Genomic DNA, 72089 nt, shown 5'->3' on the forward strand with positions numbered 1-72089 from the left:
GTTCGGAATGTTCCACCTTTGGGGTCGAAACGATATACATTGCCTCTTATTGCTTTCAATTATTTTTCTCATGTCAACATAGAACAAAAGGAGTGTTGAGTGAATTTTTGTGAGTTTTCCAGGTTCGTTTGGACATTTTTATGCATTAACTGAGTTTTCAATGCAGTTATGTGCATAATTCAAATTTGAACTACATGCACATGCTCCAGTGCATATAAATTGGTTGAAAGATCAAATCTCTGTCCTTGGGTGCATGCTTAGGTCCCATGCAAGAAATTGGAATGAATTTAAAACACTAGGGCACCGTTCATTGCCGGCAAAATATTGAGATGCCTAGTTTTTAAATTCTAGTAAATCCAAAAATCGTCTGAAATTCATGGAACTTGGCATGCTATTATGGAGCGGCATCAACATGCCGCGGTACAAATTTTGTCCCATTTGGGGCAGGTTTGGGTATATGCTTCTCACAAACCGGAGTTTCTCACAACAAGCATAATGGTTTTTGGTAGGGACCGTCCCACCTTTGGGGTCGAAACGATATCCATTGCCTGTTATTGCTTTCAATTTTTTTCTCGTGTCAACATAGAACAACAGGAGTGTTGTGTGAATTTTTGTGATATTTCGGGGTTCGTTTGGACATTTTATGCATTAACTGAGTTTTCAATGCATTTATGTGCATAATTCAAATTTGAACTACATCCACATGCTCAAGGCATATAAATTGGTTGAAAAATCAAATCTGTGTCCTTGGATGCATGCTTAGGTCCCATGCAAGAAATGGGAATGAATTTCAAACACCAGGGCAGTGTTGATTGCCGGCAAAACATTGAGATGCCTGGTTTTTAAATTCTCGTAAATCCAAAAATCGTCTGAAATTCATGAAACTTGGCATGCTATCATGGAGCGGCATCAACATGCCGTGGTACAAATTTTGTCCCATTTGGGGCAGGTTTGGGTGTATGCTTCTCACAAACCGGAGTTTCTCACAACAAGCATGATGGTTTTCGGTTTGGAACGTTCCACCTTTGGGGACGAAACGATATCCATTGCCTCTTATAGCTTTCAGTTTTTTTTCTCGTGTCAACATAGAACAACAGGAGTGTTGTGTGAATTTTGTGATTTTCGGGGTTCGTTTGGACATTTTTATGCATTAAGTGAGTTTTCAATGCATTTATGTGCATAATTCAAATTTGAACTACATGCACATGCTCAAGTGCATATAAATTGGTTGAAAAATCAAATCTTGGTCCTTGGGTGCATGCTTAGGTCCCATGTAAGAAATGGGAATGAATTTCAAACACCAGGGCACCGTTGATTGCTGGCAAAACATTGAGATGCCTGGTTTTTAAGTTCTAGTAAATCCAAAACTCATCTGAAATTCATGAAACTTGGCATGCTATTATGTAGCGGCCTCAACATGCCGTGGTACAAATTTTGTCCCATTTGGGGCAAGTTTGGGTATATGCTTCTCACAAACCGGAGCTTCTCACAACAAGCATGATGGTTTTCGGTTGGGAACGTTCCACCTTTGGGGACGAAACGATATCCATTGCCTCTTATTGCTTTCTATTTTTTTCTCATGTCAACATAGAACAAAAGGAGTGTTGTGTGCATTTTTGTGATTTTCGGGGTTCGTTTGGACATTTTTATGCATTAACTGAGTTTTCAATGCATTTATGTGCATAATTCAAATTTGAACTACATGTACATGCTCCAGTGCATATATATTAGTTTAAAAATCAAATCTGTGTTCTCGGCTGCATGCTTAGGTCCCATGCAATAAATGGGAATGAATTTCAAACACGAGGGCACCGTTGATTGCCGGCAAAACATTGAGATGCCTGGTTTTTAAATTCTCGTAAATCCAAAAATCGTCTGAAATTCATGGAACTTGGCATGCTATCATGGAGCAGCATCAACATGCCGTGGTACAAATTTATTCCCATTTGGGGCAGATTTTGGTATATGCTTGTCACAAACGGGAGCTTCTCACAACAAGCATGATGGTTTTCGGTTGGGAACATTCCACCTTTGGGGACGAAACGATATCCATTGCCTCTTATTGCTTTCAATTTTTTTCTCATGCCAACATAGAACAAAAGGAGTGTTGTGTGAATTTTTGTGATTTTTCGGGGTTCGTTTGGACATTTTTATGCATTAACTGAGATTTCAATGCATTTATGTGCATAATTCAAATTTGAACTACATCCACCTGATCAAGGCATATAAATTGGTTGAAAAATCAAATCTGTGTCCTTGGGTGCATGCTTAGGTCCCATGCAAGAAAAGGGAATGAATTTGAAACACCAGGGCACCATTGATTGCCGGCAAAACATTGACATTCTTGGTTTTTAAATTCTCGTAAATCCAAAAATCGTCTCAAATTCATGAAACTTGGCATGCTATCATGGAGCGGCATGAACCTGCTGTGGTACAAATTTTGTCACATTTGGGGTAGGTTTGGGTGTATGCTTCTCACAAACTGGAGTTTCTCACAACAAGCATGATGGTTTTTGGTAGGGAACGTTCCACCTTTGGCGACGAAACGATATCCATTGCCTCTTATTGCTTTCAATTTTTTTCTCATGTCAACATAGAACAAAAGGAGTGTTGTGTGAATTTTTGTGTTTTTTCCTAGTTCGTTTGGATATTTTTTTGCATTAACTGAGTTTTCAATGATTTTATGTGCATAATTCAAATTTGAACTACATGCACATGCTCCAGTCCATATAAATTGGTTGAAAAATCAAATATGTGTCCTTGGGTGCATGCTTAGGTCCCATGCAAGAAATGGGAATGAATTTCAAACACCAGGGCACCGTTGGTTGCCGGCAAAACACTGAGATGCCTGGTTTTAAATTTTAGTAAATCCAAAAATCGTCTGAAATTCATGGAACTTGGCATGCTATCATGGAGCGGCATCAACATGCCGTGGTACAAATTTTGTCCCATTTGGGGCATGTTTGGGTGTATGCTTCTCACAAACCGGAGTTTCTCACAACAAGCATGATGGTTTTCGTTTCGGAACGTTCCACCTTTTGGGACAAAACGATATCCATTTCCTCTTATTGCTTTCAATTTTTTTTCTCGTGTCAACATAGAACAACAGGAGTGTTGTGTGAATTTTTGTGATTTTTCGGGGTTCGTTTGGACATTTTTATGCATTAACTGAGTTTTCAATGCATTTATGTGCATAATTCAAATTTGAACTACATGCACATGCTCCAGTGCATATAAATTGGTTGAAAAATCAAATCCGTGTCCTTGGGTGCATGCTTAGGTCCCATGTAAGAAATGGGAATGAATTTCTAACACCAGGGCACCGTTGATTGCTGGGAAAACATTGAGATGCCTTGTTTTTAAGTTCTAGTAAATCCAAAACTCGTCTGAAATTCATGAAGCCTTGCATGCTATTATGGAGCGGCATCAACATGCCGTGGTACAAATTTTGTCCCATTTGGGGCAGGTTTGGGTATATGCTTCTCACAAACCGGAGCTTCTCACAACAAGCATGATGGTTTTCGGTTGGGAACGTTCCACCTTTGGGGACGAAACGATATCCATTGCCTCTTATTGCTTTCTATTTTTTTTTCTCATGTCAACATAGAACAACAGGAGTGTTGTGTGCATTTTTGTGATTTTCGGGGTTCGTTTGGACATTTTTATGCATTAACTGAATTTTCAATGCATTTATGTGCATAATACAAATCTGAACTACATGCACATGCTCCAGTGCATATATATTGGTTGAAAAATCAAATCTGTGTTCTCGGGTGCATGCTTAGGTCCCATGCAATAAATGGGAATGAATTTCAAACACGAGGGCACCGTTGATTGCCAGCAAAACATTGAGATGCCTGGTTTTTAAATTCTCGTAAATCCAAAAATCGTCTCAAATTCATGGAACTTGGCATGCTATCATGGAGCGGCATCAACATGCCGTGGTACAAATTTAGTCCCATTTGGGGCAGGTTTTGGTATATGCTTCTCACAAACGGGAGCTTCTCACAACAAGCATGATGGTTTTCAGTTGGGAACGTTCCACCTTTGGTGACGAAACGATATCCATTGCCTCTTATTGCTTTCAATTTTTTTCTCATGTCAACATAGAACAAAAGGAGTGTTCTGTGAATTTTTGTGATTTTTCGTCTGATTCGTTTGGACATTTTTATGCATTAACTGAGTTTCCAATGCATTTATGTGCATAATTCAAATTTGAACTACATGCACATGCTCAAGTGCATATAAATTGGTTGAAAAATCAAATCTGTGTCCTTGGGTGTATGCTTATGTCCCATGCAAGAAATGGGAATGAATTTAAAACACCAGGGCACCGTTGATTGCCGGCAAAACATTGAGATGTCTGGTTTTTAAATTCTAGTAAATCCAAAAATCATCTGAAATTCATGGAACTTGGCATCCTATTATGGAGCGGCATCAACATGCCGTGGTACAAATTTAGTCCCATTTGGGGCAGGTTTGGGTATATGCTTCTCACAAACCGGAGTTTCTCACAACAAGCATGATGGTTCTTGGTAGGGAACGTCCCACCTTTGGGGATGAAACTATATCCATTGCCTCTTATTGCTTTCAATTTTTTTTCTCGTGTCAACATAGAACAACAGGAGTGTTGTGTGAATTTTTGTGATTTTTTGGGGTTCGTTTGAACATTTTTATGCATTAACTGAGTTTTCAATGCATTTATGTGCCTAATTCAAATTTGAACTACATGCACATGCTCCAATGCACATAAATTGGTTGAAAAATCAAGTCTGTGTCCTTGGGTGCATGCTTAGGTCCCATGCAAGAAATGGGAATGAATTTCAAACACCAGGGCACCGTTGATTGCCGGCAAAATATTGAGATGCCTGGTTTTTAAATTCTAGTAAATCCAAAAATCATCTGAAATTCATGAAACTTGGCATGCTATCATTGAGCGGCATCAACATGTCGTGGTACAAATTTTGTCCCATTTGGGGCAGGTTTGTGTATATGCTTCTCACAAACCGGAGCCTCTCACAACAAGCATGATGGTTTTCGGTAGGGAACGTCCCACCTTTGGGGACGAAACGATATCCATTGCCTCTTGTTGCTTCCAATATTTTTTTCTCGTGTCAACAGAGAACAACATGAGTGTTGTGTGAATTTTTGTGATTTTTCGGGGTTCGTTTCGACTTTTTTATGCATTAACTGAGTTTTCAATGCATTTATGTGCATAATTCAAATTTGAACTACATGCACATGCTCCAGTGCATATAAATTGGTTGAAAAATCAAATCTGTGTCCTTGGGTGCATGCTTAGGTCCCATGCAAGAAATGGGAATGAATTTTAAAACACCAGGGCACCGTTGATTGCCGGCAAAACAATGAGATGCTTGGTTTTTAAATTCTAGTAAATCCAAAAATCATCTGAAATTCATGGAACTTGGCATCCTATTATGGAGCGGCATCAACATGCCGTGGTACAAATTTAGTCCCATTTGGGGCAGGTTTGGGTATATGCTTCTCACAAACCGGAGTTTCTCACAACAAGCATGATGGTTCTTGGTAGGGAATGTCCCACCTTTGGGGATGAAACTATATCCATTGCCTCTTATTGCTTTCAATTTTTTTTCTCGTGTCAACATAGAACAACAGGAGTGTTGTGTGAATTTTTGTGATTTTTTGTGGTTCGTTTGGACATTTTTATGCATTAACTGAGTTTTCAATGCATTTATGTGCCTAATTCAAATTTGAACTACATGCACATGCTCCAGTGCACATAAATTGGTTGAAAAATCAAGTCTGTGTCCTTGGGTGCATGCTTAGGTCCCATGCAAGAAATGGGAATGAATTTCAAACACCAGGGCACCGTTGATTGCCGGCAAAATATTGAGATGCCTGGTTTTCAAATTCTAGTAAATCCAAAAATCGTCTGAAATTCATGAAACTTGGCATGCTATCATTGAGCGGCATCAACATGTCGTGGTACAAATTTTGTCCCATTTGGGGCAGGTTTGTGTATATGCTTCTCACAAACCAGAGCCTCTCACAACAAGCATGATGGTTTTCGGTAGGGAACGTCCCACCTTTGGGGACGAAACGATATCGATTGCCTCTTGTTGCTTCCAATATTTTTTTCTCATGTCAACAGAGAACAACATGAGTGTTGTGTGAATTTTTGTGATTTTTCGGGGTTCGTTTCGACTTTTTTATGCATTAACTGAGTTTTCAATGCATTTATGTGCATAATTCAAATTTGAACTACATGCACATGCTCCAGTGCATATAAATTGGTTGAAAAATCAAATTTGTGTCCTTGGGTGCATGCTTAGGTCCCATGCAAGAAATGGGAATGAATTTTAAAACACCAGGGCACCGTTGCTTGCCGGCAAAACATTGAGATGCCTGGTTTTTAAATTCTAGTAAATCCAAAAATCATCTGAAATTCATGGAACTTGGCATCCTATTATGGAGCGGCATCAACATGCCGTGGTACAAATTTAGTCCCATTTGGGGCAGGTTTGGGTATATGCTTCTCACAAACCGGAGTTTCTCACAACAAGCATGATGGTTCTTGGTAGGGAACGTCCCACCTTTGGGGACGAAACGATATCCATTGCCTCTTGTTGCTTCCAATTTTTTTTCTAGTGTCAACAGAGAACAACAGGAGTGTTGTGTGAAGTTCTGTGATTATTCGGGGTTCGTTTGGACTTTTTTATGAATTAACTGAGTTTTCAATGCATTTATGTGCATAATTCTAATTTGAACTACATGCACATGCTCCAGTGCATATAAATTGGTTGAAAAATCAAATCTGTGTCCTTGGGTGCATGATTAGGTCCCATGCAAGAAATGGGAATGAATTTCAAACACCAGGGCACCGTTGATTGCCGGCAAAACATTCAGATGCCTGGTTTTTAAGTTCTAGTAAATCCAAAACTCGTCTAAAATTCATGAAACTTCGCATGCTATTATGGTGCGGCATCAACATACCGTGGTACAAATTTTGTTCCATTTGGGGCAAGTTTGGGAATATGCTTCTCACAAACCGGAGCTTCTCACAACAAGCATGATGGTTTTCGGTTGGGAACGTTCCACCTTTGGGGATGAAACGATATCCATTGCCTCTTATTGCTTTCAATTTTTTTCTCATGTCAACATAGAACAAAAGGAGTGTTGCGTGATTTTTTGTGATTTTTCGGGGTTCGTTTGGACATTTTTATGCATTAACTGAGTTTTCAATGCATTTATGTGCATAATTCAAATTTGAACTACATCCACCTGCTCAAGGCATATAAATTGGTTGAAAAATCAAATCTGTGTCCTTGGGTGCATGCTTAGGTCACATGCAAGAAAAGGGAATGAATTTCAAACACCAGGGCACCATTGATTGCCGCAAAACATTGAGATGCCTGGTTTTTAAATTCTCGTAAATCCAAAACTCGTCTGAAATTCATGAAACTTGGCATGCTATCATGGAGCGGCACGAACCTGCCGTGGTACAAATTTTGTCCCATTTGGGGCAGGTTTGGGTCTATGCTTCTCACAACCGGAGTTTCTCATAACAAGCATGATGGTTTTCGGTAGGGAACGTTCCACCTTTGGGGACGAAACGATATCCATTGCCTCTTATTGCTTTCAATTTTTTTCTCATGTCAACATAGAACAAAAGGAGTGTTGTGTGAATTTTTGTGTTTTTTCCTGGTTCGTTTGGACATTTTTTTGCATTAACTGAGTTTTCAATGATTTTATGTGCATAATTCAAATTTGAACTACAAGCACATGCTCTATTCCATATAAATTGGTTGAAAACTCAAATCTGTGTCCTTGGCTGCATGCTTAGGTCCCATGCAAGAAATGGGAATGAATTTCAAGCACCAGGGCACCGTTGATTGCCAGCAAAACATTGAGATGCCTGGTTTTAAATTTTAGTAAATCCAAAAATCGTCTGAAATTCATGGAACTTGGCATGCTATCATGGAGCGGCATCAACATGCCGTGGTACAAATTTTGTCCCATTTGGGGCATGTTTGGGTGTATGCTTCTCACAAACCGGAGTTTCTCACAACAAGCATGATGGTTTTCGGTTCGGAACGTTCCACCTTTTGGGATGAAACGATATCCATTGCCTCTTATTGCTTTCAATTTTTTTACTCGTATCAACATAGAACAACAGGAGTGTTGTGTGATGTTTTTTGATTTTTCGGGGTTCGTTTGGACATTTTTATGCATTAACTGAGTTTTCAATGCATTTATGTGCATAATTTGAATTTTTAACTACATGCACATGCTCAAGTGCATATAAATTGGTTGAAAAATCAAATCTGTGTCCTTGGGTGCATGCTTAGGTCCCATGTATGAAATGGGAGTGAATTTCTAACACCAGGGCACCGTTGATTGCTGGCAAAACAATGAGATGCCTGGTTTTTAAGTTCTAGTAAATCCAAAACTCGTCTGAAATTCATGAAGCCTTGCATGCTATTATGGAGCGGCATCAACAAGCCGTGGTACAAATTTTGTCCCATTTGGGGCAGGTTTGGGTATATGCTTCTCACAAACCGGAGCTTCTGACAACAAGCATGATGGTTTTCGATTGGGAACGTTCCACCTTTGGGGACGAAATGATATCCATTGCCTCTTATTGCTTTCAATTTTTTTCTCGTGTCAACATAGAACAACAGGAGTGTTGTGTGAATTTTTGTGATTTTTCGGGGTTTGTTTGGACAGTTTTATGCATTAACTGAATTTTCAATGCATTTATGTGCATAATTCAAATTTGAACTACATGCACATGCTCCAGTGCATATAAATTGGTTGAAAAATCAAATCTGTGTCCTTGGGTGCATCCTTAGGTCCCATGCAAGAAATGGGAATGAATTTAAAACACCAGGGCACCGTTGATTGCCGACAAAACATTGAGATGCCTGGTTTTTAAATTCTCGTAAATCCAAAAATCGTCTGAAATTCATGGAACTTGGCATGCTATCACGGAGCGGCATCAGCGTGCCGTGGTACAAATTTTGTCCCATTTGGGGCAGGTTTGGGTATATGCTTCTCACAAACCGGAGCTTCTCACAACAAGCATGATGGTTTTCGGTTGGGAACGTTCCACCTTTGGGGACTAAACGATATCCATTGCCTCTTATTGCTTTCAATTTTTTTTCTCATGTCAACATAGAACAAAAGGAGTGTTGTGTGAATTTTTGTGATTTTTCCTAGTTCGTTTGGACATTTTTATGCATTAACTGAGTTTTCAATGCATTTATGTCCATAATTCAAATTTGAACTACATGCACATGCTCAAGTGCATATAAATTGGTTGAAAAATCAAATCTGTGTCCTTGGGTGCATGCTTAGGTCCCATGCAAGAAATGGGAATGAATTTAAAACACCAGGGCACCGTTGATTGCCGGCAAAACATTGAGATGCCTGGTTTTTAAATTCTAGTAAATCCAAAAATCGTCTGAAATTCATGGAACTTGGCATCCTATTATGGAGCGGCATCAACATGCCGTGGTACAAATTTAGTCCCATTTGGGGCAGGTTTGTGTATATGCTTCTCACAAACCGGAGTTTCTCAGAACAAGCATGACGGTTCTTGGTAGGGAACGTCGCACCTTTGGGGACGAAACGATATCCATTGCCTCTTATTGCTTTCAATTTTTTTTTCTCGTGTCAACCTAGAACAACAGGAGTGTTGTGTGAATTTTTGTGATTTTTCGGGGTTCGTTTGGACTTTTTTGTGCATTAACTGAGTTTTCAATGCATTTATGTGCCTAATTCAAATTTGAACTACATGCACATGCTCCAGTGCACATAAATTGGTTGAAAAATCAAGTCTGTGTCCTTGGGTGCATGATTAGAACCCATGCAAGAAATGGGAATGAATTTCAAACACCAGGGCACCGTTGATTGCCGGCAAAACATTGAGATGCCTGGTTTTTAAGTTCTAGTAAATCCAAAACTCGTCTGAAGTTCATGAAACTTCGCATGCTATTATGGAGCAGCATCAACATGCCGTGGTACAAATTTTGTTCCATTTGGGGCAGGTTTGGGTATATGCTTCTCACAAACCGGAGCTTCTCACAACAAGCATGATGGTTTTCGGTTGGGAACGTTCCACCTTTGGGGACGAAACGATATCCATTGCCTCTTATTGCTTTCAATTTTTTTCTCATGTCAACATAGAACAAAAGGAGTGTTGTGTGAATTTTTGTGAATTTTTGGGGTTCGTTTGGACATTTTTATGCATTAACTGAGTTTTCAATGTATTTATGTGCATAATTCAAATTTGAACTACACGCACATGCTCCAGTGCATATAAATTTGTTGAAAAATCAAATCTGTGTCCTTGGGTGCATGCTTAGGTCCCATGCAAGAAATGGGAATGAATTTCAAACACCAGGGCTCCGTTGATTGCCGTCAAAACGTTGAGATGCCTGGGTTTTAAATTCTAGTAAATCCAAAATTATGTTAACCATTGACGTTGGCCGTTGTGGATAGCTTGTACTAGCTGTCCCCTTCAAATTGGCCGTTGTGGGATTCCTTCTCGCCTAGCACTTGGGGAGAGGACCGGGACCTCTATAAATAGCACTAGCCACCACCTTAGTAGGGACGGATCATTCAGATCATCCTCAACCACACAAGCTCACCGAGCTCAAGAACATCTCTCCTCAGGAGGCTGTTCGTCCTTTGTACTTGTTCATCCTCAGCCTACAAGGCAATCCACCACACCACACTAGAGTAGGGTATTACACCACATCTGTGGCCCGAACCAGTATAAACTCTTGTGTCCCCTGTTCTTCGAGTTCGACGTGCTGAGCTTTGAGATCATGGCGAGTGTGTGAGCTAGGGGAGGGAGAGATCTTCGTGCGCACCCCAGTGTTCGAACCTTGAGGGTTTTGCCGGAACCCAAAATCCAACATTTGGCGCGCCAGGTAGGGGTGCGCTGAAGATTTCCTTTCGTCGATCCACGATCCGCCTCCTCCACGCTTTGTCCCCATGGCCGGCTTTGCTCCTCCGACTGGTACGGCGGACGTCCGCAACGGCGCCAGGGGGTCAGAGCTTTTACCCCTGCCCTGCGGCGGGTACAGTGGCCGCCCAAGTTAAGGCTGGAGATGCCGCCGCATTACGACGGCGCGGCGGACTCGTCGGCCTTCCTTCTGGCGTACGAGGAGGCCGTCCTCGAGGCTGGGGGCGACGACAGGGTCATCGCCAGATGGTTTCCCATGGCCCTCGCTAGCGCGCTGCGCGCCTGGCTGTTCACCCTCTTGTGGTCCTGAGTGGCATCTTGGATGGAGCTGCGCGGCCTCTTCGTCGCGCGCTTCGCGGCACCGGCGCTCATTGCCGTCGCATCCACTACAAAAAAAGACACATCCGTGACATTTTGGGCCGAACGAATTTTTTTCTATCATACATATGAAACTTCTATGACGATAATTGTGACAAAACCCGGTAGCATCATAGATGTGGTGGGCTCCTACTTCTATGACAAAAAATCATGACAGAAAATGGGCTTTTCGTCCTGCGCGGGCTGGGGACGCAGCTGCATGACATTCCTTGGGCCGTCCATGACGGAAAAAAACTATGGTAGAAGCGAGGGGGAGGAAAATTTCGGGGAGTTCCCGGTTACGGTGGGAGGTCGAGGGCCGAGCGATGCGCGTTTCTCTCGTACACGTACACGCGTGTGTGCGAGGCGTTGGCTCTAACTGAACCTGAGCGAGGCGTTGGGCTCTACCCGAACCCGTGCGATTGCACTGCAGGCTATGCGTTACTGAACCCGATCGAGCGATTCCTTCGCTACTGCTGCTAACTGAAGCCGATCGATTGGATGAACAGTGAGCGTTGCGGGGGGGGGGGGGGGGTTGGATGAACAGTGAGCGGTGGCGTTGCCTCTGGATGAACAGGACCCCGTGGTGTGGAGGGCTGGATGAACAGTAGATGGTGGAGGGGTGCCCGTGGAGGGGTGGTCGAACAGGACCCCGTGGTGTGGAGGGCTGGATGAACAGTAGACGGTGGAGGGGTGCCCGTGGACGGGTGGTCGAATAGTAGCCGGTGGAGTAGCGCGCGGTGGAGGCTGGATGAACAGGTGCCTGTGGACGCTGGAGGAGGTCGACAGTAGCCCGTGGAGGCTGGAGGAGGTCGACGGTGGAGATGAACAGTACCCCGTGGAGTCCCGTTTTGCGGTACGCCACAACCCTCCCGATGAACAGGACCCCCGTTTCGACCGTAGGAGGTCCGTTTCGTCCGTTTTGCGGTACGCCACACCCCTCCCGATCAACAGGACCCTTGTTTCGACTGTAGGAGGTCCGTTTCGTTCGTTTTGCGGTACACCACACCCATCCCGATCAACAGGACCCCCATTTCGACTGTAGGAGGTCCGTTTCGTCCGTTTTGCGGTACGCCACACCCCTCCCGATCAACAGGACCCCCGTTTCGACCGTAGGAGGTCCGTTTCCTCCATTTTGTGGTACGCCACACCCCTCCCGATCAACAGGACCCCGTTCCGAACGTAGGAGGTCCGTTTCCTCCGTTTTGCCGTACGCCAGGCCTCGTTTCCATCGCCTATTCCGGCCGAGCCCTCCCGATGAACACGACCACGCATTCTGTTCTGACCCAGCCGGTTGGCTCCCACGCGTTCCGTTGCCTCCCGATGAACACGACGATTTCCGTTGCCTCCCCATGAACATGACGCATTCCGTTGCCTCCCCATGAACACGACGCATTCCGTTGCCTCCCCATGAACACGACGCATTCCGTTGCCTCCGCATGAACAAGACGATGACGCTGTTTCTCCGTTCCGACCAAGCCATGTACACGAGCCCTGGCCGTACGTATGCGCGAGTAGGCGTTAGAGACCCCGCCCGTATGTACACATACGTGGCCGTATTTTCTTTCTTGCACCCTGGCCACTGTACGTACGTGTACGTGCTACGTGCGCGCCTCTACTACGACACGTGCGTACCTCTACTACGACACGTGCGCGCCTCTACATCGACCAGTATGTGCGTACATGTTCGCGACCAGAATGAAAATGCTACGTATGCTTCTACCAGGTGGGTCCTGACTGTCAGGCACTTCCTTGCCTGCGAAGATGTAGCTGGTGGGTCCCAGCTTTGAGGGGGGCGAATCATTTTTTTTGCTCGGACACACTTCCTTGCGTGCGAAGATGTAGCCGGTGGGTCCCAGCAGTCAGGGGGCGAATCGTTTTTTTGCCCGGACACACTTCCTTGCGTGTGAAGGTGTAGCTGGTGGGTCCCAGCAGTCAGGGGGCGAATGGTTTTTTTTGCCCGGACGCACTTCCTTGCGTGCGAAGATGAAGCTGGTGGGTCCCAGCAGTCAAGGGGAAACGTTTTTTCCGCGAAATACAGTGGCCCGTCCGGTGGGTCCTAGCTGTCAGGTGGAGGAATCATTATTTTCCGCGTAATAAGGAGGCACTTCCTTGCTGCGGCCGTAGACCCAGCTATCAGCCTCTCCATGTACAGTCCACGTCCGATGGAAGTCGTTCCTTGACCACGTTGACCAGGCCGCGCCGAGAGCACCACGGCGGTGGACGACAGTGAGGCCTAGGAAGGGGACGGCGCGGAGCCGGGGAAGACGCAGCAGTGGAAGCCCGCGCGGAGAGGAGTACGAGGGTTCACTAGTTCGGCTGTGGTGTGAGGCTGCCGTCGCCGCAGGGCCTGGCCAGCGGTGGGAATAGTAGGGGGCGGTGAGGCCTCCGCGGCAGCACAGCCGGCCACGGGAGGCAGGAGCATGCGGCACGACCGGCGCTGCTTTTGGCGGCTGGAGCAAGAAGACTAGAGGTTGAAGAAGCACTACAGCCGTTGGATGGACATCGTACGGTCATTGGAGCTAGAATCGTTCATATGGACTAAGTTGACAAAGCCCTCCGTCCCCGTCACCTTAGTTGGCCCACAAGTCATCCTCCCACTATGGTGGGTTTACGTAATAAGGAGGCACTTCCTTGCATGTGAAGATATAGCTGGTGGGTCCGACATGTCAGCGGGGGGAACGTTTTTTTCGTGAAATACAGAGGCCCTTCCGGTGGGTCCCAGCTGTCAGGTGGAGGAATCATTATTTTGCGCGTACAGTCCACGGCCAATGGATGTCGTTCGTTGACCACGTTGACCAGGCCGCGCCGAGAGCACCATGGCGGTGGACGACGGCGAGGCCTAGGAAGGGAACGACATGGAGCCGAGGAAGACTCGGCAATGGTTGCCCACGCGGTGGGGAGTACGAGGGTTTACTAGTCTGGCTGCCGTCGCCGGAAAATAATAGGAGGTGTGGGTGAGTAGAGGAATGGCCTGGCCAGCAATGAAGTAGGGTGAGGCGGTGTCGCCTGTGCGGCAGCACAGCCGGCCACGGGAGGCGGGAGCAGGCAGTCCCACCGGAGCTGGTTTGGGTGGCTGGAGCAAGAAGATCAGATATTGAAGAAGCAGCACGACCGTTGGATTAACATCCAACGATCACTGCTGCTAGAATAATTTGTGGACTAAGTTGATAAAGCCAAAGTACACGTCAACCTAGTAGACCCACAAGTCAGCCTCCAAATCTGTCCCAAATAGCATACAGCCCGAAATTTCTAGCCAGATTCAAATTAATTTTAAATCTAAATATACCTTAATTTAAATTCAATGAAATTTTACCCGCACAAAAACAATGAAATTTAAATATCAAAATCCGTAAGAAAACAGTATTTTGGAACTAATTGCCTGTTTGCTGTATTTTTTCGCCGAGTATCATTCACATGTACCCACGCTAGTCCTCTTTCAATAGATCTCCGGACCCCGAGATGAAATCGAGAGGGAACGAGTGGGGCCACGTGATACCTAAGGCGGATTCAAAATTTTGAACCGGTGATCATAGCATCCGCAAATCATATATAAAGGGTATTCAATGTTCGTTTCGTTTTTGAACGTACAATATACTCCCCCTATCCTTTCTAGCTTACATATAAGTTTTATGTGTAGTCAAATTATCTCTACTTTGATCAAAAAGGTATCAACATTCAACAACGCCCAATAAATATTGTTAAATTCGTACGTACTCCTAGATTTGTACTCGAGATGGTTTCCAATTTGACTATTGACAAGATTAATAGTACATGAGATGTATAATGTGAAATTATATCATTGGAAACTCCTTTCACATACGAATTTGACCGTATGCTTTGTGTAAGTTGCATGTCATATATTATTACTCTAACATTTGGTCAAAGTTAGCCTCGAAAAACGCATTAGACCCTGTATGCTTTGTCTAAGTTGCATGTCATATATTATTACTCTAACATTTGTGTAAGTTGCATGTCATATATTATTACTCTAACATTTGGTCAAAGTAGTATAGTGGAAGTGGATCCTCTGACGTAGGTATCCCTGCCTTACCCTCCCTTTCGGTCACTTACTGGCGGACCCCATGCTTGCCAGGCCCCGCATGTCAGCTACTCAATGGGTTCGGCCACGTCAGGGGATCCTCATCTGTAGTGTACTCCCTTTGTTTTTATTTACTCCGCATAAAACGGAGGGAGTGGTGGTATAATAAATGACGCGGGCGGGCGAGGGGGAGGGACGTCGGTTTGCTCTCAACTGCGGTCCCACAAGCGAGCGATAACGCAAGACGAAGCGTGTTCCGTTCGGTGAGCGACGTGGAGGGTCCAGCATGCCGGGCTGCAATGCGAACGCGACAAGAGTGATGTACAGTCAGAACCGATTGACCGGTCGTCACCGGAACCACTATTCACACCAGAACCTTCGCTGCTCGGCCTACGCCAGCCACTGCCCTAAAACCACACCAAATCTCCAGCCCATTCCCCCACCTTTCGATCCCCTAGCCCGCATCAAGCGTCCCCTAGTTCGCCGGAAAGCCAAGGTGCACCGCAAGATCACTTACTACAAGGTGCTGACGCCGGAGCACCGCGCAGAAATCGCGGCGGCGGTCGGCGTCACAGACCTCCGTTCCCAAGCTCGCTTTGCGGCGGGCCAATCCCCGAGTTCTCTAGAGCCAAGCTACGAGGAGGAGGAAGCCGATCCAATGTTCATGGCGGAGGTCGCGGCGCAGAAGGGCCCCGACGGGGCAGGTTTTGGTATATGGTTCTCACAAACCGGAGCTTCTCACAACAAGCATGATGGTTTTCGGTTGGGAACGTTCCACCTTTGGGGACGAAACGATATCCATTCCCTCTTATTGCTTTCAAATTTTTTCTCATGTCAACATAGAACAAAAGGAGTGTTGTGGGAATTTTTGTGATTTTTTGGGGTTCGTTTGGACATTTTTATGAATTAACTGAGTTTTCAATGCATTTATCTGCATAATTCAAATTTGAACTACATCCACATGCTCAAGGCATAAAAATTGGTTGAAAAATCCAATCTGTGTCCTTGGGTGCATGCTTAGGTCCCATGCAAGAAAAGGGAATGAATTTCAAACACCAGGGCACCGTTGATTGCCGGCAAAACATTGAGATGCCTGGTTTTTAAATTCACGTAAATCCAAAAATCGTCTGAAATTCATGAAACATGGCATGCTATCATGGAGCGGCATGAACCTGCCGTGGTACAAATTTTGTCCCATTTGGGGCAGGTTTGGGTGTATGCTTGTCACAAACCGGAGTTTCTCACAACAAGCATGATGGTTTTCGGTAGGGAACGTTCCACCTTTGGGGACGAAACGATATCCATTGCCTCTTATTGCTTTCAATTTTTTTTCTCATGTCAACATAGAACAAAAGGAGTGTTGTGTGAATTTTTTTGTTTCTTCCTAGTTCGTTTGGATATTTTTTTGCATTAACTAAGTTTTCAATGATTTTATGTGCATAATTCAAATTTGAACTATATGCACATGCTCCAGTGCATATAAATTGGTTGAAAAATCGAATCTGTGTCCTTGGGTGCATGCTTAGGACCCATGCAAGAAATGGGAATGAATTTCAAACACCAGGGCACCGTAGATTGCCGACAAAACATTGAGATGCCTGGCTTTTAAATTCTCGTAAATCCAAAAATCGTCTGAAATTCATGGAACTTGGCATGCTATCACGGAGCGGCATCAACATGCCGTGGTACAAATTCTGTCCCATTTGGGGCAGGTTTGGGTATATGCTTCTCACAAACCGGAGCTTCTCACAACAAGCATGATGGTTTTCGGTTGGGAACGTTCCACCTTTGGGGACTAAACGATATCCATTGCCTCTTATTGCTTTCAATTTTTTCTCATGTCAACATAGAACAAAAGGAGTGTTGTGTGAATTTTTGTGATTTTTCGGGGTTCGTTTGGAAATTTTTATGCATTAACTGAGTTTTAATTGCATTTATGTGCATAATTCAAATTTGAACTACATCCACATGCTCAAGGCATATAAATTGGTTGAAAAATCAAATCTGTGTCCTTGGGTGCATGCTTAGGTCCCATGCAAGAAATGGGAATGAATTTCAAACACCAGGGCACCGTTGATTGCCGGCAAAACATTGAGCTGCCTGGATTTTAAATTCTCGTAATTCCAAAAATCGTCTGAAATTCATGAAACTTGGCGTGCTATCATGGAGCGGCATCAACATGCCGTGGTACAAATTTTGTCCCATTTGGGGCAGGTTTGGGTATATGCTTCTCACAAACCGGAGCTTCTCACAACAAGCATGATGGTTTTCGGTTGGGAACGTTCCACCTTTGGGGACGAAACGATATCCATTGCCTCTTAGTGCTTTCAACTTTTTTCTCATGTCAACATAGAACAAAAGGAGTGTTGTGTGAATTTTTGTGATTTTTCTTGGTTCGTTTGGACATTTTTAAGCATTAACTGCGTTTTCAATGCATTTATGTGCATAATTCAAATTTGAACTACATCCACATGCTCCAGTGCATATAAATTGGTTGAAAAATGAAATCTCTGTCCCTGGGTGCATGCTTAAGTCCCATGCAAGAAATGTGAATGAATTTAAAACACCAGGGCACCGTTGATTGCCGACAAAACATAGAGATGCCTGGTTTTTAAGTTCTAGTAAATCCAAAACTCGTCTGAAATTCATGAAGCCTTGCATGCTATTATGGAGCGGCATCAACAAGCCGTGGTACAAATTTTGTCCCATTTGGGGCAGGTTTGGGTATATGCTTCCCACAAACCGGAGCTTCTCACAACAAGCATGATGGTTTTCGATTGGGAACGTTCCACCTTTGGGGACGAAATGATATCCATTGCCTCTTATTGCTTTCAATTTTTTTCTCGTGTCAACATAGAACAACAAGAGTGTTGTGTGAATTTTTGTGATTTTTCGGGGTTCGTTTGGACATTTTTATGCATTAACTGAATTTTCAATGCATTTATGTGCATAATTCAAATTTGAACTACATGCACATGATCCAGTGCATATAAATTGGTTAAAAAATCAAATCTGTGTCCTTGGGTGCATGCTTAGGTCCCATGCAAGAAATGGGAATGAATTTCAAACACCAGGGCACCATTGATTGCCGACAAAACATTGAGATGCCTGGCTTTTAAATTCTCGTAAATCCAAAAATCGTCTGAAATTCATGGAACTTGGCATGCTATCACGGAGCGGCATCAACATGCCGTGGTACAAATTCTGTCCCATTTGGGGCAGGTTTGGGTATATGCTTCTCACAAACCGGAGCTTCTCACAACAAGCATGATGGTTTTCGGTTGGGAACGTTCCACCTTTGGGGACTAAACGATATCCATTGCCTCTTATTGCTTTCAATTTTTTCTCATGTCAACATAGAACAAAAGGAGTGTTGTGTGAATTTTTGTGATTTTTCGGGGTTCGTTTGGAAATTTTTATGCATTAACTGAGTTTTAATTGCATTTATGTGCATAATTCAAATTTGAACTACATCCACATGCTCAAGGCATATAAATTGGTTGAAAAATCAAATCTGTGTCCTTGGGTGCATGCTTAGGTCCCATGCAAGAAATGGGAATGAATTTCAAACACCAGGGCACCGTTGATTGCCGGCAAAACATTGAGCTGCCTGGTTTTTAAATTCTCGTAAATCCAAAAATCGTCTGAAATTCATGAAACTTGGCGTGCTATCATGGAGCGGCATCAACATGCCGTGGTACAAATTTTGTCCCATTTGGGGCAGGTTTGGGTATATGCTTCTCACAAACCGGAGCTTCTCACAACAAGCATGATGGTTTTCGGTTGGGAACGTTCCACCTTTGGGGACGAAACGATATCCATTGCCTCTTAGTGCTTTCAACTTTTTTCTCATGTCAACATAGAACAAAAGGAGTGTTGTGTGAATTTTTGTGATTTTTCTTTGTTCGTTTGGACATTTTTAAGCATTAACTGCGTTTTCAATGCATTTATGTGCATAATTCAAATTTGAACTACATCCACATGCTCCAGTGCATATAAATTGGTTGAAAAATGAAATCTCTGTCCCTGGGTGCATGCTTAAGTCCCATGCAAGAAATGTGAATGAATTTAAAACACCAGGGCACCGTTGATTGCCGACAAAACATAGAGATGCCTGGTTTTTAAGTTCTAGTAAATCCAAAACTCGTCTGAAATTCATGAAGCCTTGCATGCTATTATGGAGCGGCATCAACAAGCCGTGGTACAAATTTTGTCCCATTTGGGGCAGGTTTGGGTATATGCTTCCCACAAACCGGAGCTTCTCACAACAAGCATGATGGTTTTCGATTGCGAACGTTCCACCTTTGGGGACGAAATGATATCCATTGCCTCTTATTGCTTTCAATTTTTTTCTCGTGTCAACATAGAACAACAAGAGTGTTGTGTGAATTTTTGTGATTTTTCGGGGTTCGTTTGGACATTTTTATGCATTAACTGAATTTTCAATGCATTTATGTGCATAATTCAAATTTGAACTACATGCACATGCTCCAGTGCATATAAATTGGTTAAAAAATCAAATCTGTGTCCTTGGGTGCATGCTTAGGTCCCATGCAAGAAATGGGAATGAATTTCAAACACCAGGGCACCGTTGATTGCCGACAAAACATTGAGATGCCTGGCTTTTAAATTCTCGTAAATCCAAAAATCGTCTGAAATTCATGGAACTTGGCATGCTATCACGGAGCGGCATCAACATGCCGTGGTACAAATTCTGTCCCATTTGGGGCAGGTTTGGGTATATGCTTCTCACAAACCGGAGCTTCTCACAACAAGCATGATGGTTTTCGGTTGGGAAGGTTCCACCTTTGGGGACTAAACGATATCCATTGCCTCTTATTGCTTTCAATTTTTTTCTCATGTCAACATACAACAACAGGAGTGTTGTGTGAATTTCTGTGATATTTCGGGGTTCATTTGGACATTTTTATGCATTAACTGAGTTTTCAATGCATTTATGTGCATAATTCAAATTTGAACTACATCCACATGATCCAGTGCATATAAATTGGTTGAAAAATCAAATCTGTGAACTTGGGTGCATGCTTAGGTCCCATGCAAGAAATGGGAATGAATTTCAAACACATGGGTACCATTGATTGTCGGCAAAACATTGAGATGCCTGGTTTTATGTTCTAGTAAATCCAAAACTCGTCTGAAATTCATGAAACTTGGCATGCTATAATGGAGCGGCATCAACATGCCGTGGTACAAATTTTGTCCCATTTGGGGCAGGTTTGGGTATATGCTTCTCACAAACCGAAGCTTCTCACAAGAAGCATGATGGTTTTCGATTGGGAACGTTCCACCTTTGGGCACGAAACGATATCCATTGCCTCTTATTGCTTTCTATTTTTTTCACATGTCAACATAGAACAAAAGGAGTGTTGTGTGAATTGTTGTGATTTTTCGGGGTTCATTTGGAGATTTTTATGCATTAACCAAGTTTTCAATGCATTTATGTGCATAATTTAAATTTGAACTACATGCACATGCTCCAGTGCATATAAATTGGTTGAAAAATCAAATCTGTGTCCTTGGGTGCATGGTTAGGTCCCATGCAAGAAATGGGAATGAATTTCAAACACTAGGGCACCGTTGATTGCCGGCAAAACATTGAGATGCCTGGTTTTTAAATTCTTGTAAATCCAAAAATCGTCTAAAATTCATGAAACTTGGCATGCTATCATGGAGCGGCATCAACATGTCGTGGTAGAAATTTTGTCCCATTTGGGGCACGTTTGGTATATGCTTCTCAGAAACCGGAGCTTCTCACAACAAGCATGATGGTTTTTTGTAGGGAACTACCCACCTTTGGGGACGAAACGATATCGATTGCCTCTTATTGCTTCCAATTTTTTTTCTCGTGTCAACATAGAACAATAGGAGTGTTGTGTGAATTTTTGTGATTTTCCGGGGTTCGTTTGGACATTTTTATGCATTAACTAAGTTTTCAATGCATTTAGGTGCAGAATTCCAATTTGAACTGCATGCACATGCTCCAGTGCATATAAATTGGTTGAAAAATCAAATCTGCGTCCTTGGGGTGCATGCTTAGGTCCCATGCAAGAAATGGGAATGAAATTTCAAACACCAGGGCACCATTGATTGCCGGCAAAACATTGAGATGCCTGGTTTTTAAATTCTACTAAATCCAAAAATCGTTTGAAAGATGACGACTCCCACCTCTCCACCGCCACCCTAACCCTAGCCACCCCACATCGCCGGCGATCCCCACATCCCTCCGTGGGTTTTGCCATCTGATCGGCTCATCTTTCCCGGCGTCTCTTCCTCTTGCCTCTGGTTGTTCTCTTCCTCATGGCGGTTCACGCTGCGCTCTCCTTGGGATTGGATTTCTCCCCGGGGATGAAGTTGGCGTCTGAGATCCAACGCACCTTCAACAGATCGGTGCACCCAACAGAAGACACGGGCCATTTTATTATGGTCGTCTCTTTTGCACGACACACCTTCCGGCTTGATGAGGAAACTGTGGGGTTCGCTCTTGAGGCGGCCATCGGAGGTTATTGCTCCCACCTCAAGGTATCTTTTCTTCACCATGGCGTCTACTCTTTCAACGTTTCTTGCAAGGAGGTGGGGTTTTTCATTCTGCACCATCGGAGTTTTGTCTGCGATCAGTTCAAGTGTTTTTTCCACCTCCGGGGTCATGGTGGCCCTGATTGGCAGAAGGAATTTCGTCTTTGGCAATCTGAATGCCAAGAGGAATGGGTTTTAGTTAGCCCCTCTAAGAGGAGAGCTCGCCTTGGTTTAGAGGCCATGAAATTTCCTCCGGCCAAATCTTCTCTCCGTGCTCGCATGGCCAAATCTCTTCCTAAGAAACATGCTACGTTTGCAACGTTCATGCAATACCCAGCACGTAAGGGCTATAGCTATGGCCCATCCGCCGATGAGGTGGCCACGGTCCGAGCAGCGGGCTACCGTGTCTCGTCTAATGAGGATGCGGATGATCTTTCTCCGGTGACCACCCCACCGCCGGCAAGGCTAGCAATTCAGTTTGGAACAATCCCGCCTTCCCCGAAGTGTTTATCTCCTGCCCGTTTAAACCCTGGAACCTCGGGTGGCCGATTAGTTTTCACATTGGAAGGTTTGGATTCCCCTGTACCCGCTCAACCGCCTCTTCCAGGCCATGTTCCTCAGTTGGGCTCCAGGGTAAAGCCCATATGTCTGTCTGATGACGAGAGTGGCAGCCCATCACCTATGGCCTCTAGGGCTTCGTCCCCTGAGGATATTATCCGAGACCTGCAAAGTTTTGATGTTATGATTGAAGATATGGGTGCGAGCTATTGGGACTGTCAGCATTGCTTGGCTATGCGCCACACATCAGAGACATGCACGAATCCGGTCCGGTGCCGTAATTGTTTTCGTTCGGGACACGTTAAAAAAAATTAAACCGGCAAGCCGCCTGACTTATCCGTCTGGGTGCCTAAAGTCCCATCGCTGGGTTTTGGGAAGCGGGACCGAACAGAGGATTCTCCCCCTGCCTCTCAAGTTTCCCGAGACCAAACGCCACCGGAGAAAACCCCATCTGCTTCTCCGCCGCCACCATCGCCGCCTGACCGCCCTGACGAGCACATCCACGCTTCCCCCAGCTTTGGTCCGGCTCCTGCTCTGCAGCTTTCAATGGCGATGTTTGAGATTGGCCCGCACCGCTTTATCCCTGCGGGCTTCGACATTGAAGATGGCGGAGCAGATCGTCTACCTCGCACCTTCTACACGCCGGCCGACCTGCCGCCCCGAGCGCATGAGCAGTACATGGTGGCCATTGTGGAGCCGATCCCGCCTCCAGAGCTAGTTGGGGTCCGTCGTCAGCAGGTTCTTGATTTTCTAGTTCAAGTGATGCATGTTCCAGTTCTTTCTGCTCAGACTTGGTATGAAGGAGTTGGTCTGTTCGAGATGGAGGATCCAGTTGTCCGGGGCTCTTTTACTCTGCATCCACCGTTTCCATTAGGGATTGATGATGATGGCAACAAGTTTTTTGTCCGTTTTATTCCGCATAATCAGGGTGAAGGTTTTCGTGCTATTCATGGCCAGCGGATGGGGTGGTTGATGTTCATCGGCATCCCTTTAGACTACAGGAATACGCAGTGCATTGCTGATATGGTTGGCTCTTTTGGGCAGTTCCACTACTGGAATAGCACTGACAGGCGCAAGGTTCGAGCTTTGGTCCGTGCCTCGTTCCCTGACAATGCGCTCGTTCCTCGTTCGGTCACCTTTCGGGAATTTGCCAATTGGGGTGACGTCATGGTATCTTGGTCTGCTGGTTGTTATATCCTGTCAGGGGAATTCGCTGGTGCCATGATCCCAGCGGATGAGGATCCAATGCCTCTAAATGGGAACCCCCACCCGATGCCTCGAGTTCAAGTGCCGGAGCCATTTTGGGCAATGCCTCCATACCCTGCTCTGGGATGGAACGCCGTTCCTCCGGGCCATCCTCAAGGGCAGAATGAGGGGGCGGGCTGGGCTGACAATGTGCCGCAGGCAGCAGGATGGGGCCCATGGGAGGAGCAGATTCAACCTGACCATCAGCAGCAGCCTCAAGAGGTCCAACCTGTCCAAGACCAGAATTCTATGATCCTGAACCCATCTGCGGATTCTTCTGACGATGAAGATATGGCTGAGGTCCAGCAGCCTCTACAAGCCCCACCAATTGTGTAGCTTGAGCCGATTCATCTTGGCCTGGTCCGGGTTTTTTATGGGCCAGTTCTGCCGCCGGCCATGATCTGGGAGAGATCTTTCAAGACTTTGTTACCTGAATTCTTCATCAAGGATATACCAGCTTGCCTCCCGAGTTCTTTTGCGATGTTGCTACAAATCAATTTTGGGTCTGCCGATCTGCAAGCGAAGTATCAGCTTTTTTCTGCTCGCATGATGTCCCCGTTCCTAGACCCAGCTCTTCGGTGGTTATTGAGGAGTTGGCACCTGAAGATCACTCGTGCACTACTAACCAGGTTACACCTTCTCCCTCTCCGGTCTCTCAAGAAGACTTTCAGTTTTCTTCGGTTACACCTTCTCCGCTGGGCAAGCGGCCACGTCAGTCTGCACGATCAAGGCGCTCTATCACGCTTGTGGAGCCAGTTCCCGACTTCTCTACTAGACGGATGACGCGCAGTGCTGCCAAGAGGACAGGCATGAAGCCCGCTTCTGCAATTCCTCCAAGGTCTGCCCCCAGCGTCGCCCGAAGGCCAAGAAGCTTCGACTTGAGGATGAGCCCAGCATGCTCCGTCTCCCACCTCCGACGCCTATTCCGATGCTGCAGGCCATTGGAGTGGCTTTGGGCATCGATCCAGCTGAGTTATCAGTGGAGAAGCTTATGGCTTCTCCCAATCCTGCTAAAGAAGGTGATGGTCCACATGATGCTTGACGGCCCACAAAAATTCCTGGCGAGTTGGGCGCTTTTGCTTTTGTGCCCATTTTTTGTTTTCAGTGCCTGTCTGCAACACTTGGTTACTGTTATTGCCACTTATGTTCCGTTTATGTCCATGCTGTTAAGCAGCTGGATCTGCAACTATACCCCTGCGTTGTTTTTTTTATGGATAATTGCTATTTTCGCAACTGGAATGTGCTCTGTTGGAATGTGTGCGGGCTCAATTCTGAGGCTCGACAGCGTGATCTATGTGCCAAGATTGAGGAGAGCAGATGTTCTGTTATTTGTCTGCAAGAAACTAAATGTGAGAGCTTTGATATCCGTACGATTAGATCCTTCTGCCCTAGGCGGTTTGATCAATTCGCGTTCTCCCCTTCTGTTGGAGCCTCTGGCGGGATCCTCGTGGTTTGGAACTCCTCTATCTTTCATGGTCAGCTTGTGGATATTCAGAGGTTTGGTGTTGTGGTCTCTTTCCAGTCATTGCAGAATTCTGAAAAATGGACCCTAACCTCTGTCTATGGGCCATGTGAGGGCCAGCCTAGGGATGATTTTGTTAGTTGGCTTTATCACTTACAAATCCCCCCTGATGAAAATTGGCTCTTGTTGGGGGACTTTAATTTCATCAGATCTTTGGAGAACCGAAACCTTCCGGGTGGTGATACCAATGATATCTTCATATTCAACGAAATAATTGGTCACCTGGGTCTTTTGGAGCTGCCCTTGAAGGGTCGGAGCTTTACCTGGTCTAATATGCAGCAAAACCCCCTGCTTGAGCAACTCGATTGGTTCTTCACTACTGCTGATTGGATTTCACACTACCCAAACACTGTGGTTAAACCACTCGCCAGAACCTCCTCCGATCACGTGCCTTGTGTGGTGTCCATTGACACTACCATTCCTATGGCCAAGATTTTTCGGTTTGAAAATTTCTGGTTGGATATGCCGGGGTTCATGGATTGCGTCTAGTCCTGGAATGCACCTGTTTTTGCTGATCTTTCTGCTTCCGCGGTTATCACAAGGAAATTTAAGCGACTGCGGTACGATTTGATAATTTGGAGCAAAAAATTATCGTACGTCAAAAAGCTTACTGTTGATTGCTCAAAGGTGATTCTGCACTTTGATCAGCTGGAGGAAGTACGACCTTTAACACGGCCAGAATTCAACTTCCGGAAACTTGTGAAGTTTCACTATGAACATCTGTTAAAACTTCACTATATATATTGGAAACAGCTGTGCACTATTAGGTACATCAAGGTTGGTGAGGAGAATTCAAAATTTTTTCATGCCATGGCCTCCGAGCGTATGAGGAGAAACTCCATCTCCAGTCTGAAAACCAGCTCCATGCTTGAACCAGTGACTGATCATGCTCAGATAGCGGGAATCCTTTGGGCCTCTTTCAAATCTAGGATGGGCCAGGCCCAAGGGATCTCTATGGGCTTTGATTTGAATCATTTAATCCAACCCATCCCGGGGCTGGAGGAGCTATCCTTGCCTTTTTCTGATGATGAAATTCACAAAGTTTTGAAGGATTTGCCGGCGGATCGGGCACCTGGCCCAGATGGCTTTAATGGGATGTTCGTCAAGCGCTGTTGGCCTATAATTGAGGGGATTTCATGAGGATGATTCGGGCTTTTTATGAGGGGAAGCTTTCGTTGGAAAATATCAACTCCTCCCTCATTACGCTCATACCCAAAATCATGTCACTAGAAGGGCCGGATGATTTCCGGCCAATTTCCCTCACCAACAATTGTCTTAAATTCCTAACCAAATTACTGGCCAACAGATTGCAGCGGGTCATCCTTAAGTGCATCCACAAAAATCAGTATGGGTTCCTCAAGGGTCGGTCGATTCAGGATTGTCTGGCCTGGAGTTTTGAGTATATTCAGCAATGTAAGCAATCCAAGCGTCCAATTGTAATCCTTAAGTTGGACTTTGCTAAGGCCTTTGACATAGTTGAGCATGAGGTTATTCTTCAGATGTTACAGCATAAAGGATTTGATGCCAAATGGATTCTTTGGGTTAAACAGCTGTTGTCTACAGGTTCTTCGTCTGTGCTGTTAAATGGCATTCCTGGAAAGCAATTTTTGTGTAAGTGTGGTGTCAGGCAGGGTGATCCGCTCTCTCCTCTGTTGTTTGTCATCGCAGCCGATCTGTTGCAATCTGTGGTCAATCAAATGCTGGAGTCTGGCACAATCTCTTTGCCTCCTCAGACACATGATAGGGATTTTCCCATCATCCAATATGCAGATGACACGATCCTGTTTCTTACCGCTAAGGATGAGGAGCTTGTTGCCCTCAAGAATATGCTGCTTACATTTCAACAATCCACTGTTTTAAAGGTTAACTTTGCTAAGTCCTCAATGATCCCACTCAATATGGCTACCGAGGAGGCTGACAGACTTGCTGCTATTCTCGGTTGTAAAATTGGCCAGCTTCCATTTACCTATCTTGGATTGCCTTTGGGAACTACGAGGCCAAGGATCATTGATCTCATGCCCTTAGTTGACAGTCTGGAACGGAGATTAACTGCAAGCTCTTCTATGCTAAATCAAGGTTCTCATTTATAGCTTCTCACCTCTGTCCTGACCTCTCTGCCAATATACTTTCTGTGTAGCCACAATATCCCAGCCGGGATCATTAAGCAACTGGACAGGATCTTCAGGCAATGCCTTTGGAGGGGTAATAGTGATGTTCCAAAACAGTCTCTGGCTGCTTGGGAGCTCGTTTGCAGGCCAAGAGATAAGGGTGGTTTGGGCATTATTAATCTGAACATCCAGAACAAAGGACTGCTTCTCAAGCATCTCCACAAATTCTATAACAAGGTTGATGTTCCTTGGGTGACCCTGATATGGAATAGTTACTATGATCATGGGGTCCCACAGGCAACAACTACTACTGGATCTTTCTGGTGGAGAGATATTCTGAAGCTGCATGAGGCTTACACTGTTGTTGCATCAGTTCACATCAACATGGGTGATTCTGCTCTTTTGTGGACTAATTCCTGGCACATTGGGGGCTCTGCTAGACCCCTCTATTGGAGATTACCAAGGTTGTTTTCTTTTGTCAATAATGACAGGATCTCTGTGAGGGAATTTCTCCAATCCCAGGATCTCTTTTCCATTTTTTATCTGCCTCTTTCTCGGGAAGCTGCTGCTGAGTTGCACATATTGGAAAATTGGATCATGCCGTTACATAGAGACCCCACCGTTCCTGATGTTTGGATATGGCCTGGTCAATCTGGAGGGTATACTGTGAAAAGGTTTTACAGGATCATGCACTCCCACTTGCCTACAATACAACCCTGTAAATGGCTTTGGCAGAGTAAGTGCACCATGAAGATCAAGGTGTTTGGCTGGCTTTTGTTCTTTGACAGACTTAACACCAAGGATATGCTGGTTAGGAGACACTGGCGCTCAATTCAAGATGACAATCTTTGCCTCACTTGCAGTGAGTTGGCGTATGAGAATAGGATACATCTATTTTTTAACTACACCTTCAGCTTTAGAATCTGGAACTATTTGGGTATTGATTGGTCTGGAGGTTCAGATATCCTGCAATGTCTCCAGCACGCCAAGTCCAATTTCACACACCCTTTCTTCGTTGAAGTCATACTAACTGCAGCATGGAATATTTGGACTATGCGAAATGGCAGAATTTTCAGAGCTAAGAGACCTACTTTCAGTGCTTGGAAGTGTAATTTCATCCATGATATTTCTTTGCTTGCTCACAGGGTGAAGGACTGTAACAAACCGAAGCTTTTGGCTTGGATTGCTTCTTTGTTGTAAAGCTAGTACAGTTAGTTAGCAAATAGGTAGACTCTTTCCCCTTTTGTTTTTCTTCTTTGTATAGTCTGTTTTACTTGTACATTGGTTCTTTATTTAATAAAGGGCTGTGGGGCTTTGCCTCACAGTAAATATTCAAAAACAAATCGTCTGAAATTCATGAAACTTGGCATGCTATCATGGAGCAGCATCAACATGCCATGGTACAAATTTTGTCCCATTTGGGGCAGGTTTGGGTATATGCTTCTCACAAATCGGACCTTCTCAAGAAGCATGATGGTTTTTGGTAGGGAATGTCCCACCTTTGGGGACAAAACGATATCCATTCCCTCTTATTGCTTTCAATTTTTTTTCTCGTGTCAACATACAACAACAGGAGTGTTTTGTGAATTTTTGTGATTTTTTGGGGTTCGTTTGGACATTTTTATGCATTAACTGAGTTTTCAAAGCATTTATGTGCCTAATTCAAATTTGAACTACATGCACATGCTCAAGTGCACATAAATTGGTTGAAAAATCACGTCTGTGTCCTTGGGTGCATGCTTAGGTCCCATGCAAGAAATGGGGATGAATTTCAAACACCAGGGAACCGTTGATTGCCGGCAAAATATTGAGATGCCTGGTTTTTAAATTCTAGTAAATCCAAAAATCGTCTGAAATTCCTGAAACTTGGCATGCTATCATGGAGCGGCATCAACATGTCGTGGTACAAATTATGTCCCATTTGGGGCAGGTTTTTGTATATGCTTCTCACAAACCGGAGCCTCTCACAACAAGCATGATGGTTTTCGGTAGGGAACGTCCCACCTTTGGGGACGAAACGACATCCATTGCCTCTTGTTGCTTCCAATTTTTTTTCTAGTGTCAACAAAGAACAACAGGAGTGCTGTGTGAATTTTTGTGATTTTTCGTGGTTCGTTTGGACTTTTTTATGCATTAACTGAGTTTTCAATGCATTTATGTGCATAATTCAAAATTGAACTACATGCACATGCTCCAGTGCATATAAATTGGTTGAAAAATCAAATCTCTGTCCTTGGGTGCATGCTTAGGTCCCACGCAAGAAATGGGAATGAATTTAAAACACGAGGGCACCGTTGATTGCCAGCAAAACATTGAGATGCCTGGTTTTTAAATTCTAGTAAATCGAAAAATCGTCTGAAATTCGTGGAACTTGGCATCCTATTATGGAGCGGCATCAACATGCCGTGGTACAAATTTAGTCCAATTTGGGGCAGGTTTGGGTATATGCTTCTCACAAACCGGAGTTTCTCACAACAAGCATGATGGTTCTTGGTAGGGAAAGTCCCACCTTTGGGGTTGGAACGATATCCATTGCCTCTTATTGCTTTCAATTTTTTTCTCGTGTCAACATACAACAACAGGAGTGTTGTGTGAATTTTTGTGATATTTCGGGGTTCGTTTGGACATTTTTCTGCATTAACTGAGTTTTCAATGCATTTATGTGCATAATTCAAATTTTAACTACATCCACATGATCCAGTGCATATAAATTGGTTGAAAAATCAAATCTGTGAACTTGGGTGCATGCTTAGGTCCCATGCAAGAAATGTGAATGAATTTCAAACAGATGGGCACCATTGATTGTCGGCAAAACATTGAGATGCCTGGTTTTAAGTTCTAGTAAATCCAAAACTCGTCTGAAATTCATGAAACTTCGCATGCTATCATGGAGCGGCACCAACATGCCGTGGTACAAATTTTGTCCCATTTGGGGCAGGTTTGGGTATATGCTTCTCACAAACCGAAGCTTCTCACAACAAGCATGATGGTTTTCGGTTGGGAACGTTCCACCTTTGGGGACGAAACGATATCCATTGCCTCTTATTGCTTTCTATTTTTTTCACATGTCAACATAGAACAAAAGGAGTGTTGTGTGAATTGTTGTGATTTTTTGGGGTTTGTTTGGAGATTATTATGCATTAACCGAGTTTTCAATGGATTTATGTGCATAATTTAAATTTGAACTACATGCACATGCTCCAGTGCATATAAATTGGTTGAAAAATCAAATCTGTGTCCTTGGCTGCATAGTTAGGTCCCATGCAAGAAATGGAAATGAATTTCAAACACTAGGGTAACGTTGATTGCCGGCAAAACATTGAGATGCCTGGTTTTTAAATTCTTGTAAATCCAAAAATCGTCTGAAATTCATGAAACTTGGCATGCTATCATGGATCGGCATCAACATGGCGTGGTACAAATTTTGTCCCATTTGGGGCAGGTTTGGTATATGCTTGTCAGAGACCGGAGCTTCTCACAACAAGCATGATGGTTTTTGGTAGGGAACTACCCACCTTTGGGGACGAAACGATATCGATTGCCTCTTATTGCTTTGAATTTTTTTTCTCGTGTGAACATAGAACAATAGGAGTGTTGTGTGAATTTTTATGATTTTCCGGGGTTCGTTTGGACATTTTTATGCATTAACTAAGTTTTCAATGCATTTAGGTGCAGAATTCAAATTTGAACTGCATGCACATGCTCCAGTGCATATAAATTGGTTGAAAAATCAAATCTGTGTCCTTGGGGTGCATGCTTAGGTCCCATGCAAGAAATGGGAATGAAATTTCAAACACCAGGGCACCGTTGATTGCCGGCAAAACATTGAGATGCCTGGTTTTTAAATTCTAGTAAATCCAAAAATCGTCTGAAATTAATGAAACTTGACATGCTATCATGGAGCAGCATCAACATGCCATGGTACAAATTTTGTCCCATTTGGTCCTGGTTTGGGTATATGCTTCTCACAAACCGGAGCTTCTCACAAGAAGCATGATGGTTTTTGGTAGGGAACGTCCCACCTTTGGGGACGAAATGATATCCATTCCCTCTTATTGCTTTCAACGTAGAACATGATGGTTTTTTCTCGTGTCAACGTAGAACAATAGGAGTGTTGTGTGAATTTTTGTGATTTTTTGGGGTTCGTTTGGACATTTTTATGCATTAACTGAGTTTTCAATGCATTTATGTGCCTAATTCAAATTTGAACTACATGCACATGCTCCAGTGCACATAAATTGGTTGAAAAATCAAGTCTGTGTCCTTGGGTGCATGCTTAGGTCCCATGCAAGAAATGGGAATGAATTTCAAACACCAGGGCACCGTTGATTGCCGACAAAATATTGAGATGCCTGGTTTTTAAATTCTAGTAAATCCAAAAATCGTCTGAAATTCATGAAACTTGGCATGCTATCATGGAGCGGCATCAACATGTCGTGGTACAAATTTTGTCCCATTTGGGGCAGGTTTTTGTATATGCTTCTCACAAACCGGAGCCTCTCACAACAAGCATGATGGTTTCGGTAGGGAACGTCCCACCTTTGGGGACGAAACGATATCCATTGCCTCTTGTTGCTTGCAATTTTTTGTCTAGTGTCAACAGAGAACAACAGGAGTGTTGTGTGAATTTTTGTGATTTTTCGGGGTTCGTTTGGACTTTTTTATGCATTAACTGAGTTTTCAATGCATTTATGTGCATAATTCAAATTTGAACTACATGCACATGCTCCAGTGCATATAAATTGGTTGAAAAATCAAATCTGCGTCCTTGGGTGCATGATTAGGTCCCATGCAAGAAATGTGAATGAATTTCAAACACCAGGGCACCGTTGATTGCCGGCAAAACATTGAGATGCCTGGTTTTTATGTTCTAGTAAATACAAAACTCGTCTGAAATTCATGAAACTTCGCATGCTATTATGGAGCGGCATCAACATGCCGTGGTACAAGTTTTTTTCCATTTGCGGCAGGTTTGGGTATATGCTTCTCACAAACCGGAGCTTCTCACAACAAGCATGATGGTTTTCGGTTGGGAACGTTCCACCTTTGGGGACGAAACGATATCCATTGCCTCTTATTGCTTTCAATTTTTTTCTCATGTCAACATAGAACAAAAGGAGTGTTGTGTGAATTTTTGTGATTTTTGGGGTTCGTTTGGACATTTTTACGCATTAACTGAGTTTTCAATGCATTTATGTGCATAATTCAAATTTGAACTACATGCACATGCTCCAGTGCATATAAATTGGTTGAAAAATCAAATCTGTGTCCTTGGGTGCATGCTTAGGTCCCATGCAAGAAATGGGAATGAATTTCAAACACCAGGGCGCAGTTGATTGCCGTTAAAACATTGAGATGCCTGGGTTTTAAATTCTAGTAAATCCAAAATTATGTTAACCATTGACGTTGGCAGTTGTGGATAGCTTGTACTAGCTGTCCCCTTCAAATTGGCCGTTGTGGGATTCCTTCCCGCCTAGCACTTGGGGAGAGGACCCGGGCCTCTATAAATAGGACTAGCCACCACCTTAGTAGGGACGGATCATTCAGATCATCCTCAACCACACAAGCTCACCGAGCTCAGGAACATCTCTCCTCAGGAGGCTGTTCTTCCCTTGTACTTGTTCATCCTCAGCCTACAAGGCAATCCACCACACCACACTAGACTAGGGTATTACACCACATCGGTGGCCCGAACCAGTATAAACTCTTGTGTCCCCTGTTCTTCGAGTTCGACGTGCTGAGCTTTGAGATCATGGCGCGTGTGTGAGCTAGGGGAGGGAGAGATCTTCGCGCGCACCCCAGTGTTCGAACCATGAGGGTTTTGCCGGAACCCAAAATCTGACATTTGGCGCGCCAGGTAGGGGTGCGCTGAAGATTTCCTTTCGTCGATCCACGCTCCGCCTCCTCCACGCTTTGTCCCCATGGCTGGCTTTGCTCCTCCGACTGGTACGGCGGATGTCCGCAACGACGCCAGGGGGTCAGAGCTTTTAGCCCCGCCCTGCGGCGGGTACAGTGGCCGCCCAAGTTAAGGCTGGACATGCCGCCGCGTTACGACGGCGCGGCGGACTCGTCGGCCTTCCTGCTGGCGTACGAGGAGGCCGTTCTGGAGGCTGGGGCGATGATAGGGTCATCGCCAGATGGATTCCTATGGCCCTCGCTAGCGCGCCGCGCGCCTGGCTGTTCACTCTGTTGTGGTCCTAAGTGGCATCTTGGGAGGAGCTGCGCGGCCTCTTCGTCGCGCGCTTCACGGCACCGGCGCTCATCGCCGTCGCATCCAGTACAAAAAAAAGACACATCCGTGACATTTTGGGCCGAACGATTTTTTTTTGTCATACATATGACACTTCTATGACGATAATTGTGACAAAACCCGGTATCATCATAGATGTGGTGGGCTCCTACTTCTATGACAAAAAATCATGACAGAAAATGGACTTTTCATCCTGCGCGGGCCGGAGATGCAGCTGCATGACATTCTTTGGGCCGTCCATGACGGAAAAAACTATGGTAGAAGCGAGGGGGAGGAAAATTTTGGGGAGTTCCCGGTTACAGTGGGAGGTCGAGGGCCGAGCGATGCGCGTTTCTCTCGTACACGTACGCGCGTGTGTGCGAGGCGTTGGCTCTAACTGAACCCGAGCGAGGCGTTGGGCTCTAACTGAACCCGAGCGATTGCACTGCAGGCTAAGCGTTACTGAACCCGATCAAGCGATTCCTTCGCTACTGCTGCTAACTGAAGCCGGTCGATGGATGAACAGTGAGCGTTGCGGGGGGGGGGGGTTGGATGAACAGTGAGCGGTGGCGTTGCCTCTGGATGAACAGGACCCCGTGGTGTGGAGGGCTGGATGAACAGTAGACGGTGGAGGGGCGCCCGTGGAGGGGTGGTTGAACAGGACCCCGTGGTGTGGAGGGCTGGATGAACAGTAGACGGTGGAGGGGTGCCCGTGGACGGGTGGTTGAATAGTAGCGGGTGGAGTAGCGCGCGGTGGAGGCTGGATGAACAGGTGCCTGTGGAGGCTGGAGGAGGTCGACAGTAGCCCGTGGAGGCTGCAGGAGGTCGACGGTGGAGATGAATAGTATCCCGTGGAGTCCCGTTTTGCGGTACGCCACAGCCCTCCCGATGAACAGGACCCCCGTTTCGACCGTAGGAGGTCCGTTTCGTCCGTTTTGCGGTACGCCACACCCCTCCCGAGGTCCATTTCGTCCGTTTTGCGGTACGCCACACCCCTCCCGATCAACAGGACCCCCATTTCGACTGTAGGAGGTCCGTTTCGTCCGTTTTGCGGTACGCCACACCCCTCCCGATCAACAGGACCCACGTTTCGACCGTAGGAGGTCCGTTTCCTCCATTTTGCGGTACGCCACACCCCTCCCGATCAACAGGACCCCGTTCCGAACGTAGGAGGTCCGTTTCCTCCGTTTTGCGGTACGCCAGGCCTCGTTTCCATCGCCTATTCCGTCCAAGCCCTCCCGATGAACACGACCACGCATTCTGTTCTGACCCAGCCGGTTGGCTCCCACGCGTTCCGTTGCCTCCCGATGAACACGACGATTTCCGTTGCCTCCCCATGAACACGACGCATTCCGTTGCGTCCCCGTGAACACGACGCATTCCGTTGCCTCCCCATGAACACGACGCATTCCGTTGCCTCCCCATGAACAAGATGACGACGCTGTTTCTCCATTCCGACCCAGCCATGTACACGAGCCCTGGCCGTACGTATGCGCGAGTAGGCGTTCGAGACCCCACCCGTATGTACACATACGTGGCCGTATTTTCTTTCTTGCACCCTGGCCACTGTACGTACGTGTACATGCTACGTGCGCGCCTCTACTACGACACGTGCGTGCCTCTACTACGGCACGTGCGCGCCTCTACATAGACAAGTATGTGCGTACACGTTCGCGACCAGAATGACAACGCTACATACGCTTCGACCAGGTGGGTCCTGACTGCCAGGCACTTCCTTGCCTGCGAAGATGTAGCTGGTGGGTCCCAGCAGTGAGGGGGGCGAATCGTTTTTTTGCCCGGACGCACTTCCTTGCGTGCGAAGATGTAGCCGGTGGGTCCCAGTAGTAAGGGGGCGATTCGTTTTTTTGCCTGGACACACTTCCTTGCGTGTGAAGGTGTAGCTGGTGGGTCCCACCAGTCAGGGGAGCGAATGGTTTTTTTTGCCCGGATGCACTTCCTTGCGTGTGAAGATGAAGCTGGTGGGTCCCAGCAGTCAGGGGGAAACGTTTTTTTCGCAAAATACAGTGGCCCGTCCGGTGGGTCCTAGCTGTCAGGTGGAGGAATCATTATTTTCCGCGTAATAAGGAGGCACTTCCTTGATGCGGCCGTGGACCCAGCTGTCAGCCTATCCACGTACAGTCCACGTCCGATGGAAGTCGTTCCTTGACCACGTTGACCAAGCCGCGCCGAGAGCACCACGGCGGTGGACGACGGTGAGGCCTAGGAAGGGGACGACGCAGAGCCGGGGAAGATGCGGCAGTGAAAGCCCGCGCGGAGAGGAGTACGAGGGTTCACTGGTTCGGCTGCGGTGTGAGGCTGCCGTCGCCGCAGGGCCTGGCCGGCGGTGGGAATAGTAGGGGGCGGTGAGGCCTCCGCGGCAGCATAGCCGGCCACGGGAGGCAGGAGCATGCGGCACGATCGGCGCTGCTTTGGCGGCTGGAGCAAGAAGACCAGAGGTTGAAGAAGCACTACAGCCGTTGGATGGACATCGTACGGTCACTGGAGCTAGAATCGTTCATATTGACTAAGTTGACAAAGCCCTCCATCCCCGTCACCTTAGTTGTCCCACAAGTCATCCTCCCACTATGGTGGGTGTGCGTAATAAGGAGGCACTTCCTTGCGTGCGAAGATATAGCTGGTGGGTCCGACATGTCAGCGGGGGGAACGTTTTTTCGTGAAATAAAGAGGCCCTTCCGGTGGGTCCCAGCTGTCAGGTGGAGGAATCATTATTTTGCCCGTACAGTCCACGGCCGATGGATGTCGTTCGTTGACCACGTTGACCAGGCAGCGCCGAGAGCACCATGGCGGTGGACGACGGCGAGGCCTAGGAAGGGAATGACACGGAGCCGAGGAAGACACGGCAATGGTTGCCCACGTGGTGGGGAGTACGAGGGTTTACTAGTCCGGCTGCCGTCGCCGGAAAATAACAGGAGGTGTGGGTGAGTAGAGGAATGGCCTGGCCAACAATGAAGTAGGGTGAGGCGGTGCCGCCTGTGCGGCAGCACAGCCGGCCACGGGAGACGGGAGCAGGCAGTCCCACCGGAGCTGGTTTGGGCGGCTGGAGCAAGAAGGTCAGATATTGAAGAAGCAGCACGGCCGTTGGATTAACATCCAACGGTCACTGCTGCTAGAATCATTTGTGGACTAAGTTGATAAAGCCAAAGTACACGTCAACCTAGTAGACCCACAAGTCAGACTCCAAATCTGTCCCAAACAGCATACAACCCGAAATTTCTAGCTAGATTCAAAATAATTTTAAATCTAAATATACCTTAATTTAAATTCAATGAAATTTTACCCGCACAAAAACAATGAAATTTAAAATATCAAAATCCGTAAGAAAACAGTATTTTGGAACCAATTGCCCGTTTGCTGTATTTTTTCATTTTACAGCCAATTTATTATTACTTATAGCCCATTTCTTATTACTTATAGCCCATTTTGTGGGCAAAATGCATCCCTCCTCGTCTTGAAAGATTTCCGGCCCAGCAGGGCGTAGAAAAGCAAGTAGGCCTACGTTGGTTATTCTGCAAAAAACAAAATAGCTGGCTAGCCATTTTCAGAAAGGAAAAAAACAAACTGGGCTGGTCATGTGCTAAACATATGAAATAAAAGCCTGGGCTAGACGGGCCACGGGTCCCGCAAAACCCAGTTGATACCCTTCTCCGTCCCGAAAAAACAAAATTACTGTGCGCGCTGCTGGGTCCCTACTGTCATCCTCACCATGTACAGTCATCTCCTTATTCCTCTCGGTTGTTTCCCATGTTGACAACACCGGAGGGCGGTGTAACACCCCGCATGTAACTTGCCATATTTGTAACTCCGACTCTTGCCATTTCCGGCTATGTGATATGTTTTTCCCTCCGTTGTCGGGTTTTGTCTTTCGTTTTGTATTTTTTCATGTCTTGCATTTTCATATCATGTGCATTGCATTCGCATACGTGTTCGTCTCATGCATCCGAGCATTTTCCCCGTTGTCCGTTTTCCAATCCGGCGCTCCTATCTCCTCCGGTGCACCCCTCTAGTTTTCTTTCGTGTGCGTGTGTCCAACTTCCTCGGAATGGACCGAGGCTTGTCAAGTGGTCTTAATATACCACCCGGAGACTACCGGTCAAGTTTCGTTCCATTCGGAGGTCGTTCGGTACTCCAACGGTTAACCGGGCCTCCGCAATGTCCATTTGAGTATCCAGCAAAAACCCCCTCCAAAACCAGCCCAAAGCCCACCAAACTCTCTTCCATGCTCTAGGTCGTTCGATCACGATCGTGTGGGCGAAAACCGCACCTCATTTGGAGTCTCCTAGCTCCCTCTACCTATTTATAAGTGGGCATCCCGAAAACGGAATCGCAGTCTAACCGTAGCAAAAATCCCTCGCGCCGCCGGACAACGTCCGCCCGCGCCGGCGGACGAATCACGCGCCGCCACGTTAGCCCGCTCGCCGCCGCCACCGCCGAGGCCCGCGAGCCCGACCCCGGCCCCCGCGGCCCGCGCCTGCCCCGCCTCCTCCGGCCTCCTTCTCCTCGTCCGGCATCCCTCGCCGCCGCCCTTCTTCCTCCCACCGGCGACTGCCATCGGCCGGAGCCTCGAGCTCGAGGATCGCTCGATCCAGATCCAGTACGTACGGTAGCCCGTTGACTTCCCTCGCTCCGATTTTTTTTCCAAGTCTGAGAATTATATCCGCAAGTACTCCTGTTCCCGATGCGATAACTTTGTGCATGTAGCTCCGATTCGCGCGTATAATATGTCAAATTGTTCGTCTCGTGATGCCCTTCATTTTGTTCAATTGCACTCTTTTCATTACAGGTCATCTTGATGCCCAAATATTCGTTCGAAGAGGGCTAGTTGCTGTTAATCTCTGGTTCTTATCAGAACTTGGAGATTTGTCATTTTTGTATCATTTATTCTGTGCATCTTTTGAGCATGAACTCTACATGTGTTTTGAAGTATGCCATGCCATATTTCCAGTGGTATAGTCCATGTATTTTTTTGATCTTTGTGGTGACTAGCACAAGCATGCAAAGTAGGCCCCGTAATATTTCTGATTCCGGGGACTTAGTGATTTCTCGAAGTCCTTGTCTGCTGTAATTTTGTTGCCATGTAAACTTGTGCTACAGAGAGATCCATGCATATTTTTGAGATGTTCAGTAGGGGTGTTTTGGAGCTATAGTTGTAATTGATCCATTCCTGCAATTGTTTTCAAGTTTAGAGTATCATAGCATGACTCAATCTTGCTCTACTTATGCTATAAAATATTTCTGGCAGATTCTTAACATGACATGCATTTTTGCCAAGCTTATTGTAGTTGATCCATACATGCTATGCAATTTCTCTTTCCATGGATAGCTTCATAAACATGCCATCTTTATGTAGGTATGCTTGGTTTGTCATGCGTTGCTCTGTAGTGAGTGCGTCAAGCTCACAAAGAGGCCTATATATTAATATTTCTGCCATGCTCTGTTTTCTGCGAAGTCTGAAACCTGATAACGAAACTTGCTATGTTTACATGCCTGCCATCATATTTTCTGGTCCTTTTTGGCTTATGGTCAGTAAGGGACTTTTGTCATGTGCTTTTAGTAGAACACTACCATGCCTTGTTTTGCTATTTTATGTATGTTTTGCTATATATTAATCCAAGTCTGTGAACCTGTAATCTTTTGCACTTTTGCCATGTTTGTTTGAGCTTGATATGTTGTGATCTAGCCGTAGCTCAGTGTTCATCTTTTGTCAAGTATCTCCTGTAGATTATTGCCATGTGCTTTGTTGCTATGTTGGCGTGATTTAGCATTGTTACTTGTTGCATTTTAAGTGCTATCTTGCTGTTTATCGCAGATTAGTGTCATTCTTGTTTTGCTTGCCATTTGCAAACCGTGCATCCGATTCCGGTGATCTTTATATCGATTTCGACCAAAATCATCTCATCTTTCCAGTGGCATGCTTGGTTTGCCAAGTTGCTGCCTTGTTCATCATTTTCCTTCCGGAGCACGCATTCGCATCGCATATCATATCTTGCATATCATACATGTTTTGCATCATATTGCTTGCGCATTTCTCGTTATTGATTGTGGTTCCGTTTGTTTGTGTTCTTGTCTTGGATAGAGCCGGGAGACGAGTTCGTGAACGAGGAACCTGTCGAGTACGCTTACGAGGATCAAGCTTTCGACAACTCTGAGAACCTTGCAGGCAAGATGACCACCCCTCGAAATCACTTCTATCTTCGCTATGCTAGTTGTTCGCTCTATTGCCATGCTCGCTACCTATCACTTGCTATATCATGTCTCCTATTTTCAGCCATGTCAGCCCTAACCATTCTTTCCTAGCAAACCGTTGTTTGGCCCTGAGAACGAGATATGTGCAGCTCCTATCGGGATTTGTCGGCACACTCGGGTGGCTTTGCTGGTCTTGTTTTACCATTGTCGAGATGTCTTGTAAACCGGGATTCCGAGACTGATCAGGTCTTCCAGGAGAAGGTTTATCCTTCGTTGACCGTGAGAGCTTATGATGGGCTAAGTTGGGACACCCCTGCAGGGTATTATCTTTCGAAAGCCGTGCCCGCGGTTATGAGGCAGATGGGAATTTGTTAATGTCCGGTTGTAGATAACTTGTCACTTGACCCAATTAAAATACACCAAGTGCGTGTGTAACCGTGATGGTCTCTTCTCGACGGAGTTCGGGAAGTGAACACGGTCTGTGTTATGTTTGACGTAAGTAGGTGTTCAGGACCTCTTCTTGGTCATTGCTAGATGACATCCGTTCCATTGCTTCTCTTCTCGCTCTCATTTGCGGAATGTAGCCACCATATATGCTTTGCCACTGCAGCTCCACCTCGTTGCACCTCTTGTCCTATAAGCTTAAATAGTCTTGATCTCGCGGGTGTGAGATTGCTGAGTCCCCGTGACTCGCAGATACTTCCAAAACCAGTTGCAGGTGCCGACGATGCCAGTGCAGATGATGGCGTCGATCTCAAGTGGGAGTTCGACGAGGAACGTGGTCGTTACTATGTGTCTTTTCCTGATGATCAGTAGTGGAGCCCAGTTGGGACGATCGGGGATCTAGCATTTGGGGTTGTCTTATTTTCATCTGGATTTTGACCGTAGTCGGTCTATATGATTGTATTTCGGATGATGGATGATTTTTATTTATGTATTGTGTGAAGTGGCGATTGTAAGCCAACTCTTTATCCCATTCTTGTTCATTACATGGGATTGTGTGAAGATGACCCTTCTTGCGACAAAACCACTATGCGGTTATGCCTCTGAGTCGTGCCTCGACACGTGGGAGATATAGCCGCATCGTGGGCGTTACAAGTTGGTAATCAGAGCCATCCCCGACTTAGGAGCCCCCTGCTTGATCGAATCGCTGACGTTGTTGAGTCTAGATCAAAATGTTTTGAGTCTTAGGATTATATATATCGGAGAGTAGGATTCTTTTTACTCCTCAGTCCCTTCGTCGCTCTGGTGAGGTCTCCTGACGTAGAAGTTTTGACTACTCTCTCCTCAAATTTCACAAAAAAAAAAAATTTAGGATCACGCGGGTATCTTGGAATCGTTCCGATCGATTTGTGACGAGAACTTTGTTCTTGGTGCCTCCTGTCATTTAGGGGTTGTGGCAGTGTCCCGGGGAGTTGAGCTCCGAGGTGTTGTCGTCACAATTTTATCGTTGCAGTTCTGGAATACCTGAGTTTCGCCGACATCGAAATCTCTTTTATGCAGTTGTTGGTGAGATCACCTCGACGCCACCCAGTACTGGGGCGGGAGTTCGGGAGTATTGCCATAACTTGTATAACGGATGTTTTTCGAAGGTTGAGGTAAACGATTTCCGAAGGTTTCTTGGTTATGTGTTGACGGATGGATACAGCTGGATCTAGGGATTGCTAGTTTGGGTGATATATATTTGTGTCCCCTGTATCCCCTACACCAGATTGCATAACCAGAAAGTTTCGGGAGTTTATAAGTGGGAATTCAAGTAGCCTTAGGATATCTTTCCGATAGACGCATGATATGAGATTGGGGTTCGACGTCTAGTGGTCCGCCTGTATACGGTTGATTTTAAAGTGGTCTCGTTGTGTCTTAAAGTGTCCATGGCTTTGCCGACTCGGGGACGCTTCGTATGTCATGTGCACAGCCTTGTACATGATGGTGTTGTACGATTGAGCCCGTGTGGGCCCCACCACGAAAACTTCGGACGAAACCTCTATCATATGTTTGTTCCGGCTTATTTTGCAAGCCAATACTTTGTTTTATTCTGTATTGCGGCATTCGAGTTTCTTCCAATTCATATGTTCATTCCATATCTTTTTCAAGTGGCTTCTCAACTTATGGAAGTGTGATGATTTACTACGGAATTCATTCGTTCATCTTCGTTCGAATGGTTATTGTGAAGACTATATGTTGCAATTTCTGTCCGTTGATTCTCTTATCTTTTGTCTATCGAGATGGTAATGGATGCCACCCTCTTCAGGATGGCTCCGCCAACGCGTCAGAATCCGGATCGCAATGAAGGGAGTCAAGCGAACCCTCTGCCACCACCTCCACCTCCGGAGGCATGGCAAGCAATCATGGCAGACACCAACGCCAATGCTCAAATGATTCTGCAACTCTTGCAAGAACGTACTCAAGGGCAAGGCAATCAAGGCAATCAAGGTCAAGGCAACAATCAGTTTCATTTTGCCACTCTCAACCAGTTTCTCGCAAATCAGCCCAAGTCTTTCAGCTACTGTGCCGAGGCCACGGATGCCGATGATTGGCTCGTGGACATCAACAAGCATTTTGAATGTAGCAATGTCAGGCCTGAGGACTTTGTCAAGTTCGCTTCTTTCCAGCTCAAGGACCAAGCTGCTGATTGGTTTCAGCAATACAAAGATTCCAGAGGAGGTCGTGTGATCACTTGGACTGACTTCTGTCAGGACTTCAAAGCGCACCACATTCCACAAAGTGTTGTTGAGAGCAAGCGTGAGGAGTTCCGCAATCTCAAGCAAGGAAACATGTCTGTGTATCAATACAACATTCAGTTTCAGAAACTTGCTCGCTTCGCTAAACAAGACGTTCCTGATGAGAAGAGCATGATCTATCACTTCAGAGGTGGCCTTAAAGAGGATCTGCAGTTAGCTCTCGTTCTTGTTGAGCCTACTCAGTTTGATCAATTCTACAATATGGCACTGAAGCAAGAGGCTGCTCAGCTCAAGTGTGAGGCTTCTAAGAAGAGAGTCAGAGACGCAGTTCAGTCTTCTTCTTCCTCTCTTGTGACAGCTAAGCAACAGAAGTTCTGGTTGCCTCCTCCTCCTCCTCCGTTTCGTCAGCCTTACCAGCAGAAGAACAAAGGTGGCCATGGTTCTTCAAACTCTTCCAACTCTGGTTATCAGAACAAGTCTCAGAATCAAGCTCCGAAGTCCAATGCTCCTTATCACCGTCCACTCTCAGAGGTGACTTGGAACAAATGTCAGCAGAAAGGTCACTATGCTAACAAGTGCTTCAACCAGAGGCGTCTTCCTCCTCCTCCTCCTGTCAGATCTTCCAGCAATGCAGTGGTCAAGCATAATCCAAAGTTTGCAAAGGTGAACATGATGAATGCAGCTCAAGCGGAGGAATCTACTGATGTGATAATGGGTAATCTCTCAGTTAATGATATTCCTTCAAAAGTTCTTTTTGATACTGGTGCATCGCATTCTTTCTTGTCATACCCATTTGCATCGAAGCACAATGTTGACACAGAGATTTTATCCAAAGTTATGCAAGTTGTTTCTCCGGGTAAGCTTTTGTCGTCTAGTTTGGTTGCTCCCGATGTATCCATCAAGATGGGCGACTATAGATTCCAGTCTTCTCCAATTGTTCTTGGTGACTCGGATATTGATCTTATTCTCGGGATGGACTGGCTTTCTAAGCACAAGGCTCAACTTGATTGTGCTGCCAGAGAAATTCAATTGACACACTCGTCTGAGGATGTGATTATTTTTGCCGCTCGTGATGAAACCATTCGGTTTTCTCTCTCAATGAGAAGGGCGAATTGGATGCCATCTCTCAAATTCCAGTCGTTTGCGAGTATCAAGATGTTTTTCCAGAAGAGCTTCCGGGTATGCCTCCGCACCGGCCAGTTGAGTTCGTTATCGAACTAGAGCCTGGTACTGTACCCGTTTGCAAGCGTCCATATAAGCTTGGACCTAATGAGCTGAAGGAATTGAAGAAGCAGCTCGATGAACAAGAACGTCTGGGTTTGATCAAACCGAGTTCTTCTCCATGGGGTTGTGGTGTTCTTTTTGTCAAGAAGAAGGATGGCACGGACCGACTTTGTGTCGACTACCGTCCATTGAACAAGAAGACAATCAAGAACAAGTATCCACTTCCCAACATCAATGAGCTATTTGAGCAACTCAAAGGGGCTAAAGTATTCTCGAAGCTTGACCTTCGTATGGGTTATCATCAGATTCGCATTCGTGAAGAAGATATTCCCAAGACAGCATTCAGAACAAGCTTTGGTTCTTATGAATATACTGTCGTGTCTTTCGGCCTTGTCAATGCTCCTCCGGTGTTCTCTCGGATGATGAATTTCATCTTCAACCCCTATACAATTGAATTCGTTCTGGTGTATCTCGATGATATCTTGGTCTTCTCCAAGAATAAGCAGGATCATGCCAAACATTTGCGATTGGTGCTCGACAAGCTCAGAGAGTATCAATTCTATGCAAAGTTCTCCAAATGTGAGTTTTGGCTCGATGAAGTTCTTTTCCTTGGTCACATCATCTCCGCCAAAGGCATCGCTGTTAACCCCGAGAAGGTGTCCGCAGTTCTGGATTGGGAACCTCCTCAAAATGTCAAGCAGCTCCGCAGTTTTCTGGGTCTTGCAAGCTATTGCCGAAGATTCGTTGAGAATTTCTCCAAAATTGCAAAGCCTCTTTCCAACCTCCTACAGAAGCATGTGAAGTATGTCTGGTCTCCTGAGTGTGACATTGCTTTCAACACTCTCAAACAGAAACTAGTCACAGCTCCTGTCTTGACTCCTCCTGATGAATCCAAGCCGTATGAAGTTTTCTGTGATGCTTCTCTCCAAGGTCTCGGTGCTGTGTTAATGCAAGAGAAGAAAGTTGTGGCTTATACCTCTCGGCAGTTGAAGCCCAACGAGAAGTACTACCCCACTCACGATCTTGAGTTGGTGGCAGTTGTCCATGCATTGATTACGTGGAGACATCTCTTGTTGGGAAGACAAGTGGACATTTTCACTGATCACAAGAGTCTCAAGTATATCTTCACTCAGCCCAACCTCAACCTCAGGCAGACTCGATGGGTCGAAATGATTCAAGAGTACAATCCGAGTATTGAATATACTCCAGGCAAGGCTAATGTCATTGCAGATGCTTTAAGCAGGAAAGCTTATTGCAACAGCTTAATTCTCAAGCCTTTCCAACCGGATCTTTGTGAAGCTTTCCGCAAGCTGAATCTCCAAGTTGTTCCTCAACGCGTTCTTGCCAACCTCATAGTATCTCCCACTTTGGAGGATCAAATTCGTGAGGCACAACTCCTTGATGCCATGGTGAAGAAGGTGAAACGTGGTATCGACAAGGGTCTTTCCAAATACAAGTGCTATCGCATTGATGACAGAGACACTTTGTTCTTCGAGGACCGAATTGTGGTAATGAAAGGTGATCTAAGGAAAGTCATAATGAACGAGGCGCACAATTCTCTCCTTTCCATTCATCCTGGAAGTACGAAGATGTATCATGACCTCAAGCAGTCGTATTGGTGGACTCGAATGAAGCGAGAAATTGCTCAATTCGTGAATGAATGTGATGTCTGCCGAAGAGTGAAAGCAGAACACCAACGACCAGCTGGTCTCCTTCAACCTCTTGCTATTCCGGAGTGGAAGTTTGATCATATCGAAATGGACTTCGTGACTGGATTTCCCAAGTCCAAGCGCGGAAATGATGCTATATTCGTTGTCATTGACAAGCTCTCTAAAGTGGCTCATTTCCTTCCTATCAAAGAATCCATAACACAGCTCAGCTGGCAGAGCTCTACACCTCCAGAATTGTCTCTTTGCACGGCATTCCACAATTGATTTCTTCTGATCTCTTCTGATCGTGGAAGCATCTTCACCTCTAAGTTCTGGGACTCCTTCCAGAAGGCCATGGGCATAAACATTCGCTTCAGCACAGCTTTCCACCCTCAAACGAGTGGCCAAGTCGAGCGAGTCAATCAAATTCTTGAAGATATGCTCAGGGCTTGTGTCATTTCCTTTGGCATGAAATGGGAAGATTGTCTTCCTTATGCTGAATTCTCCTACAACAACAGCTTCCAAGCGAGTTCGGGCAAGGCCCCATTCGAGATTCTCTATGGCAGAAAGTGCCGTACTCCTCTCAATTGGTCAGAGACTGGTGAACGCCAACTTCTTGGCTATGACTTAATCACTGAAGCTGAAGAAATGTGTAAAGTCATCCGTGACAATCTCAAAGCCGCGCAATCGCGCCAGAAGAGTTACTATGATAGTAAGCATCGTGATTTGGCTTTCGAGATCGGAGACCATGTCTATCTCCGCGTCTCTCCAATGAAAGGCACTCGTCGCTTCGGTATCAAAGGGAAGCTTGCCCCTAGATACGTGGGTCCTTTCAAGATCATTGGCAAAAGAGGCGACCTCGCCTATCAACTTGAGCTTCCTTCCAACTTCGCGAACGTGCACGATGTGTTCCACGTGTCACAGCTCCACAAGTGCTTCAAGACGCCTGAGCGCACTATCGACTTCGAAGAGATTGACCTCCAAGAAGATTTGTCTTATCATGAGCACCCAGTCGCTATTCTTGAAGAAACTGAGCGCAAGACTCGCAACAAGTCTATCAAATTTCTGAAAGTGAAGTGGTCGCACCATTCCGACCGGGAAGCCACCTGGGAACGCGAGGACCATCTCCGTTCCGAATATCCGGAGTTATTTCAGTCCTAGATCTCGGGACGAGATCCTCTCGTAGTGGTGGAGTGTTGTAACACCCCGCATGTAACTTGCCATATTTGTAACTCCGACTCTTGCCATTTCCGGCTATGTGATATGTTTTTCCCTCCGTTGTCGGGTTTTTTCTTTCGTTTTGTATTTTTTCATGTCTTGCATTTTCATATCATGTCATCATGTGCATTGCATTCGCATACGTGTTCGTCTCATGCATCCGAGCATTTTCCCCGTTGTCCGTTTTCCAATCCGGCGCTCCTATCTCCTCCGGTGCACCCCTCTAGTTTTCTTTTGTGTGCGTGTGTCCAACTTTCTCGGAATGGACCGAGGCTTGTCAACTGGTCTTAATATACCACCCGGAGACTACCGGTCATGTTTCGTTCCATTCGGAGGTCGTTTGGTACTCCAACGGTTAACCGGGCCTCCGCAATGTCCATTTGAGTATCCAGCAAAAACCCCCTCCAAAACCAGCCCAAAGCCCACCAACCTCTCTTCCATGCTCTAGGTCGTTCGATCACGATCGTGTGGGCGAAAACCGCACCTCATTTGGAGTCTCCTAGCTCCCTCTACCTATTTATAAGTGGGCATCCCGAAAACGGAATCGCAGTCTAACCCTAGCAAAAATCCCTCGCGCCGCCGGACAACGTCCGCCCGCGCCGGACACGTCCGCCCGCGCCGGCGGACGAATCACGCGCCGCCATGTCAGCCCGCTCGCCGCCGCCACCGCCGAGGCCCGCGAGCCCGACCCCGCCCCCCGCGGCCCGCGCCTGCCCCCGCCGCTGCGCCGCCCGCCCGCGGCACCGCCGGCCGGCCCCACCGCCGCCGCCATCGCCGCCGGCTGGTCCCGCCATCGCCGGCGCCCTCGCCTACGGCCGCCGCCGGCGCCGTGCCCCGCCGCCCGAGGCCCGCCGCCTCCGGCCTCCTTCTCCTCCTTCGGCATCCCTCGCCGCCACCCTTCTTCCTCCCGCCGGCGACTGCCATCGGCCGGAGCCTCGAGCTCGAGGATCGCTCGATCCAGATCCAGTACATACGGTAGCCCGTTGACTTCCCTCGCTCCGATTTTTTTTCCAAGTCTGAGAATTATATCCGCAAGTACTCCTGTTCCCGATGCGATAACTTTGTGCATGTAGCTCTGATTCGCGCGTATAATATGTAAAATTGTTCGTCTCGTGATGCTCTTCATTTTGTTCAATTGCACCATTTTCATTAGAGGTCATCTTGATGCCCAAATCTTCGTTGGAAGAGGGCTAGTTGCTGTTAATCTCTGGTTCTTATCAGAACTTGGAGATATGTCATTTTTGTATCATTTATTCTGTGCATCTTTTGAGCATGAGCTCTACATGTGTTTTGAATTATGCCATGCCATATTTCCAGTGGTATAGTCCATGTATTTTTGTGATCTTTGTGGTGACTAGCACAAGCATGCAAAGTCCTTGTCTGCTGTAATTTTGTTGCCATGTAAACTTGATGCTACAGAGAGATCCATGCTTATTTTGGAGATGTTCAGTAAGGGTGTTTTGGAGCTATAGTTGTAATTGATCCATTCCTGGAATTGTTTGCAATTTTAGAGTACCATAGCATGACTCAATCTTGCTCTACTTTTGCTATAAAATATTTCTGGCAGATTCTTAACATGACATGCATTTTTGCCAAGCTTATTGTAGTTGATCCATACATGCTATGCAATTGCTCTTGCCATGGATAGCTTCATAAACATGCCATTTTGCTGTAGGTATGCTTGGTTTGTCATGCATTTCTCTGTAGTGAGTGCATCAAGCTCACAAAGAGGCCTACATATTAATATTTCTGCCATGCTCTGTTTTCTGCCAAGTCTGAAACCTGATAACGAAACTTGCTATGTTTACATGCTTGCCATCATATCGTCTGGTAATTTTTGGCTTATGGTCAGTAAGGGACTTTTATCATGTGCTTTTAGTAGAACACTACCATGCCTTGTTTTGCTATGTTAAGTTTCAGTAGAATGTTGGTTTCATGCTCTGAACATTGCTACCTGATGCTAATTTCTGCCATGTCCAGTTTTTCACCAAGTCTGTGAACCTGTAATCTTTTGCACTTTTGCCATGCTTGTTTGAGCTTGATATGTTGTGATCTAGCCGTAGCTCAGTGTTCATCTTTTGTCAAGCATCTCCTGTAGATTATTTCCATGTGCATTGTTGCTATGTTGGGGTGCTGTAGCATTGTTACTTGTTGCATTTTAAGTGCTATCTTGCTGTTTATCGCAGATTAGTGTGATTCTTGTTTTGCTTGCCATTTGCAAACCGTGCATCCGATTCCGGTGATCTTTATATCGATTTCGACCGAAATCATCTCATATTTCCAGTGGCATGCTTGTTTTGCCAAGTTAATGCCTTGTTCATCATTTTCCTTCCGGAGCACGCATTCGCATCGCATATCATATCTTGCATATCATACATGTTTTGCATCATGTTGCTTGCGCATTTCTCGTTGTTGATTGTGGTTCTGTTTGTTTGTGTTCTTGTCTTGGGTAGAGCCGGGAGACGAGTTCGTGAACGAGGAACCTGTCGAGTACGCTTACGAGGATCAAGCTTTCGACAACTCTGAGAACCTTGCAGGCAAGATGACCACCCCTCGAAATCACTTCTATCTTCGCTATGCTAGTTGTTCGCTCTATTGCCATGCTCGCTACCTATCAGTTGCTATATCATGTCTCCTATTTTCAGCCATGTCATCCCTAACCATCCTTTCCTAGCAAACCGTTGTTTGGCTATGTTACCGCTTTTGCTCAGCCCCTCTTATAGCGTTGCTAGTTGCAGGTGAAGTTGAAGCTTGTTCCATGTCGGAACATGGACATGTTGGGATAGCACAATATCTCTTATTTAATTAATGCATCTATATTTTTGGTAAAGGGTGGAAGGCTCGGCCTTATGCCTGGTGTTTTGTTCCACTCTTGCCGCCCTAGTTACTGTTATACCGGGATTATGTTCCTTGAGTTTGCGTTCCTTACACGGTCGGGTGATTTATGGGACCCCCTTGACAGTTCGCCTTGAATAAAACTCCTCGAGCAAGGCCCAACCTTGGTTTTACCATTTGCGACCTATACCTTTTTCCCCCGGGTTTTCGCGAGCCCGAGCCAGTGCTCCTTCGAGTGTTGGTCCGAACTGAGCAGACTGCGGGGCCCCCACCTGGAAACTCGAGGTCTGGTTTTACTCGGAGGATGTCTCATCCGGTGTGCCCTGAGAACGAGATATGTGCAGCTCCTATCGGGATTTGTCGGCACACTCGGGTGGCTTTGCTGGTCTTGTTTTACCATTGTCGAGATGTCTTGTAAACCGGGATTCCGAGACTGATCGGGTCTTTCCGGGAGAAGGTTAATCCTTCGTTGACCGTGAGAGCTTATGATGGGCTAAGTTGGGACACCCCTGCAGGGTATTATCTTTCGAAAGTCGTGCCCGCGGTTATGAGGCAGATGGGAATTTGTTAATGTCCGGTTGTAGATAACTTGTCACTTGACCCAATTAAAATACACCAAGTGCGTGTGTAACCGTGATGGTCTGGGAAGTGAACACGGTCTGTGTTATGTTTGACGTAAGTAGGTGTTCAGGACCTCTTCTTGGTCATTGCTAGATGACGTTCGTTCCATTGCTTCTCTTCTCGCTCTCATTTGCGCAATGTAGCCACCATATATGCTTTGACACTGCAGCTCCACCTCGTTGCACCTCTTGTCCTATAAGCTTAAATAGTCTTGATCTCGCGGGTGTGAGATTGCTGAGTCCCCGTGACTCACAGATACTTCCAAAACCAGTTGCAGGTGCCGACGATGCCAGTGCAGATGATGGCGTCGATCTCAAGTGGGAGTTCGACGAGGAACGTGGTCGTTACTATGTGTCTTTTCCTGATGATCAGTAGTGGAGCCCAGTTGGGACGATCGGGGATCTAGCATTTGGGGTTGTCTTATTTTCATCTGGATTTTGACCGTAGTCGGTCTATATGATTGTATTTTGGATGATGGATGATATTTATTTATGTATTGTGTGAAGTGGCGATTGTAAGTGTGATGCATGTCCGATTTAATGAGTCACGGCATGGCAAAATGCACAAACAATACCACAAATTAAGTGGAGCTCAATATGCAACAGGTTGCATATTGACGAAACACCACATTCAAGTTATTTAGTTCGCTCTTGTTTATGTACCCAACAATATTAAATGTTATTAAACATGGCAAGGGGTGAAGCATAGATAAACTAACTATTTATGCAAGTTTAAATGAGGCCGGAACAACGAACAACAATTCCGGAAAATCCTCATATGCATATTTTGAATTTGCTACTGTTCTGCCATAAACACAATTTTAATGTTGTTAAATAGTAGAACAAGGTGCACCATGGTAATCTATGCATTCTCCTACCCCATTTACATATCAAGTTTATTCAAATCGGAGCTACGGTTATTTAGTTATGAATTAAATCATTTTAGCATGGCATTTAAGAAAATTAAATAAACAGCAAGTTTAAACATTTTAAACATGGATGAGAGTGGCATATTATGAAACTAGATGAAATTCTAAGCACTTTTCATATTTAAATCATTTTAATCTGATGTTCCAATTGTGAGTTATTAAATGCATGATCTAGAGGGACTTTTCTGTAAAACTAGCAGTCTATGGATAAAACACAAATTCGCAGACGTTGGAAAAATGTCTTCTGGGCCGAATCTGGCTTGGCCCACAGGAGCAGGGGCGCTGGAGGCTCACCATGGGCTCTGAGGCCGGTCGGTGGTGAGGCGGCCCGCAGGAGAGCGGGCAGGCCGCGGTTGCTGGGCTGCTCCGGGCTGGATCGAACAACGAGGTGGAGGGGACGCGGTCAACGCATGGACGACCTACTGCTGCTCATTGCAGAACAACAGAGGCCGCAGCAGAACTCAGCGCATGGGCGACGCCGGAAGGAGAATAACGCCGCGACGATGAGGGCGGCGCTGGCGTGATGCGGAGGAAGCAGACGTAATGGCCGACGGCAGGGGCACACATCCGGGCGGTGGAGGCCGGGATCAGGGGACCTGACGCGGCGGCGGCTTGAAGGTGAGCGACAGCTCGATGCAGGGGACCTCGACGACTCGCGCGATGCAAGGGAACTGGGCGCGCGGCTTCGGTCGCCCGTCTCCCTCGCAGACGAGGACGAGGCAGGAGGTCGCGCAAGGTGGCCGGGGCGGCGGCTTCGATGGCCGGCCGGCGAGGTCGGACAGCAGCGGGGAGACGCGAGGCGAGGCAGGGGAGGCCTCGGACACCATGGCTTGGTTCCTGGGAGGAAGAGGAAAAGAGAGGCCGACGGGTTAGCGAGAGAGAAAAAAGGAGAGAGGGCACGGGGAGCGGCTGGCGTGACCTTGAGCAAGGCGGCGAGGTCCGTCTGCTGGACCGGCGAGGAACAACGGGGTCGGGGAGGTCCTCGGCTGACCTGGAAGGAGGCTCGGGCAAGGTGGCTGCCTCGATCCAGAATGGATGGAGCGCCCTGGGAGGCTGCGGGAGGTGGCTGGCTGCGGTGGAGGAGAAGGGGTCTGCGATCTGGTTGGGCGGCACTGAAAGCAAGGTGGAGGCGCTCGGGTGGATTTGGATCGGGAGGATCCCGAGGGCGAAGGGAGTTGGTCGGGTGGCGGCGGGAGGAATGGGATGGATGGGACAGATCCCCTAGGTTTTAGGGTTTGTCCATATTTAGATTAGGGGTCTTTATATAGGGAAAGAAAGGGGTATTTCGGATCATCTGACTAAAATCGGACGGCTGAGAAAATATAGTTTAGGAAGTCCAATGAAGAAAACGGAGATATTTAATAGGTGTTAGGGGATGATCCGGACCCAACGGTGATGACTGAGCGGTTCGGGTTCGGGACAACTTCGGACGCGCACACAAGGGGGTCTATGCACTATGCAGAGAGATAAGGCGAACAAAGAAAAGGGAAACGAGAACCCGGTTGGTCTCGAAACGGTCAACGAAAGCAAGGGGGGACGTGGCAACTATGAGCGGATGCAAGTTTTATGAAAACATGCGGATGCAATGCGATGATGAATGCAACAAACAAATAAATCACACGACGAACTCGAAAAACATGGAAGGCGTCTGGAGCATCGGTCTCGGGGCGTTACAACACTCCACCACTACAAGAGGATCTCGTCCCGAGATCTAGGATGACACCGGAGAGAAAACGAAAAGGGAAGAGGTAAAACAAAGTTGCTTCTTGACAAACGAGTGAAACCATTGAACCTTGAGAGGTCGCAAAGCTTGAAGAAATGACACGACGGAGGTGAACAAAATTTAAAACACTCCGTTCAGCAAGACGAACAAGGAACATTACAAGAACCTTGTAGGTTGAAAGACAAACAAAAATGGTTACGATGGACAAGAAGTACATGCAAGCACTCCGGTTGAAACGAGATGTATAAGGAACGATAAAGATCAATTACGACAACACTCCGGTTAAAACAAGATAGAGAAGGAATAAGAGTGATATAATTTGGATAACATTCCGACTGTAAATGGAAGGAATTGAACATGATCTTGACAAGATGAGAGGATACTCGATGAAATTAACAACACATTGCCTCCGGAACTAATGAAAGAATGGCACAAAGGGTAAGAAAGATTTCAGACAGCACTCCGGTTGAGAAAGGAGACAAAACTTGATAAGATGAGAGAACTCGAATGAAAACGCGACAATCCAGCTAAACGGATAAGACAGGAAAAATAACATGATCTTGACAAAACAAGATGATTGGTCGAAGAGAGCAACATCACAAAGCCTCCGGAAACAATGCATGATAGTTAGATAGTTGGAGTGAATAGAACGAAGAATGAAACCAACATCTCCTACCATAAATGAATTTTAAAGAGCATCCTTACGAAGTAGGATTGAACGGAGTTGTTGGAAAAATCAACAACGAAAGGATAAGCTTGGTGTGGGCTTATGGAAAACAACTCAAAATTATGAGGTGAAGACCAGCCACTAACGGAAACAATAATATAATTGATAACACCAGCGAGATGAAAAAAAACTTCTTTCACCAAGAGGATTTGAGAAAACTTGGATCATTGATAAGCACCATAATAGCAACATTCCTTAGGGAAAGCTTTAGGTGAAATCTTTACCAAGATAACTCCAATGCAGGGATCGATAGGTTGCAAAAGGATCTCCTGAACGAAGATAAAAATGATGGGTTAAATTATCTCATTCCTGACAACTTGTGAATCATGAAACATGAAGGAAATTGTCAAAAATGACATAACACCACCTCAAAAGATAAGGTAGAAAGAATTGCACTTCGGAATGCAAGATGAAGAATGCTTGAACTCCTCAAAACAAACATGTGCTGAATACCATGTTTATTTTGGAGTAAGCTTGACGAATCATAACTTTGAGAGGAAACTTGAAGAACAATTGAAGAATGAAAAAGAATCTTTGACGAAACACCATGTAGAGCCTCCATGAAGAACTCCAGTAATAAAAGGATGATAAAAAGAAAGAGAAGTTAAAAACACAAGGTGAAGCCTTGCAATGATTTAGATGGAGCTTCGCGACGATATAATGCAGAAAAAAAACTTGGAATTCCGCAAAAGAAAGATGAAGCAACTCGAACCGAGAATTTGATATCACGAACGAACTCCGGAAGAAGGAATTAACCACTTGGAGGAAACAAGAATAAGAATTACATTACGCGTATCCTTCACCAATTTAGATTGATGACAAGCAACGGATTTTTCCATACTACTTATTCTCGTAGAAAGGATTAAGATAGATATTGCGCAAACTTGGGAAAAGTCTTCAACGATCCGCCGGTAGGATTGGAAAGAATGAATGAATTGATATGATAACCAAGGAAGAGAACTCTTGAACGAACCACCGTAAGAATTGAAAATGAATGAAGAAAAGATAAAGAAACACCGGGAAGAATTAGAAAACGAATGAAGATACTTGAGAGAATTTAGATACAAGTGAACGTAGAGATCATGAACTGATTAGAGGATATTTGAACGATGCACCGATAAGAATATGGAGATGAACGAAGAGACATCAATTTAGAATAATTGGAGAACGAGGCTGAAAACTTAGAACGAAGAAATCTTCTGAAATGATGGCCTTTGGATGATCAAGAAACGAAAACAACTCATGAAATGCTCCGGGTGGGTATGAAAAGAATTCTCACAATCAAAAACAATTATGAGAGGATGGCATCAAGCTGGAAGCATGAATCTTGAAGAGAATGGACCAAGATTTGAGAGAAACTCTTCTTCGGTCTTCAAATGTTGAGAATGACGATGAGAAACACCACCATGAATTGTTCGCACTCCGGAATGAAGAATAGAAGGTAGAACCAACGATGAAAGAATTTGAAAGATCTTGGAGAAAGCAATTTGACTGATGATAATTCATTCTTACGTCAAACTTTGCAATGAGTTTGAGAATAACTCCGAAAAAATTATAAGAGTCAGGTAAGATCCTGAAAAAAAAACCTATGGGTTAGGGCCCACTCAAAAGAAATACCGTTGGAATGATTTAAAATAAAGATTTCGCCGGTCGAATTAAATGTCTCAAAAAAATAACAACCTCGAGATAGCTTGAACTAATTGGGAATGGAAATGTTAATCTTCTGAGATATCTTGTACACTCTGGAACCAATGAAAATAGTGAGAGGTGAATGATTGAGAGGTGCACCGGTATGAGAAAGCATTGAAGCGAGGAAAGGATTATGATCAACACTGAAAGCTTGAATTGAAACCACCGGAGAAGAAAGAGAACGAATAATGATGAAGTTAAGGCTCCGTTAGTATCTTCCTGAGAATCACCGGATAAGAACATTTACGGAAAAGAATGGAGAGACTTCCTATCTATAAGATGGATACTTGATTTAAGAAATCTGAGTCCTTGAAGAAAAAGGGTGGGAGGGCGGGGAAAACAAAGACAACTTGGGATGGAGGAAGCAAACACCGTTGCAAAGAACTGAGAATTGATCTCGCGAATGTTGAAATGATCGGATCCACTTGAAAAAGATCACGTCGGTTGGAAAAGAATTGGCATGACAATCTCGATGATCAACAAGGCTTAGTATCCACATTGGAATATGAGAACACCACTAAGAAAAGGTATGGAATCCACATTTGACTTCGAAGCAACTCAAATACCACAACTTAAAACAAAACAAAGGATTTGGCTTGCAGAATAAGCCGGAACAAACATATGATAGAGATTTCGTCCGAAGTTTTCGTGGTGGGGCCCACACGGGCTCGATCGTACTGCACCATCATGTACAAGGCAGTGCACATGACATACGAAGCGTCCCCGAGTCGGCATAGCCAAGGACTCTTTAAGACACTATGAGACCACTGTAAAACCAACCGTGGATTGGCGGACCACTAGACGTCGAACCCCAATCTCATATCATGCATCTGTCGGAAAGATATCCTAGGAGCTACTTTGAATTCCCACTTATAAACTACCAAAACTTTCTGGTTATGCAATCAGGTGTTGGGGATACAGGGGACACAAAATATATCACCCAAACTAACAATACCTAGATCCAGCTGTATCCATCCTTCATCACATAACCAAGAAACCTTCGGAAATCATTTACCTCAACCTTCGAAAAGCATCCGTTATACGAGTTATGGCAATACTCCCGAACTCCCGCCCCAGTACTGGGTGGCGTCGAGGTGATCTCACCTACAACTGCATAAAAGAGATTTTCGATGTCGGCGAAACTCAGGTAATCCAGAACTGCAAGATAAAATTGTGACGACAACACCTCGGAGCTCAACTCCCCGGGACACTGCCACAACCCCGAAATGTCAGGAGGCACCAAGAATAATGTTCTCGTCACAAAACCATCGAAACGATTCCAAGATACCCGCGTGATCCTAAAAAAATATTTTAGTGCAATTTGAGGAGAGAAAAGTCAAAACTTCTATGTCAGGAGACCTCACCAGAGCGACGAAGGGACCGAGGAGTAAAAAGAATCCTACTCTCCGATATATATAATCCTAAGACTCAAAACATTTTTGTTCTAGACTCAACAACGTCTGCGATTCAATCAAGCAGGGGGCTCCTAAGTCGGGGATGGCTCTGATTACCAACTTGTAACGCCCACGATGCGGCTATATCTCCCACGTGTCGAGGCATGACTTAGAGGATAACCGCATTGTGGTTTAGTCGCAGGAAGGTTCATCTTCACACAATCCCATGTAATGAACAAGAATGGGATACAGAGAATTGGCTTACAATGGCCACTTCACACAATACATAAATAAATCATAGATCAATCAGAGTACACACATAGGTCCGACTACGGAACCAAAAGAAAAGAAGACAACCCCAAATGCTAGATCCCCGATCGTCCCAACGGGGCTCCACTGCTGATCATCAGGGAATGAAACATAGTAACGACCAAGTGCTTCATCAGCTCCCACTTGAGCTCGGTTGCGTCACCTGCACTGGTATCCTCGGCACCTGCAACTGTTTTGGTAAATCTGTGAGTCACGAGGACTCAGCAATCTCACACCCGCGAGATCAAGACTATTTAAGCTTATGGGTAGGAAAGGGTAGTGAGGTGGAGCTGCAGCAAGCACTAAGCATATATGGTGGCTAACATACGCAAATAAGAGCGAGAAGAGGAGCAACGGAACGGTCGTCAACTAGTAATGATCAATAACTAATCCTGAACTCCTACTTACGTCAAACATAACCCAAAAGCCGTGTTCACTTCCCGGACTCCGCCGAAAAGAGACCATCACGGCTACACACGCGGTTGATGCGTTTTAATTAAGTCGAGTGTCAAGTTCTCTACAACCGGATATTAACAAATTCCCATCTGCCTCATAACCGTGGGCACGGCTTTCGAAAGATAATACCCTGCAGGGGTGTCCCAACTTAGCCCATTATAAGCTCTCATGGTCAACGAAGGATAAACCTTCTCCCGGGAAGACACGATCAGTCTCGGAATCCCGGTTTACAAGACATTTCGACAATGGTAAAACAAGACCAGCAAAGCTGCCCGATGTGCCGACAAATCCCGATAGGAGCTGCACATATCTCGTTCTCAGGGCAACACCAGATGAAATCTTCTCAGGGCAGGCAGCTCGGTTCGGACCAACACTCGAAGAAACACTGGCCCGGGGGGGATCTAAAATAAAGATGACCATTGAGTCTGCAGAACCCAAGGAAAAGGGGATAGGTGGTAGCAAATGGTAAAAACAAGGTTGGGCCTTGCTGGAGGAGTTTTATTCAAAGCGAACTATCAAGGGGGTCCCATAAATCACCCAACCGCGTAAGAAATGCAAAATCAAGGAACATAACACCGGTATGACGGAAACTAGGGCGGCAAGAGTGGAACAAAACACCAGGCATAAGGCCGAGCCTTCCACACTTTACCAAGTATATAGATGCATTAATTAAGATAAGAGATATTGTGATATCCCAACATATCCATGTTCCAACATGGAACAAACTTCATCTTCACCTGCAACTAGCAACGCTATAAGAAGGGCTGAGCAAAAGCGGTAACTTAGCCAAACAACGGTTTGCTAGGAAAGGATGGTTAGAGGCTTGACATGACAACATGGGATTCATGATATAGCAAGTGGTAGGTAGCGCAACATAGCGATAGAACGAACAACTAGCAAGCAAAGATAGAAGTGATTTCGAGGGTATGGTCATCTTGCCTGAAATCCCGCTAGGAAGAAGAACGAGTCCATGAAGAAGACAAACGGACGCAGTCGAACGAATCCTCACAACTCCGGAACGAAACCGAAGGTAACGAGAGAAGTAACCCGGAAAGAAATAAACAACATAGTAAAACAACCATCACATAAACATGGCATGATGCAAAATCAAGTATGATGCATGACCGATTTAATGAGTCACGCCATGGCAAAATTCACAAACAATACCACAAATTAAGTGGAGCTCAATAGGCAACAGGTTGCATATTGACGAAACACCACATTCAAGTTATTTAGTTCGCTCTTGTTTATGTACCCAACAATATTAAATGTTATTAAACATGGCAAGAGGTGAAGCATAGATAAACAAACTATTTAGGCAAGTTTAAATGAGGCCGGAAACGAACAACAATTCTGGAAAATCCTCATATCCATATTTTGAATTTGCTACTGTTCTGCCATAAACACAATTTTAATGTTGTTAAACAGTAGAACGAGGTGCACCAGGGTAATCTATGCATTCTCCTACCCCATTTACATATCAAGTTTATTCAAATCGGAGCTACGGTTAATTAGTTATGAATTAAATCATTTTAGCATGGCATTTAAGCAAATTAAATAAACAGCAAGTTTAAACATTTTAAACATGGATGAGAGTGGCATATTATGAAACTAGATGAAATTCTAAGCACTTTTCATATTTAAATCATTTTAATCCGATGCACCAATTGTGAGTTATTAAATGCATGATCTAGAGGGACTTTTCTGTAAAATTGGCAGTCTATGGATAAAACACAAATTCGCAGATGTTGGAAAAATGTCTTCTGGGCCGAATCTGGCTTGGCCCACAGGAGCAGGGGCACTGGAGGCTCACCATGGGCTCTGAGGCCGGTCGGTGGTGAGGCGGCCCGCAGGAGGGCGGGCAGGTCGCGGTTGCTGGGCTGCTCCTGGCTGGATCGAACAACGAGGTGGAGGGGACGCGGTCAACGCACGGACGACCTACTGCTGCTCGTTGTGGAACAACAGAGGCCGCAGCAGAAATCAGCGCATGGGCTACGCCGGAAGCAGAATAACACCGCGACGACGAGGGCGGCGCTGGCGTGATGCGGAGGTAGCAGACGCAATGGCCGACGGCAGGGGCACACATCCGGGCGGTGGAGGCCGGGATCAAGGGACATGACATGGCGGCGGCTTGAAGGTGAGCGACAGCTCGACGCAGGGGACCTCGACGACTCGCGCGATGCAGGGGAACTGGGCGCGCGGCTTCGGTCGCTCGTCTCCCTCGCAGACGAGGACAAGGCAGGAGGTCGCGCAAGGTGGCCGGGGCGGCGGCTTCGATGGCCGGCCGGCAAGGTCGGACAGCAACAGGGAGACGGGAGGCGAGGCAGGGGAGGCCTCGGACACCATGGCTTGGTTCCTGGGAGGAAGAGGAAGAGAGAGGCCGACGGGTTAGCGAGAGAGAAGAAAAGAGAGGGTGCACGGGGAGCGGCTGGCGTGACCTTGAGCAAGGCGACGAGGTCCGTCTGCTCGGCCGGCGAGGAACAACGGGGTCGGGGAGGTCCTCGGCTGACCTGGAAGGAGGCTCGGGCAAGGTGGCTGCCTCGATCCAGAATGGATGGAGCGCCCTGGGAGGCTGCGGGAGGTGGCTGGCTGCGATGGAGGAGAAGGGGGCTGCGATCTGGTTGGGCGGCGCTGAAAGCAAGGTGGAGGCGCTCGGGTGGATTTGGATCGGGAGGATCCCGAGGGCGAAGGTAGTTGGTCGGGTGGCGGCGGGAGGAATGGGATGGATGGGACAGATCCCCTAGGTCTTAGGGTTTGTCCATATTTAGATTAGGGGTCTTTATATAGGGAAAGAAAGGGGTATTTTGGATCATCTGATTAAAATCGGACGGCTGAGAAAATATAGTTTAGGAAGTCCAATGAAGAAAACGGAGATATTTAATAGGTGTTACGGGATGATCCGGACCCAACGGTGATGACTGAGCGGTTCGGGTTCGGGACAACTTCGGACGCGCACACAAGGGGGTTTATGCATTGTGCAGAGAGATAAGGCGAACAAAGAAAAGGGAAACGAGAACCCGGTTGGTCTCGAAACGGTCAACGAAAGCAAGGAGGGACGCGGCAACTATGAGCAGATGCATGTTTTATGAAAACATGCGGATGCAACGCGATGATGAATGCAACAAACAAATAAATCACACGACGAACTCGAAAAACATGGAAGGCATCTGGAGCGTCAGTCTCGGGGCGTTACAAGCGTCAACATCTTCGCCATGTGTATCAGTCTGAATCGTAATTCCCCACCGTGTCATCTTCTTCTTCGTCCTCAACGTCCTCGAACGTTGGCTTCTTCTTGATCAACTCTTGTATGTCCACAGCACGCCAGGCAATCTTTTCGCCGGCGTCATTGACGTGATGGTTCTCAAAGATATTAGGAACATCTGTGTTATCTTGTACATCAGGAGCTGTGTAGGCATCATCTTGTTGTGCAACTTCATTAACGAATTCCTCTGCTCAAACCTTTGCAATACTCTCCAGTCATCGCTACGTGCAAATGTGTCTTCCAAGAAAAATATCTGTGTTGCTTGATTTGCCAAAATAAAAGGCTCGTTGGTCTGGTACGCCGCCTTGACATTGATGGATTTGAAATAATCATCAGCTCTAGGTTTTGCAATCCTGGAAAATAGGTTATACCAACGACAGCACAACAGAAGCACACACCAATTATCCTCGAAACTGGAGATATACTGCAACTGAACAATGTCTGTTATGTTAGCATACATTTCAGTTGTCTCTTTGTCATACGTATCCGTGCTCATGATGGCACTGTTTTGTGGCTTCCTGCCTTCGTCTCGTGCAAGGGTGTGGTAGCGCACATCTGCAACAACGCAAGATTCATAATGTCTTACCCGAGTATCAGGACCCATTGCTAGTGAGTAAAGGGCATCATCAACTGCCTGCCCATCCTCCCGTATCTTCTTAACCTATGGTTAGAAAATAGACAAGCTGATCATCTTATGTACTTAATATATTAAAAAAACTGACAGTGCACTTCAAAAGCTTACATGGTTCTTGAACCATTTCGCAAATCCTGCCATAACCAGTTTGTCAATGTTTCTTGGATTTTGCGGTAGTAACTCCTCTTTGTAGATGCTGCACAACATAGTGATCGCGTCAAACATCTAAATATATAAGAATGTGCTCCAAGTTTAGTAGATTATAATGTATAAGCTGCAGTACTGCACTGACTTGATATACGGTAGTATCTCAGGACAGTTATTCAACACATACCAAACCATTTTGTCCAAATCTTTAGGTTTTTCCTCTTGTCGACTCTTCCCTGTAACTCGAACAGAATAATCGAAAACATTGAGCCCGGGATTGTCTTCACCCACCTCTTTGCTAAGCTAATCAGTTGTTTCAATGTATTTTGAGCAGAATGTCAACTCTTCTGTAGCAATGTAGGCCTCTGCAATGGAACCCTCGGGTCTAGCTCTGTTCCTAACATAGCCCTTGAAAGTGTCTAGCCGCCTTGCAATAGGGTACATCCAGCCATACTGTACTGGACCTCTAAGTAGTGCCTCATCAGGTAGATGAACAGCCAAATGCACCATCACATCAAAGAAGGCTGGAGGATATATCTTCTCAAGTTCACATATGATAGTTGGTATCTTGTCTCTAAGACGCTCCAAAGCATCTATCCTGATATTCCTACTTCAGAGTTCCCTGAAGAATTGTCCCAACTCTGCAACTGCTCTGTATAAGTCAGGGCGGCCCAATCCTCTAAGGATAACAGGTAAAACCCTTTGAAGTAGGACGTGGAAGTCATGAGTTTTCAACCCTTGTACCTTTTTTCGATCTGCACTAACTCTCCTTTCAGGGTTGGAAGCAAATCCATGTGGGAATCTCACACGTCACAGGACCTCGCAGAATTCTTTTCTTTTTACCTTGTCCAAGACGTACACAGCTGGTGCCATATCCCGTGGTTTACCTTCATCTTGCACCTGCAAATCCTTTCTGATACCCAGGTGTGTCAAATCAATCCTAGGTTTTAAGGTATCTTTCGTCTTGCCTTCAATATTAAGAAGTGTGCCGATAATACTGTCCCATATATTTTTCTCGATGTGCATCACATCAAGATTATGCCGCAGATCCAAATCATTCCAATACTCCAAGTCCCACAAAGTGGACTTGCCGGTAAACAATAATCTCTCTTCTACCCTGCCACGCTTCCTTTTCCCGCTACCATTGCTAGGATGGTTTCCTGGTGTAATATGCCTGACCTTCTCTAATTCCACTTGCAACTCATCGGCAGTGAGCCTCTTTGGCGCATCACGGTTTTCATGCTTTGCATTGAACACATGTCTTCGGTATTTTCTAGGATGTGGCTTGTCCTTGGCAAGGAAACGGCGGTGTCCAATGTAACAGATCTTGCTAAGTATTGCGTATGACAGCGGATTCTTGTCACAGCGAACACATGCATTGTAACCATGTGTCGTTCGCCCCTGACATAGTGCCCAAAGCCGGATAATCATGGATGCACCAAATTATAACAGCACATAGAAAGAAATTAGCTGGTGGGCTGCTATATAGGTCTCGAGTGAGAACACCCTTCCATAGCTGTTGAAGTTCCTCCACAAGAGGCTCCATGAACAAATCAAAATCCTTTCCAGGACTTTTTGGACCTGGGATGAGCAAGGCCATCATGTAGTTTGATTCTTTGGTGCAGACATTTGGAGGCATGTTGTAAGGGATAACAAGCACTGGCCACATGCTATATGTGGCGCTCTGGTGGCCAAATGGGTTAAATCCATCTCAAGCTAAGCCAAGTCTAATGTTTCTCGGGTCAGCAGCAAACTCTTTGTGTTTATCATTGAAGCTTTTCCACTCACTACCATGAGATGGATGGCTCATTACATTCTGATCTCTATACTCCTGGTTCCTAGAATGCCACAGTACATCCTCTCTTGTTTCAGCATCATGAAACAACATCTGCAATCTTCGTGTAATTGGAAAATGTCTCAGAACATTATGAGGAATCCTCTTCATCGCCATCTTTCCATCTTGATGATTTGCATTTCGGGGATTCACTTAAGTTGGCATAATCCTTGCGGAACAGAACACAATTATTCTTACAAACATGGATCATATCATATCCAATTCCAACTTCACGAAGGAAATTCTTCATTTTACTGTAGGTGTGTAGCAGCTCAGACGCATCTGGGAAAGATTTGCGGAAAGCAGCCAACATCGCATCGAATGATTTGTTGGTCATCCGCTCAGATGTCTTCACCTGAAGAAAGGTGACCATAGCTAAGAATGCTGACAGCTTATTTCCTAGGGTGACAGCAACGTTGCATTGTTCCAACATGCGGGCCCACCATTTTTCTTCTACAGGTGAAAGTTCACGGAATGCACGAGCATTTCGTAGCATTGTTTCAATGTTGGTCAAACTCACTGGCTCCGCCACCACCACCTCCTCCTCCTCCTCCTCTTCCACCTGAGCATCAGGCAGATCAAGATGGTGATCTGCTGCTTCCACGTAGTCAATAACATTGACGTTCACAGCTTCACCATGATGAACCCACCTAGTATATGTGACTGACATCCCATACAAGTGTAGATGATTTTGCACAGTTGACTGGGGTCTTGTAACTGAATTCATACAACTGCTACACGGGCAGAGCACATCTGATTTCAGACCACCATACTCAGCTCTGATAAAGTTCATGAAGTTTTCAACCCCCTCAACATATGTAGCGGAGAATCTTCGAGTAGAAGTTATCCATGTCCCGTGCATCTGTTAGACATACAAATTAGTTATTCTACTAGATATTACAGGAAAAACATATATGCTTTTTTATGAAGTCCAGAAAAAAATACCAAGGTCGATGTCTAAAGCTGTGGCAAGATATTTGGACGAGCAGATCTAAGTAACGAAATATATGTAAAGCTAATTCAGCAAACAAATTTGAGTGCCAAATTATGGCAGGCTGTTTCAGCAGTCAATGAGGCCGAGCACACAGCCATCAAACTATCGAAGGCCATTGCAGCAACAAAGATCGAGTATAAAACGGTGTAGAGCTATTTCACTTAACAGATTGGCTACTAGACCATGGCAATCTACGTCACAATAAATATATGGCAGGATATTTTAGCAACTAATCGGCCTTGGCATGCCATCTCAGCTAAGCAGATTGAGTGCAAAACATGGCAAGGAAGCTTCTTAAGCAGAGCATATTGACAGGAAACTACTTTGGCAAACAGTGAGATTAACAGCGTCTATCAGCTAACATTCAGCGCTACACCGACATGAACGGGGCCTCAGTCTAGAATGCGCATACCGTGGGAGAAGCTGACCGTCGTGCGTCTCCATACGAACGTCGCCAGCGGTGGCGGCGCTGACCGCCGTGCGCCTCCACAGGAACGTAGCCAGAGGTGGCGGCGCGGCTAGAGGACGGCAGTCTACGAGAGCGTACTGTTGGAGCGAGAGGATCGCCGAACTGCGGCGCCGACATATCGGCGCGGCGGGGAGGGCGGCTTTGGCGGAGCGAATGGAGTGGAGGGGGACAGGGGGAGGGGGCTTTGGGGAATATTATTGGCTAGTTAGCCGAAGGGAGGTTGAATCAGATTTGGGGGGAATTTTTGGGTGTGGGGGGGGGGATTTTCGGGCCGTGGGCGGGGGGAGTTTGGCGCATGGTCGGTTTCTCCAAGTGCAGTCCCACGTGTCAGTGAAGAGGCAAGCCGAAGCGCGTTCCGTTTGCGTGAGCCATGTGCAGGACCGAACGTGTGTGGGGTGCAATGCGACCGCGACAGGAGTGCTGTGAGTGTACCGCCTTTTTTCCTTTTAAACTAGGTGCTTCGCCCCCACAAAAACAATTTTGTTGCTTCGCGCGATCCATCGATACTACTACTAGTAATCCGGTAATCCCGACTAAAATGCCGCGGCCCGGTCTTTTCCCGCGCGATATGCTGGGAGGTTGGCTTAGTTGGGTTTTTTAGTATGAGTAATGCTACACCTACGTAATCCCAGTTACGTAATTAACGTAATGTGAAACGTGTGAGCTGTTGATTGTAGATTGGGGGGAGGGTGGGGCCCACCACCATGAAAATCAGGGGAGGAGAGAGAGAGGCAATTTACGTTAACCCTTTCGTAGGTTCCCGTAGATGTAGAAAGATGTGAAATGCGTGAATGTGTAGTGGACGTACTATTGGAGTGCCTAAGATAATTTGTGTATGTATACTATGTGTTTATTTTACTTCGCATGTTAGATTTGTCTCGGTTCAATAAAAAGCAGAGCTGGTGATGATGGTGTGCCTGTCATCCTACAATATAGGTCGTCCGATCTATATCTAACGGATATGAAGGAAACTATGACAATTTACCCGCACTCGTCTCCACATTTGCAGATAAGGCTTTCCCTCGTTCATCCTTTTCTCCCACAAGATCTTGATCTTCTGTGCAACGCATGGGCACCTTGCTAGTACTCCTACAATATGTATATTATTGTGAAAGTTCATATACACCGGCCGAGATTAATGTAAACACGGCAGATTTCCATTACATTTCAAACTTTTATAGGACAGAAAAAAAAGAAACCCGACCCTAAACCTATTCTACGGCGGCGACCGACGTCCTCCATCTGCGATCTCTATGTACGGGAGCGGGGTTCAAGACCCGTGAAGTGAAGGTGCGGTCTCCGGCAAGGAAGAGTAGAACACGGGATACGGACCGGCCAGTTGGCACACCATGCCCTACTCATCCTCGGAGGAGTCCCCAACCTCGGCGGTGCCGGACGTTGGACGGCGGCCAGTAGGACGCGTGGCTGACGGTGCTCCCATCGTCGGCCGCCAGCGTGGCCACCGCTTGTGCGATCGCGTCCGTGTCCGGCTACGCCGCTATTGCGTCGCAAGAGGCGACTTGAGCGAGGGCGATGACCTCGAGCTTCATCCCCGAAGACAAGCTCTCCCACAGAGCGTTCGCACTTGCGGTCATGGCGGATGTGGTGTGTAACGCCCCGGACACACCCGCCGGTGGTCGTTACTCCTGGCGGGATCTAGACTGGCCCCACAGATCAATACCAGTCTTTTCTGCGCACTTTGTCCTCACTCGTGCGCACCCGGGAGCAACTTCCCGGTCGGTCACCCATCCTGAAATTACTCCAAGCTGAGCACGCTTAACTTTGGAGTTATATCCGAATGGGCTTCCGGAAAAGAATGAATTCCTTATTGATATGAGTAGTCTATCATACCTATTAAGCCAGGCTATCACATACACCCCCACTCAGAGGAACCGACGTCCTCGTCGGGCAACAGGAACGTTCCCTCTTGGCACATACGTCTGTGCATTCAGTCCGGTACATGTGCCATGTCGTGTGCCACGACAGGTCACAAACAGGATGAACAACATGACCGCGCACCTGTCCGCAAACATCCGTGTAACCGCAAGGGTCGGCTCTGATACCAACTTGTAACGCCCCGGACACACCCGTCGGTGGTCGTTACTCCTGGCGGGATCTAGACTGGCCCCACAGATCAATACATGCTTTTCTGCGCACTTTGTCCTCACTCGTGCGCACCCGGGAGCAACTTCCCGGTCGGTCACCCATCCTGAAATTACTCCAAGCTGAGCACGCTTAACTTTGGAGTTCTATCCGAATGGTCTTCCGGAAAAGAAGGAATTCCTTATTGATATGAGTAGTCTATCATCCCTATTAAGCCAGGCTATCACATGGTGCCAGGTAGGAGGACGATGCGCTATGGTGTGGAGGTTAGCTGGGTGTTGCCGCTTTAAGTAGTGCATTCCGGTGAGGCCAAGCGTCCGGGTGCGTCATTAAGTCGCCGGAGTTGGTTCCTCGGGCACCGAGCCTCTTAACGATGACATACGAACGGACGGCATGAATGCGGGCAGCTGGCGCCGGCTGGGAACGCACCGTGCGACGGCGCGAGGGACGAGAGTTTTGGTGTGCCAGGGTAGTCAGCTGTGGTCGTGGCAATGTTCGAGATGCCCTTTGCTCACATGCGATCCCCGCATGTCATTGAAAAAGCAAGACGGCCCGGCATGGTCTCAGGTCGAGAGGATGCAGTTGGCCGTTCTACACCACTCCGCGGACGCGTCGCGGCGCCCTGTGCATCCGCGACGAGCTGGGTGTTGGGGTGTGTTTGGATTGTGGCCAAAGTGCACCTTACCAAAATTTTGGTCATGACCCAAAGATTGGTCTTTGTTTGGATGGTTGCCATTTTTTTGGCATGCCAATGAACTCTAGCCAACTCTAGTTCATTTTGCTTGCCAATGTTGGCCAAATCATGGGCAACCAATACCTCAACCAATATTTTGGTCATGACCCAAAGATTGGTCTTTGTTTGGATGGTTGCCATTTCTTTGGCATGCCAATGAACTCTAGCCAACTCTAGTTCATTTTTCTTGCCAATGTGGGCCAAATCATGGGCAACCAATACCTCAACCAAAATTTTGGGTATCCAATGCTTTGATGGGGCAACCTTGGGCACAAACCAAACATACCGTTGGTCGTGCCACAGCACTAACGCCACCCTCGGCACCCTGAAACCGACCGTGTCTAGCAACGATATGAGCATGTCGCGCACCGCGGTCGCCGTGCCAGAGGCGGTGCTGGAGCTGCGCCCCGTTGTTGGCCCCAACAACCCACATGAACGGTTGTCGGTGGCGAGGAGGTCGTGGGCCAGCTCCTCCATTGGACTAGTCTGCGCTACGTCGTCCCGACGGGTGTGCCCCACATGTCGGTTTCCCTGTTTTCCCGGCCATATTCGAGCGTCAGTGCTCCGCGTTGCGCATTAGGCCTTTCACTATGTAGGCCAAGCGAGACAACTTATTGTTTATTTGAGCCGTTCAAGTATAATCATGTGGCGTTTGCTTATTTCTCATTCCTCTCCAACCCTCTTCTCCATCGATCATGTCGCCCTCCAGTCGAGTCAATCCTCCCGCATGCCTCATTTGAACATTTCGCCGAGTATCATTCACATGTACCCACGCTAGTCCTCTTTCAATAGATCTCCGTACCCCGAGATGAAATCGAGAGGGAACGAGTGGGGGCACGTGATACCTAAGGCGGATTCAAAATTTTGAACCGGTGATCATAGCATCCGCAAATCATATATAAAGGGTATTCAATGTTCGTTTCGTTTTTGAACGTACAATATACTCCCCCTATCCTTTCTAGCTTACATATAAGTTTTATGTGTAGTCAAATTATCTCTACTTTGATCAAAAAGGTATCAACATTCAACAACGCCCAATCAATATTGTTAGATTCGTACGTACTCCTAGATTTGTACTCGAGATGGTTTCCAATTTGACTATTGACAAGATTAATAGTACATGAGATGTATAATGCGAAAATTATATCATTGGAAACTCCTTTCACATACGAATTTGACCGTATGCTTTGTGTAAGTTGCATGTCATATATTATTACTCTAACATTTGGTCAAAGTTAGCCTCGAAAAACGCATTAGACCCTGTATGCTTTGTGTAAGTTGCATGTCATATATTATTACTCTAACATTTGTGTAAGTTGCATGTCATATATTATTACTCTAACATTTGGTCAAAGTAGTATAGTGGAAGTGGATCCTCTGACGTAGGTATCCCTGCCTTACCCTCCCTTTCGGTCACTTACTGGCGGACCCCATGCTTGCCAGGCCCCGCATGTTAGCTACTCAATGGGTTCGGCCACGTCAGGGGATCCTCATCTGTAGTATACTCCCTCTGTTTTTATTTACTCCGCATAAAACGGAGGGAGTGGTGGTATAATAAATGACGCGGGCGGGGGAGGGGGAGGGACGTCGGTTTGCTCTCAACTGCGGTCCCACAAGCGAGCGAAAACGCAAGATGAAGCGCGTTCCGTTCGGTGAGCGACGTGGAGGGTCCAGCATGCCGGGCTGCAATGCGAACGCGACGAGAGTGATGTACAGTCAAAACTGATTGACCGGTCGTCACCGGAACCACTATTAACACCAGAACCTTCGCTGCTCGGCCTACGCCAGCCACTGCCCTAAAACCACACCAAATCTCCAGCCCATTCCCCCACCTTTCGATCCCCTAACCCGCATCAAGTGTCCCCTAGTTCACCGAAAAGCCATGGTGCACCGCAAGATCACTTACTACAAGATGCTGACGCCGGAGCACCGCGCAGAAATCGCGGCGGCGGTCGGCGTCACAGACCTCCGTTCCCAAGCTCGCTTTGCGGCGGGCCAATCCCCGAGTTCTCTAGAGCCAAGCTAAGAGGAGGAGGAAGCCGATCCAATGTTCATGGCGGAGGTCGCGGCGCAGAAGGCCCCCGATGGGGCAGGTTTTGGTATATGGTTCTCACAGACCGGAGCTTCTCACAACAAGCATGATGGTTTTCGGTTCGGAACGTTGTACCGTTGGGGACGAAACGATATCCATTACCTCTTATTGCTTTCAATTTTTTTCTCATGTCAACATAGAACAAAAGGAGTGTTGTGTGAATTTTTGTGATTTTTCAATGCATTTATCTGCATAATTCAAATTTGAACTACATCCACATGCTCAAGGCATATAAATTGGTTGAAAAATCAAATCTGTGTCCTTGGGTGCATGCTTAGGTCCCATGCAAGAAAAGGGAATGAATTTCAAACACCAGGGCACCGTTGATTGCCGGCAAAACATTGAGATGCCTGGTTTTTAAATTCTCGTAAATCCAAAAATCGTCTGAAATTCATGAAACTTGGCATGCTATCATGGAGCGGCATGAACCTGCCGTGGTACAAATTTTGTCCCATTTGGGGCAGGTTTGGGTGTATGCTTCTCACAAGCCGGAGTTTCTCACAACAAGCATGATGGTTTTCGGTAGGGAACGTTCCACCTTTGGGGACGAAACAGTATCCATTGCCTCTTATTTCTTTCAATTTTTTTTCTCATGTCAACATAGAACAAAAGGAGTGTTGTGTGAATTTTTGTGTTTTTTCCTGGTTCGTTTGGACATTTTTTTGCATTAACTGAGTTTTCAATGATTTTATGTGCAAAATTCAAATTTGAACTACATGCACATGCTCCAGTCCATATAAATTGGTTGAAAAATCAAATCCGTGTCCTTGGGTGCATGCTTAGGTCCCATGCAAGAAATGGGAATGAATTTCAAACACCAGGGCACGTTGATTGCCGGCAAAACATTGAGATGCCTGGTTTTTAAATTTTAGTAAATCCAAAAATCGTCTGAAATTCATGGAACTTGGCATGCTATCATGGAGCGGCATCAACATGCCGTGGTACAAATTTTGTCCCATTTGGGGCATGTTTGGGTGTATGCTCCTCACAAACCAGAGTTTCTCACAACAAGCATGATGGTTTTCGGTTCGGAACGTTCCACCTTTGGGGACGAAACGATATCCATTGCCTCTTATTGCTTTCAATTTTTTTTCTCGTGTCAACATAGAACAACAGGAGTGTTGTGTGAATTTTTGTGATTTTTCGGGGTTCGTTTGGACATTTTTATGCATTAACTGAGTTTTCAATGCATTTATGTGCATAATTCAAATTTGAACTACATGCACATGCTCCAGTGCATACAAATTGGTTGAAAAATCAAATCTGTGTCATTGGGTGCATGATTAGGTCCCATGCAAGAAATGGGAATGAATTTCAAACACCAGGGCACCGTTGATTGCCGGCAAAACATTGAGATGCCTGGTTTTTAAATTCTCGTAAATCCAAAAATCGTCTGAAATTCATGAAACTTGGCATGCTATCATGGAGCGGCATGAACCTGCCGTGGTACAAATTTTGTCCCATTTGGGGCAGGTTTGGGTGTATGCTTCTCACAACAAGCATGATGGTTTTCGGTAGGGAACGTTACACCTTTGGGGACGAAACAATATCCATTGCCTCTTATTTCTTTTGATTTTTTTCTCATGTCAACATAGAACAAAAGGAGTGTTGTGTGAATTTTTGTGTTTTTTCCTGGTTCGTTTGGACATTTTTTTTTGCATTAACTGAGTTTTCAATGATTTTATGTGCAAAATTCAAATTTGAACTACATGCACATGCTCCAGTCCATATAAATTGGTTGAAAAATCAAATCCGTGTCCTTGGGTGCATGCTTAGGTCCCATGCAAGAAATGGGAATGAATTTCAAACACCAGGGCACCGTTGATTGCCGGCAAAACATTGAGATGCCTTGTTTTTAAATTTTAGTAAATCCAAAAATCGTCTGAAATTCATGGAACTTGGCATGCTATCATGGAGCGGCATCAACATGCCGTGGTACAAAATTTGTCCCATTTGGCGCATGTTTGGGTGTATGCTTCTCACAAACCGGAGTTTCTCACAACAAGCATGATGGTTTTCGGTTCGGAACGTTCCACCTTTGGGGACGAAACGATATCCATTGCCTCTTATTGCTTTCAATTTTTTTTCTCGTGTCAACATAGAACAACAGGAGTGTTGTGTGAATTTTTGTGATTTTTCGAGGTTCGTTTGGACATTTTTATGCATTAACTGAGTTTTCAATGCATTTATGTGCATAATTCAAATTTGAACTACATGCACATGCTCCAGTGCATATAAATTGGTTGAAAAATCAAATCTGTGTCCCTGGGTGCATGCTTAGGTCCCATGTAAGAACTGGGAATGAATTTAAAACACCAGGGCACCGTTGATTGCTGGCAAAACATTGAGATGCCTGGTTTTTAAGTTCTAGTAAATCCAAAACTCGTCTGAAATTCATGAAACATGGCATGCTATTATGGAGCGGCATCAACATGTCGTGGTACAAATTTTGTCCCATTTGGGGAAGGTTTGGGTATATGCTTCTCACAAACCGGAGCTTCTCACAACAAGCATGATGGTTTTCGATTGGGAACGTTCCACCTTTGGGGACGAAATGATATCCATTGCCTCTTATAGCTTTCTATTTTTTTCTCATGTCAACATAGAACAAAAG

This window comes from Aegilops tauschii, chromosome 3, assembly GCF_002575655.3.
Source record: "Aegilops tauschii subsp. strangulata cultivar AL8/78 chromosome 3, Aet v6.0, whole genome shotgun sequence".
Lineage (NCBI taxonomy): Eukaryota > Viridiplantae > Streptophyta > Magnoliopsida > Poales > Poaceae > Aegilops > Aegilops tauschii.